General features: G+C 33.8%; 2 protein-coding genes and 1 pseudogene across 2 annotated transcripts; 1 reads left to right on the top strand and 2 right to left on the bottom strand.

Moving 5' to 3' along the window:
* Window positions 1–29,914: 29,914 nt before the first annotated feature.
* On the bottom strand, window positions 29,915–31,194 carry LOC124930077. The gene is made up of 3 exons (XM_047470442.1): window positions 30,934–31,194; window positions 30,726–30,827; window positions 29,915–30,346 (listed from the first exon to the last, which is right to left on the bottom strand). The coding sequence occupies exons 1-3, from the start codon at window positions 31,192–31,194 to the stop codon at window positions 29,915–29,917; spliced, it is 795 nt and encodes a 264-aa protein (XP_047326398.1).
* A 7,664-nt stretch (window positions 31,195–38,858) lies between these two features.
* Window positions 38,859–43,109, top strand: LOC124930076 (annotated as a pseudogene).
* Window positions 43,110–51,930: 8,821 nt separating this feature from the next.
* On the bottom strand, window positions 51,931–59,480 carry LOC124930075. Its single transcript, XM_047470441.1, has 9 exons — window positions 59,407–59,480; window positions 58,960–59,042; window positions 58,807–58,880; window positions 53,348–53,542; window positions 53,042–53,283; window positions 52,749–52,970; window positions 52,555–52,672; window positions 52,381–52,427; window positions 51,931–52,305 (listed from the first exon to the last, which is right to left on the bottom strand). Exons 1-9 carry the CDS (start codon window positions 59,425–59,427, stop codon window positions 51,955–51,957), a joined length of 1,353 nt encoding a protein of 450 aa, XP_047326397.1. The 5' UTR covers window positions 59,428–59,480; the 3' UTR covers window positions 51,931–51,954.
* Between the last annotated feature and the right edge of the window lie 12,609 nt (window positions 59,481–72,089).

Below are 72,089 nucleotides of genomic sequence, written 5' to 3'. Positions count from 1 at the left end.
ATTTACAGCGCTGATATGAGTGAAATAAGCGCTACTTGGTGAGGCTTGCTTCACTAAGTATTTACATTAATCAATCACACATTTGTGTTTGTTTCACTTTTATTTACATTGTTAATAAAAGTGAAACTAGCTTTACTGAAGTAATAATTTAAATAAATAGAATTTTTTCATGATGCACTCCCATTATTCACTTTCTCTCTCATCGATTTTTCAAACCATAGCATGAATCTTCTCCGTTACAATCTTCTCGCGAAAATGGCCTTTGCTGGGGTGACGTAGAACTTTTTTTGTGGTATTTAGGATGATGCTAATGTAACCTTAGATCCCTTGAAGTGTGTAGCGACTTGTTGTTGAGATATGCGATTTCTCTGTTAGAAATCGTCCGTGAGTTTTTGTCTTCATTACCATTCACTGCAAATCTACTCATCTCAGAAATAATCACTCTCTTTGACTCTCTCTGCCTGCTTCCGATCGTCCAAATTTCGGAATCATATCTAGTTTTCTTCATGGATGTCGCAAAGGCGATGGTTGCTCATCCCTCTTTTCTCAAGAAAATGGGAAACTATGTAAGTTCGAATCTCAAACATACTTTCCTCGCATGACGGACAAAGAGAATAGAAAAACTCACCATCACAGAAAATAACATTTTTCAACATCATAATTTTTGTTGCATTCGCCAAATAGTGGTGTCTTCTCAAGAAATACTCATTTATATTTATCTCGGAATTTGTTCTTTCTTCCTTTTATTTGCCTATAAATTATAACATTTAATAGTAGACAATCCAATATATTAAGAAAAGTTTATTCCCTTCAAACATTCTATTCAAATGCAGTTGAATTTTAAGCTGGATTTAGTTTGGATGACAAAAAGATTTTGAGTTGTATAAGACACAAATACATTTTCATCTTATAAAAACCGCATGTGTAGAGTGTTTTGAGTAATGAATTTGGATTGCAGGTTGAGAAGAATATTTGATTGGTATATGGAAGAGGAAGTGTTGGTCTAATGGGTTTAATTTCCCATAAGGTAGTGGTTTCCATGTTATTGGGTTAGTAAGAAATGTAACTGAACAACTAATATCTTCCTTCAATTTTTCTAATCAATTTTTTTTTGATATTTATATCTTCAAATTGTGATATATTTAGTGTAATCCATAAAACTCTTGTGCCTCTTGAGGTATCGATTCTATTTTTTTTATCTTTTGAGTGACAATTTTTATGTCAATAGTAGCCATTGATGACTGACATAGTTTATCATAATAGATATCTGGTGAAACTGTTGGAGAAGTTAGGATTGTCCTAGACATGCATGAGCATAAAACTTTAATGGTTAGAGAGTCTATGCTTTAATTTCTCTTCTTGGTAAGAACATAAATGATAAAAAAATCTATATATTGACCTCTCTAATGGGGTTTTATTTGTTTAAGGAGGATATGGAACAATGGAAGAACTATTGGAGATGGTAACATGGTCCCATCATGGAATTCATAAAAAAACGGTAAAAATTATCCAACTTTTTTTTACCATGTTAAAGATATATTTGATGGTTAATGGTCTAATTTGTATTGAGTTTTCCTAGACTGGTCTGCTAAATGTTGATGGGTATTATAACAAATTGCTGACATTGTTTGATAATGGTGTTGAAGAGGGTTTCATTAAGCCAGATGCTCGTCGAATTGTCCTTTCTGCTCGAATTGCTAAAGAGTTTATAATGAAGATGGAGGTAATGATAAAATCATACCTTTTTTTAATCTTATTCAAACTAGTAACAAAGAAAGCCACTTATTTGATATTCTTTTTTCTCAAAGAAAGCCAACCTTTTGCTATTTTTATTTCTCTGTACATTTTTACTCAAAAAATTCAACTAAAGTTTCTAATCAAGCTTATTTGAAGAGGCATTAAAATGAAATGTTTGATCTTGAGCAAAATTGATTATATCCCTTTACCTTGGATGACTAGCACGACACCTTGATTCCGAGCATTTTTAGTGAGAATTAAATATGAATATGTTGTTATTGTTAATACATTCTTAATGAAAATGATGCATAACCAAACAATATGACAACTCTCTCAATTACTAAGTCTATTACCCATTGTCATTCTTCTACAAAATTTGGTGTTTCTAAGTCATATCACATATATGTTGATTTTACTTTCAAGTTTTGATGTGTTTTGTCAATTCAAATAGAAATTCATATATAATTATTGAATAATAGTTGTCTAATTATCCTCATTTCTATAAAAATGTTAGAATAAGTTAACCAAGAAAAGAAGAATAAATTAATTAATTAAAGAAAGAATTAATTAATTAAGGAGAAATGTGTAAATTGATTAAAATGAACTTAGGTAAATAAGAACTAGTTTAATCAATACAACCTGATTTTAATGATGTGTTCACATAAAGATTTAAGGATTTATTTGTGAATAAAACAAAGCTGTGTAAATTGCCTATGTACAAGTACAGATGCAGTCTGAAATAAGTGCAAGCAGACAAAGTCTGAAATCCAACAGACGGGATGTCTGAAGAAGCGTTAGCAGACGTCTAGGCTTCAACAGACGCTCTAGCCTGAAGAAGCACTAGCAGTCGTCTAGGCTTCAATAGACGCTCCAGTCTGAAGAAGCGCTAGCAGACGTTTAAGCTTCAACAAACGCTCTGGTCTGAAGAAGCGCTAGCAGACGTCTATACTTCAATAGAAGACTAAAGCATCGCCCATTTAGCTTCCTTGATCATCGTCCGATAAACAGAAGACTATCATATCAGCACGCACAATAATCAACGAAATAATGCCACATGTCAATATTTAGAGTCGACCGTTACATTAATTGTCGTGCATTAGTATACAAAGCTTCTAAGAAGCTCAACCGTCACATGCCATTCAAGTAGGGCTATGATTGGGCTACGATACTCAAGTGTGGCTACAACACTCAAGTAAAACTATGCTACATCAGCACGCTGAGCTCTACAATAGGTCACCATTAAATGCAAAACGGCTGTGACTCTTATATAAGTGGATCTTAATAAAGAAGATTCTACTCGGTTCTTGAAGCACTCGCTGTCGCTTTACTCTCTCACTATCCCAGTTGTAATTCATACTATCTGTACTTTCCATTAAAGATAAGCTGAGAGAGAACTTGCTGTAATATCTGTTACAAACATTAAGCATTGTAAGTTGAACATAATGTGTCTGTTTATCATAGTGAGAACTAGGAGTTCAGAACATGATTTGTTAAATTTTGGGTTTCTAACCGAGCTTGTGTAAACGCTATACAAGTTAAAGTCTTCTAGTGTATCCTTCTAGAAATAGAAGAAGGGTTGACGTAGAAGTTGTTTATCTTTAAACATCCAGAAACAACTTCGTGACCATTTCTTATTGTCTGATTCATATTGCATCAATACGCTTCAAATCTAGCGAGTTATAAGTCGATAGTCGTTCAACAATACTCAAACCCCACCAGTTGTTGTTGACATCGATCCCAACAAAAAATGACAGCAATATGTGCCTTTTAAAGATTGTGTGGCTCCTCATGAGAGATGGCAGATGGAACCATTATCAGGCTTCAATCTCAATCGATTTGGCCCTAGGTGAACATTAATAATAATAATCATTGAATTAATGAATTTTGTTTTAGAAGAAAATCGAAGATGGCCTCTATTTGATTTGATCGATTAGGGATTATTTTGCAAAATTTGTTATTCTTTGCATGGTTTATTCTTAGACATATAATGTACAGCAGAGTTGTGAAACCTTACTATTCTAGTCTTTCAAATTCATGTATGTTTTATAAATCGATGGTTCTAGCTCTAATAAAGATTAATATATGATAATGCTTCTATTTTGGCCTTATAGTGCGGGGTTGATTTATGAGACACCGCGACAAAGTAATAGAATCGAACTAATTAAAATCTCACTAGAACCAGTTAATTGCCTGATAAACATCTTTCTCCATCTTAAATAGACTTTTACTGCCACTATGAATAACAACAGAGGATTTAGCATTGTCCCAAAGCATTATATCTCTTGCATTAGCTCAAAGGGGTCAATACCTCATTGATCAATTCATGTAAATCACATGTATTATCATTTGATAACAATAATTTAAATATTATAGTAGACCCTTATGGGGTACTTCCAAATTTCAACGGGGTAATAAGAGATAATAGTGAATATAAGCATTTCATCCAAATCACAAGAAATTCTGTGAACAGAAGCCATGTTCCTGATTGTTTTCAAGTAATGGTATATTAAGGTGAGATTTTGATTTCTACATTATTCATTTTCAAGTTTAGTTAATTCTTTCATTTTATTATATACACAGAGCGTTGATGCATAAACTGAGCAATGTGAATTTGACATTGTTGACATGCAAGCAAAAACTAGCATTCTGGATTAACTTATACAACGCTTGAATCATACAGTGTGTAATATAATGATTGTTACCTGAAAATAAAACTTTTTCTAGTCAAGCTGCGGTGAATGTGGGAGGGATCATTCTAAATGCTTTGGCCATTGAACATTGAACATTTCATTGAATTAGGACACAACATATGAGAATGAAGTTCTTCTATGACATGCCTATGGTGTGGGGTACTCGGAGCCAAACATGACATTTGCCCTTTGTAGGGGAAGTTGGTCTTTGCCAATGGTGAGAATATTTTACTTGAGAGATTTCTAATAGATATGTGAAATGGTTTTAATAAAATAAAAAAAAAATTGCACAACTACGAGTGTATTTGGATTGTAAATTATAATATAAGTTTGTGAATTTATTTCTTATAAATAAAAGTATGATCAATAATAAACTAGCATGTATACTTATAAGGTTACAACTCAAGGATGTAAATTATATCTTAGTTAGGGCATGTCATTTAGTTTTTCAAATATTTATGAACAGGTTGTCAGGACTATGTTCTAAGCACATTGATTAAATCATGTGAAAACCATTGTTGCCCTAAATTAAAATCGAACTCGAAAGTGTAACACATTTCTTTTGAGAAGACGTTAGTATTGAGAATCAAAATCGAGATCTAGGTTTATCCACTTGAATCCAAATATGGTACTTAAGAGACCAACAATTCACAAAATAATAAAAAGAGAGGAAACTACTTGATGAAAAGAGTAATGACAAAAATAAATTAATCAATTGTCATGTCTTGTTTCATTAATAAACTAGTCAACATCAATGGAAGTTTGTCTGGTCAGTAATACACAACTTCACAATTACAGGTGAGATTTCAAAATCAATGAAATTGGATGAAATGATAATAGAAGTTAAATTTCTAAAATGAGAAAAAATAGAAAAATTTCCACTACAAAGTAACAAAATGAATTGGAAATGCACATGTATTAGGGAACCATGCCTACTGCAAACAATATATACAGAAATGATCAGTTATCTATTCTGCCCTTCTCTATAATAGACCAATTCTTCTCACAGTTTCCGTCATAAAGATGTACTTCAATCGCAGTTCTTGTTTTGATACTTACATCCACCCCGTTTCTCTATTTATTTCTCTTGAGACCCTTACAATGTCTTTGGTAAACCTTGATAAAATCTGAACATTCAGGTAACGAGAAACCGGAAGAGCTTCCACATCGATATTCATCAAACGTGAATTTTGAGGATCTTCGTGATTCTTCATTGTTTCAAGTGAATCATCCCATCAGCTCTTACGCTTGCGAGTCCTAATCGTGTTTGTAGGAGAACTTGTGCTATAAGGCACACCATCAATAGGATTAATGGGGAGGAGGAGCTTTTGGTTGTTATGTGGTGGATTAGGTCGGGTCGAGTATCTATTGTAGCTGGTACCCTGATTATGATGGTCATACTTGAGGTCATCATTACCATGGTTGATGCAACTGATTTTCTTGACAGTCTTGGAGATCAACATGTTTCGAAAGTTCCGAGCAATCTGATGAACATGTATTTTCAATAAGATAAATTGTTATGTTTGACAAAATTCACAATTGTACGTGTTTTTTTCTCGTTTTGTTTAACCCGTTTCCTTCCCTAATGAAAAATCACCCCGTGTTTAAGGGAGGTTTGTGCGATCCGGAAATTATTGATCACATTTCTAACCTTTTTCATGTGCTTCCGCTGTAGGAGACGAGGAATTTTTATAGTAGGTATGACCCGTGTACTGTTTTTTAGAGAAAACATTTTTCCGTGTGTTAAGGCGAACTATGTTAAAGAACCCTTGATTTACCTTCCTTTACATCCCTTAAAAAAATAGAAAGGGATGAGGAATCGGAAATAGAGTTCTTTAGCATAGACCTTTTGAATTGGCCCGTACAGGTTTTAAATCGATACACTTGTGGCTGTATCGATTTAATTGACTTGAGAGTCGCCACTTTAGTTACTTCCCAAAGAAACTACAGAAAATAAAAACTAGAGATTTGTTTTAAGATTTCGATGTTTGGTTAAGCATTAAGAAATGGCCTACGGCGCTATGTCATATATTTTTGTCTTTACAGACAGTCTCTACTCCTAAGTAATTGGCCAGTTGATGTTTGAAGGATTGTTACGTTTTCGTTCTGATTTCAGAACCCTTTTATTTGTGTGAGAAAATCATAATCATTTTGCATAGGGTTAATCTTCTTCATGAGGTATTTGGCAAGGATAAAGCAATGAAAAGCATGTAGCATGATTCCCGAGAGAGAAAAAAGAATAATAATTCCCGAGAAATAACGAATGAGAGTAAGGGATGAGAGATTAAAAGTTTATTTTATTTTTTTACTTTTTAAAGTTTTAAATAAAAATAAAAGAAAAACAAGGGCTCAAATAAAAAAGAAAAGGAAAGTTGGTGGCCTATTTTAATTTCGAATTAAAAAATAATTCGAAATTAAAATAGAAAATACCTATTTAAAAATTAAAGAAACCCAGGGGCCTCTTTGCAAATTCTAGCGAAGTTGGAGGAAATGAAACATAACAAATGTAAAACAGAACCCGCCGGCTCTTTGTCCTCCTCCGGCCAAGGGCGATTCTGGGCGGCCCCAACATCTGAGATTGAAGATTGCTTTGAAGACGAATCCTTCGTCGGTCCATTCATCACGTCTGGGTTCCATCTTCTTCCCGCTGTAGTTCACGGATTTAGTTCAGATGAACCATCAAAAGAACGAATCGACGATCGTTCTCCGTAATCTGTAGAACAAACAGATCTCTCCTGGATCTAATCCTCATCCCCAATTATAGACGCATCTACTGAATAGAACGGATTCAGATCTTTCTCTCCTTTTTCCCATCTCCTTTTTTTCTCACTTGAACCCATTTTTTTTAACAGTCTGTTCGTTCTCCTTTTTTTTAAGTTTTATGAATAGCACGCTTGTAAATTGATAGGATCAGCTTAATCAATAGAGACGGGGTCTGGCGATTAATGAAGGCTTAAGAAAAACGGTTTGAAAGAAATACTGTTAGGGATTTAATTCACTTTTTATTCTACGCAAACCCTTGTAAACACTTGAAATAGAATCAAGTGTGGAAATATTTACTTAGGTTTGAAGCTTAGGATCAAGAATGAGAAGATGACAAAAAGGAACAACACAACAGTTTGTTTATGGATGTTCGGAGCAAACTCTCCTACGTCATCCCTTCTTCCAACCACCGGAAGGATTCACTATAATATGCTTTGAATCAAATACAGTTTGCACGAATAGCTCACTATTGAACAGAACAGACTCTGTTCAACTTACAATATGATGAATATCACTCAGCTAAAACAGTACTTTGATTCTAACTCTCTCTTGATTAATACACAGTACATCAGGAAAGCAGCTAACGGTTTGAAAGTTCAAGAGCTTGATTTCTCAGTAATTCTAGAGATTCTTCTTAGAATGCGAGCGAGAGATCGAGAGATTGTCCGTTGTCCTTTAAATTCTTTAAATAAGGAAAATGTATTAACGGTCGAATCTTCATAATGACACGTGGCGAGCTTCAATTGGAACGCCTTCATAGTACACAGTAGACTCTGAATACAAGGAACGTCGTCGTACACAACTGGTAGTGCGCCGAATATTCTTCATAAATGTATTTGCAAAACATGTAGTGTGAAGGATATTCGCTTATGTGGCATTGGTTGATTGGTTGTGGCTGGCTGTCGTACGGATCTTCACTAGAAAGTGGAGCAGGAGTAGCGTACACCTAAAGCACGTGGGTATGCAGGTGCTAGCTTCAACAACTGCTTAAGCATGACATTAGACGTATTTCAATTAGACGACCTCGTCTAATGAAATTAGACGTCCCCGTCTAATAACAGGATTCATTAGACCACCTGGTTTAATTGGATTAGACTTCACGTCTAATTACAATCACTTCAGACTAATCTGAAGGAGTTGGAGTACACGTCAAACTTTCACCAGTTAGACTGCACGTCTAACTTTCTCATTCCATTAGACTCAACGTCTAATTACGGTTCTCCTTCAGACTAGTCTGAAGGAGTTAGACTGTACGTCTAACTTTCTCTTTCCATTAGACTCCACATCTAATTCAACTGGTTAGACTGCACGTCTAACTCCGTGTATTAGATTTCACGTCTAACTCAACTAGTTAGACTGCACGTCTAACTCCGCTAGTTAGACTGCACGTCTAACTCCGCTAGTTAGATTGCACGTCTAACTCCGTGTGTTAGACTGCACGTCTAACTCAACCAGTTAGACTGCACGTCTAACTCCGCTAGTTAGACTGCACGTCTAACTCCGTGTGTTATACTTCACGTCTAACTCCGCTAGTTAGACTGCACGTCTAACTTCGCTAGTTAGACTGCACGTCTAACTCCGCTAGTTAGACTGCACGTCTAACTCCGCTAGTTAGACTGCACGTCTAACTCCGTGTGTTAGACTTCACGTCTAACTCCGCTAGTTAGACTACACGTCTAACTCCGCTAGTTAGACTGCACGTCTAACTCCGCTAGTTAGACTGCAATTCTAACTCAACCAGTTAGATTGCACGTCTAGCTCCGTGTATTTAAAGCCAAATCGGTCTAATGAACCTCATTAGGACCAAGTCTAATGTAATCTGATTTTGATACACCTGCATCAAAAACAATTAGACGCATAGATTATCCATTCATCATCAAAATTTCAATAGTCAAACTATTTCAACACTTAGTCAAAATAATTTAACCCAACAATTTCCCCCTTTTTGATGATGAGATTGAAACTTTGCATAGATAACAAATTAAGCATTCATCATATAAAATTCAGAGTAGAATTTGTTCATCCAACTTACACAACTTCTTTCAAAAAACCAATATTCAAAAACATAGTTAAAGAAACATAGTTTAGAAGTTGACAGAGTAGGAGAAAGGAGATTATTGTTCTTCAATTTTCACTCGAGGATCGATCGGATAGGTGAATCCACCACCGCTCATTCCTTCACCAGTTAACAAGTTTTGGAACGGAGGAAGAGCACGTCCACCCCGACCGCTTCCACCAGATCTCCCACCACGATCACCACCAATGGTACAACCTCCGCGATCACTACCAGATCGCCTACCACGATCACTACCACTACTTTGGCCTCCGCCTCTTTTGGTTGGCCTTGGATTTTCATCACTGGTTGGCATTCGTTTAGATCTGGTGCCGGTTGATACACCGTCACCTCTTCTACTAGGCTCACCTTGAGTAGTACGAGTCTGTTCTTTCTCAGCACCAGTTTTCGCATTCTCTTCATCTTGAAATTTCCTTGCAATGGAGTCGGCATACTCCAGTCTTTCAGCATCTGTTCTTCTCATGTTTCCTTGAATTTCAACCAGCTGATTCTAAAATAATTCCATTGTTTTCATAATCTCTCGTTGATTATCAAGATTAATTTGCCTTTCAAGGCTCATCATTTCCAATTGATGACTGAAGAGCTGCTTTTCAAATTTGGAGAAATTTGAATTTGAGACATGAGTCTCAAACGTATTCTTCTTCAGTGTCTTATCCAATTCATTAAAGATTTTGACATGTTCAGCAAAGTCTTTTCTATCCTCTTTCTAGGTCTTCAAGATCTTTACTATATTCGATCCCAGAGTTGCCACATTCTTCTAAAGAGAGGTAAGTAGAGATGTCATCGACTTCAGACGCTTGGTATCGTGAACGGAAGATCCTTCATTGGATGAATTATCTTGTGATTCTACTTCCATGCTCTGAATTGGGTTAAATTGGGTGTGAACCTGTAGGGATTGCTTGGGATCATCCTTCTCAGACTCATTTCCAGATTTATTTCGCTTTTCTTCTTCCAACTTTTCTTCTGCTCTCTGAAATCTTTCATACAGATTTCCCGTACTGTGAAGAGGATTGAGAATATTTTCATAGAGGTTACCAGCATTAATCTCATGAAATGGTAGAGGCTTGACAGTTCTAGAATTTTAATCTTGTTCCTCCTCAGACGAGAAACTTTCTTCGGCATCTTTGTCTTTTGAGGGTTCCCCCTCAGATCTAACAACCTCAGGCTGACTAACTTCAGCCTCTTTTTCTTGAGATTCCTCTATTTTGACATCAGGGGATTTTACTACCTCTTCTTTGTTTTTGTTAGGAGTTTGAACGTGCTCCTCAACAATTTCTTCCTCTTGCGTTACAAGAGCTTGGACCGGCTCTTCAACGGCTTCTTCTTCTCAGGATGGATTTTCTTGAATAGGTTCCTCATATTGCTCGATAACAGGTTGAGCTAGTAGATGTCTTTCTTCTACAGAGAGATTTCCAAGTTCTATTAGAAGAGCAGCAGCTTGCTCATCTGTATCAGCATGATCAACAGAGATATCCATTGGTTCGTCTTCATCGGAGGAACTACCAAAATAGCTAACTCCTGAGCAATTAGCTCCATCAACATACCGAGTGACCACAGAACGATAGTCAGCCATGATCTCGTCTAATCTCTTTAAAGCCTTCACTTCCACTTCAACACCTTTCTCAATTATATTGAAATTTGCTTTTCTGGCTTCAAGAATGGGAGGTAAAGCTCTTCCTCTTAGACAAGCTTTTATAAGGTCTTTTCTCTTCAGAGCTTCAGACACCTCCGAAGTTTTGGCCCATTTGAGAACCTTCTTTTCATTGGATACAAGCTTACGCCATTGACTGCTTATTCCTGAACTCGTGATGACCTCATCATACTGTATTGACAATCTGTTCTGGATCCAAGAGTTAAAATTTTCTATCTTCTCAGCAGCTATGGCTTTGACTTGATTCATCATGAGGTCAACAATGCATGTTGCCTCAGAAACATCTTCATTTTCGTCAATTACAACATTCTTCCCTTTTCCAATAATCTCAACAGATTTTGGAAAGGGTCTTGGTTCACCAAATACAATTCCACAGGACTGTCTTGTGGAGCGCATCAATTCATGAACAGATTGTGGTTTCTTGAAGAATTCAGGAGGAAGTTCGCCTCGAGTGACCTTCCCGGTTACTATGGAATCTTTTGAAATGGGATTTGAAGAGGAAGGCTCTCTTACATAAGTAGAGAGACCCTTTTCAACAGTACCATCAACAACAAGGGTAAGGACTGCACCTTGTTCTGGTTGAACAAACTCTATAGCACCAGCTGCTACTGGATCAGGTTGGCGAACAAGAGACACAGTCCTGTCAAGATTCTCAATATTTGGACTAGCTGATTCAACAGCGGGCCCTGCAGCAGATTCCTTTTCAGGAATAAAAACAGATTTATCCTATTCCATCACAGGAACATCAAATTTGGGCACATCGGCCAAAGGTTGAGAGGAGGTTACCTTTGATGATGCCTTCATTGATTTAGACGCATAGAGCGCCTTTGACTTGTCACCTTTTGAAACAGATGGCCTTGAAGATCTCCGCAACTGATTGGCAGTCGGAGATAGGGGAGACAATGGAATGGTGGCAAGTTCGACTAGACCTTGCCTAACTCTGGAATCGACTATTTCAGAATCCTTCTTTGAAGAGCTTCTTAGACTAGTAGAACTATCCTCTGATTTGTTGATTGTTTTTGATCTCTTTGCTCTTGTCGACATAATAGAAGTGGTTGGTTGTCAAGATCGGGTAACAGATTTTCCACCTGTTTGTTGGCTAGAAGCATCTGAAGGCGATTCTTTAAGGTTCTTCATTCTGACTAGGGTGTTGGCGACTATGAACACAGTATACACCCTGGTCGAGTTGATCAGTTCAGGTTCACCCGTCGGAACCCCCAAATGCTCCAATAAACGCCTTAGTTGGGTAGCAAAGGTTATACTTTCCTTGTTCTCCTAGTTGATGGAGAAGCGAAGATTCTGAAATAATGTTGAGGCCCAGTTGACCTGGATCCCCTTTGAGATGGCACACATATAGTCAAATCGATCTTGACTATAGAGATTGAACGATCTAGCATTCCCTAAAGTGCTTTTGCCACCACATCATTTAGAAAAATAATGTTTGGTTTAAGGACCTTCTTACTTCCATTCAATCGAATCGCCGAACCATCGGCTGATAGAACCTTCTTTATTTCTTCCAATACTTCCGATGACAGATGCCTGCTGAAAGTATGTCCCTCAGACGGAAGTTCAAAGAACTCTGCGTAAGAGGCTTCGTCGAAAAAAATCTCCATACCGTTAATAGTTGCTACAATAGAATCACCCACCATTGTCGCAGTTTGAAAGAACTCACGAACTTCCTTCTCATGAAAGATGAACGGACCGCCAAGATATTTTCCGAGACCGAAATACTCGAGGGTTCTGAACATATCGACCACCTCTTGTTGATCGAAGGAATAGACCGATGGGAAATCAACCTGAAAAGTACAGTGATCCAACATGATTCTCTTGTTTCCCATTTTCAGTAGAATATGAACAAGCACAAGATTAACAAAGATTTTTGAGAGAGAAAGGCAAAGAAATTTAGGGTTCTTAGAAATCTTGAGTGAGAAAAAACTTTCAATCTCATGCAAAAATGTCCTTATATAGACTATCAATAGTCATATAGGATAATCGTCGTTTTTCCAAGGGGTATGGCCCATAATTTAAAATTAGACGTCCTTTTTAAAGAGTCATCATTATATTGAGGGTATATCAGTCATTCTCTCTTAACTTGAAAGACACATGTCTTCATGTTATCATGAGATGACTGTTTTAATGTTTGAGCAGGAAAATCAGATATCTCCTCACGTAGACAGCTGTCCTTGATCAGTTTAATGAGCACGTAGTTAGACGTTTTTCTTACTACACATATCTATAAAACTGAACGTCTATTAGACGCATGGGTCCATTAGACGCATACGTCTAATTACGTGTCTTAAAATATACGTCTAATGTCTATTAGACGTGTACGTCTAATTACGCATAAACACCATGTATTAGACGTGTGTTTGGTTAGACGTGAGCATCCTCTTGCTCATGACGTAAAAACATCTAACGTCTATTAGACGTATACGTCTAACCGCGCAGGTTTTAAACCAAAATATGTAGACTTAGATGTATAGATTGTGAGCAAAAATACGTCTAAGTACAGGCCTCTTCCTTTAGACACCCTTGTCTAATAGACCGATTAAGGCCATTCGTCTTAAGAGTATCTTTACCTTCAATGTAATTTTCCCTCTCATTTTGTGCATGCAAAAAATTGAATAACTAAATGTTTTGAGATCCATCGGACCAAAAGTATTTTAATACAAAAACATAGAAAAACATTTATTCTTCTAGAATGGCAACAACCATTGTTGATCTTCTGAAATGTATACTCAAAAGAGTATTCTCCATGCTTCCTTCCTACAGTCCTCCTGCATCACCTACATAAGAAACTATTTACAAACTTGGTACCCATATTCAATTGGGTCCTCGATTAATTAGTCCCTTAGTAATCCATATTTTACATATTCTAATAGATTTCCCATGTTGCGTTGTGATTAATGCGTATGATTTTGACTTAGTAGGCGATTTTCTGTTATTCACTGATCCCTTGCTTTTGAAGAAGACTTTCTTTTAAAACTCCTTAACTTTGAGTTAGGTTTTAGATTGTCAGACTTGCTAGTTGCTTCTAACTTATTCTTCAGCCAGCTAACAGTCGGCGGAACATAAATAATTTCATTCTTAAAAGCTACTTCTTCACAAATGGGATCAGATTCACTGTTAGTCAGACTTCCTTTAACAAAACCTATTGGCTTAAGCTTGTCATTCGATGAGTTTGACTTTTTGCACGACAGATTTGAGTCATTGCCATCAAATCTCAGACCGGATCTAGATCCAGCAGGTCTCAACATGCTGATCTGATATTTGATAACTTCTCTAGACCTTGTCCATGCACTGACAACATAGTTTAACCTCTTGTTTTCAGCTGAAATAGTTTGAATCTATTCTTTGAGCATCTCATTCTCAGATGAGATCTCTGCAACTTTCTTTTCAAAAACATTTGATTCAAGAGTTTGAGGTACAACTGGTTGAGATACTTCAGGTGATGATTTTGTTTCATTTAGGGATTCTGCTAGCTTTCTGTACTCAATGACCATGTCATTTAGTGCAGCTACCAGTTGTTCCCTTGAAAATCTTTCAGAAGAGAAGTCAAATATCTCAGTTTCTTGAGTCTGTTCTTAATCTTCTCCTGCTCTTCTTCATGAAGTCGCCAAACTTCTTCACGAAGAGAGACATGGCATCGTTGCTCAGTTGATGTTCCGCCATCTTCACATCAGTAGCTACATGTGGCTCTTCAACAGTCACCAGAGCTTTGGCAATGATAATAGATGTGGATTGATCTTCTTCAATCCTAAAGTTCAGCTCGAACTCATAGGCCTTGAGATCAGCAAACAAGTCGAAGAGAGAGATCTTGTTGAGATCTTTGGATTCCCTCATAGCCATCGTCTTTATGTCTCATTCCCTCGGAAGATCACGCATGACCTTAATAGCAAGCTCCCTGTTGCTATAGGTCTTGCCAAGGATAGATAAGGAGAAGACAATTTTGTTGAATCTGGTGTCGAACTCGTTCATTGTTTCACCAGGGCGCATCTTGAAACTGTCAAATTGTTGAGTGGCAACCATGATCTTGTTTTCCTTGGTTTGCTCATTGCCCTCACACAGTTGGGTGAGTCTTTCCCAGAACTCTTTAGCAGTATCACATTCGATAATGTAGTTGAACATGCTATCATCGAGAGATCTGTACAAAACATCAAGAGCCATGTTGTTGAAGTTGTTCTTCCTCTTTTCTTCACTGGTCCATTCGGATTTCTCCTTGTCGATCTTGATAGGACCATCTGTGATGACACTTCACATGTCGTCATGAAGAGAAGAAAGATGAGCACGAACTCTTTTCTTCCATACGATGTAGTTTTCTCGAGAGAAAGTTGGAATGGAGGTTGCACTGACATCTTTGGTTATGGTTGTCATTCTTCAGGAAAAGCTTGAGAGTAGAAACAGAGCTCTGATACCAATTGATAGGATCAGCTTAATCAATAGAGATGGGGGTCTGACGATTGATGAAGGCTTAAGAAAAACGGTTTGAAAGAAATCTTGTTAGAGATTTAATTCACTTTCTATTCTACGCAAACCCTTGTAAACACTTGAAACAGAATCAAGTGTGGAAATGTTTACTTAGGTTTGAAGCTTAGGGTTAAGAATGAGAAGATGACAGAAAGGAACAACACGGCAGTTTGTTTATAAATGTTCGGAGCAAACTCTCATACGTCACCTCTTCTTCCAACCACCGGAAGAATTCACTATAATATGTTTTTAATCAAATACAGTTTGCACGAATAGCTCACTGTTGAACAAAATAGACTTTGTTCAACTTACAATATGATGAATATCACTCAGCTAAAACTATGCTTTGATTCTAACTCTCTCTTGATTAACACACAGTAAATCAGGAAAGCAGCTAACCATTTCAAAGTTCAAGAGCTTGATTTCTCAGTAATTCCAGAGATTCTTCATAGAATGCGAGCGAGAGATTGTCCGTTGTCCTTTAGAATCTTTAAATAAGGAACAGGTACTAACGGTCGAATCTTCATAATGACACGTGGCGAGCTTCCAATGGAATGCCTCCATAGTACACAGCAGACTCTGAATACAAGGATCGTGGCCGTACACAACTGGTAGTGCGCCGAATATTCTTCATAAATATACCTGCAAAACAAGTAGTGTGAAGGATATTTGCTTACGTGGCATTGGTTGATTGGTTACAACTCGCTGTCGTACTAATCTTCACTAGAAAGTGGAGAAGGAGTAGCGTACAGATAGAGCACGTGGGTAGGCGGGTGTTAGCTTCAAGCAACTACTTAAGCATGGCATTAGATGTATTTAAATTAGACGACCTCGTCTAATAAAATCAAACGTCCCTGTCTAATAACAGGATCCATTAGACCACCTAGTCTAATGGGATTAGACTTCACATCTAATTACAATCACTTCAGACTAATCTGAAGGAGTTAGACTGCGCGTCTAACTTTCACTAGTTAGACTGCACATCTAACTTTCACATTCCATTAGACTCAACGTCTAATTACGGTTCTACTTCAGACTAGTCTAAAGGAGTTAGATTGCACGTCTAACTTTCTCTTTCCATTAGACTTCACATCTAATTCAACTAGTTAGAGTACACGTCTAACTACGTGTGTTAGACTGCACGTTTAACTCAACCAGTTAGACTGCGCGTCTAACTCCGCTAGTTAGACTGCACGTCTAACTCCGCTAGTTAGACTGCACGTCTAATTTCGCTAGTTAGACTGCACGTCTAACTCTGCTAGTTAGGTTGCATGTCTAATTCCGTGTGTTAAACTACACGTCTAACTCAACCAGTTAGACTGCATGTCTAACTCCGCTAGTTAGACTGCACGTTTAACTCCGTGTGTTAGACTTCACGTCTAACTTCGCTAGTTAGACTGTACGTCTAACTCCGCTAATTAGACTGCACGTCTAACTCCGCTAGTTAGACTGTACGTTTAACTCTGTGTGTTAGACTTCACGTCTAACTACGCTAGTTAGACTGCACGTCTAACTCCGCTAGTTAGACTGCACGTCTAATTCCTCTAGTTAGACTGCACGTCTAACTCCATTTATTTAAAGCCAAATTTGTCTAATGAACCTCATTAGGACCAAGTCTAATGTAATCTGATTTCAATACATCTGCATCAAAAACAATTAGATGCATAGATTATCCATTCATCATAAAAATTTCAATAGTCAAACTATTTCAACACTTAGTCAAAACAATTTGACCCAACATAAATAAATCCAAAAACCAATCCCCTTTGACCTTTAATTTTAATTCTAAGACACCCTTCTTTCGTACTTTAACGACCTTGTTTTGAATCAATCCTCTCAGCCTCCTTTTCTAACCCAATGACCCTGAATTTTTTATGACAAATTCCCAACATGACAAACTTGAATATCCCATTTTAATTAGCCCAAATAGTCCTTACTAGCCCGAGTTACAATTTTCCAAAATCCTTTATTTATTTAACCTTCCGCACTTTCGTAAATCTTGTACCCGCGACTTCATATGCCCGTATCTTTGGACTGAGAACTCCTATAATGATAAGGAGTAGGTGTTGGAAAGGTGGGACTCTTGCCTAGAACTTTCCTATTTTATAGAAATTCTAACAGGGTCTATGCTAATCAGGAAAATGGTTGTACAAAAACATGTCGATTCACGCACCAGTTTAACTACGGGCGACTTAGGATGAGATTTGTAACGAAATGGGGGGCATACTTTGTATCATTGGAAAGCTAACTCAAAATAGCTTTACAATGGTAGCTCATACACACAAAATGAACTGGTGGTTCAAAAGTTGTGATTTTTAGAAGTATAGCATACCACCATTTAGTTCTTGGAATTCGAACGTCTCCCCAGCCAAGGCCATTTTCGCGAGTAGATGGTAGCGGAGAAGATTCGTCTAGGGTTTGAAAAATCGATAAAAGTGAAAGTTAATAATGGGTGTGCAATAGGAATTTTTTTCTATTTATTTAAATTATTACTTCAGTGAAGCTAGTTTCACTTTTATTAACAATGTAAATAAAAGTGAAACAAGCGCAAATAAATGATTGATTAATGTAAATATTTAGTGAAGTAAGTTTTATCAGGTAACGATTGTTTCACTCCTATCAGCGCTGTAAATACATAGTGAAGCAAGCCTCACCAGGTAGCGCTTGTTTCACTCATTTGAACGATATAAATACCTTGTGAAGCGAGACTCACCATGTAGCGCTTGTTTCACTCATTTAAGCGGTGTAAATATCTAGTGAAGCAAGACTTACCATGTAACCTTGTTTCATATTTTTTTTTATTCTTATTCTTTTGCAGGGTTTACATTAAGGCATATCTTCTTTTACATGAACGTATATATTTTATATGAATGTTTTAATGATTTTACATGAACCGTTTATATATATTTAATATATAATTATATAAAATATAAAATAAATTCATTTAAATATCTTATAAATAAATTTTAAAATATTTTATTTTACAAATTCATATAAATATCTTACACAATTGTTTTTTAATAATTTGTTTTATATAGATTTAATATAGATTTAATATATAATATATAAATTATAAAATAATTAAAAAAATTATTTAAATATATCTTACAAATAAATTTCAAAATATGTTGTTATATATATATATTTATATTTTATAATTATATAAATTATGAAATAATCTGTACAAATTAATTTAAATATATCACAAATAAATTTAATTATATAGATTACAAAATTATTAATATGTTATAACACAAAAAAATAATTAATAAAATTAATTTAAATCTCATAAATTAATTCATAATTATGTTTTTATATTTATATATGTAAATATATAAATTATAACATAATTAATACAAATTAATTTAAATACAACCGAAATAAAATTATAAATATGTTTTTATATATAATTATAACTAAAACATATTAATTATTTATCGTGATGAAGCAAAGTGAAGTGAAACCAGCTTCACTTAATAATGCTTTGTGATGTAAAACGTTCACTTCTATTCTCTGCGTTGCGCTTTTCAGACTTAGTTTTACATTAATCACTAGTAAAAACGCGCTCATTAAGGAGGGCATAAACTCTCGGAGAAAATCGTTGTGTCTTCGGTGAAAGACCTCACCGAGGGCCATATACGCCCTCGCGAATTCTCGGTGATGAATCCCTCGGTGAAAAAAAAAGATCTTTGCGAGGGCATAGGCATCCCTCGGAGATAAGTGTAACGAGAGCCTTTTAATGCTCTCAGATATAATTATAAATCATTAACAAGAGCTTTCACATTACTCTCGGAGATTTTTTTATTACCGAGAGCTTTCAAAGGCTTTCAGATATCTTTATAAATAATTAACGAGAGCAGTAACTTATTGCTCTCGGCTATATTATTTTTAAATAAAACGATTGAAAATTAAATAATCCCTATTTAAACCAAATAATACCTATTTCAATCAAACAATTTCAGCCAGCAATCATACACAAATTTCATATACCAAAATTCTATTAATCTAAAATACAATTATCCAATCTAAATCCCAATACATCCAAAATACATTCATCCAAACTAAATCCATATTCATCCAAAATACAATCATTCAACCTAAATCCCAATTCATCCAAAAAATCTATCAAAATATTGAAAGATAAACCTAAATCCCAATTCATCCAAAATATCGGTCAAAATATTGAGATATAAAAGCAAGTCTATCATATACCAGACTCATCCGGAGGTGGAGTTGGAGGAAATCTCACCAACAACGTCGGCAACTCCGCCAACTGTATTTCCATTTGACTTTGGTTTTCCTTTTGTATTTCCATTTGTCTTTCCAACTCTTCTCTTTTCGAAGTCTCCTCTTGTAATTTAGTACACAACTGCTCGTAATCTTGCTCTTTCCAATGCGATTTACTTCCACCACGCAAATCTCCTCTAAACTGGGTGGGTCTCACCCCGGATCCCATTCCAATGACACTCCCGTGCCTTTGTCGTCCAAAAACGTTCTCAGTCAGCTCGTAATCGGACATATCGGGATTTCTCTCTAGCGTTTGGTGCATCGCATCCTACAAAATGAAACAAAAGTTGATTAAATAATTTTAAATTTAAAAGTAAGTGAAATATTAATACACTTACAATTTTCTCTTGTACATGGGGATCCACCACACGAGTAGAGTCATCATCATTTGTTCCTTTTTTATTGTGTGTCTCGTAGAAAAGATCAGTATGTGATGGCGCCTTCCCCGTAGTCCTCTCCTGTGATTATATATTAATGTTAATTATCATAATATAGTTAACATATATTATAATGACCCATGAATAATATAAATATACTTACCATTTTTGCTATCACTTGAGAGAATGACACACTCCCCGCATGATGTGTCATTCGAAGATTCTTCCTATTTTGCGAATTCCGCTCACTCCTTACCTATTTTTTAAAACATTAAATAATACTTAATTAAATTATAAATAAGAATGTATAAGTTTAATTTTTAATGATTTACCCGAAAATCGTCTCGGAGAAAGTGACGATCCAAAATGTAATTCCAATCATCTTCCGTATATCCAATTGGTTTGTGCGCTCTAATAGCTGCTAGATCCCCATTATGAGTTTTAACATTAATTCGATTGATATTACATCGATACCTACCCCAAACCACCTTAACATAATTCATTATATGTTTCCGATAATAATTAATATGTTCCGGCAATGCCTTAAAATGATTCTGCAAAAATACGAGATTAATTATTATTATGTATTAGAGAATGATTAATACAATAAGATATTAACACTTACCGTTACCGACTTCCAAAGATGCTCTATGTCGGTGGAGCTCAAGTCTGACCAATGCAGCAGACGATGTGATATCACAGTTGGGTCCTGAACAACGATCCCAATATGTCTGGACCATGTCATGCTGTTGTTGCAACACACTCTCCCATTTGGCGAGAATTCTATTGTTATTTTCTCACCCGAGCTCAACTTTGAGAGGGCCGTGTTCTTATTTTTGCCCCGACCCTTTTTCTTTGATGTAGATCCTACAAAAATATTATACAAAATTAGTAAATAAATTTTTATGTATTCAAATATTATAACTTATACCTTCAGGCTGGGAGAATGATGTCGGCATCATCTCAACCTCCGGTAATGTCGGATCTACATGGTCGGGTGTGTCATCTGGCTCATTAGAACCACCCACCTCGAGGATATCGGTGCTCCTCTGGAGATTGGTGCTCCTCTGAAGATCGTCGAGATGCCCAGACATGCCCCCATTATGTTTCTGCTTTGGTGTCATCTCTGTTAAAAAAAAAAAGATGTTACATTATTTTAACTAATTAAATTAAAATAAAATACAATGAAACCTTCATTAGATATTCGATTAACATGGGTTTATTGTTGTCACAATTTTCCAACCAGGCATTGATGCCATATCTGTAACGTAGAACACTTGTTTCGCTTGACTTGCTAAGATAAACGGTTCATGATTCTAATTTTTCAAAGTGCAGTTCACATTAACACTTATAAAACCATATTTGTCTATTTTTATTCCCGATCTCCCGTATGGACATCAAATCATTTGCATTTAAAAAAAATCACTCGTCTTTCACTAGAGTAATCAACTTCTATAATGTTCGTCAATACTCCGTAGTAGGACAATGTTTCGGTATCATTGTTACCCAATACAGCAACACCACTGTTTTGAATTGTTAAACATTCATCGTGTCTCTCAATGTTGAATTTGTAGCTATTAATTCGACATGACACGAATTTCTTCGCATAACAAGTATGACCACTTCCTAATATTCCTAGATCCTTAGAGAAATATTTTCTCAAGTTGAGAAACCTAGTTAGAGATAATGAGATTAGTCTAATTATAATGTAATACAATAAAATTATATATATAACATTATTGTAACTCACTCTTGTCTTGAAATAGGCTAGGTAACGTCTATCACGTTCATCAATTGGTATGGAATGATTATCATATTCTCGGTTGAACTCACTGCATATCAATTTGAATGATAATCGGACAATCCATTCATGTAAATTGAAAGATAAATATACAAGTAATATTTTGAGAATTTACTTGTAAATAGTTATGACTCACAGTTCTTTGATAAGTATGAATGAGCTCTCTCTTGATTATCCGGTTCGTACATGTAACTAATTCTCTTTGATAACTTTTCCAAACATATAAATACAGATAGAGTTGAATCTCGCACTAAAGTACACGGAGGATCTTAATCTTCTAAATATCTCGCACATAAGCTAATACTTTCATTCACTAGATAACCATCACTAATTGAACCTTCGGGGAAATTTTTATTTCTAATATAATTTTCAATGTACCCCTATACTGCTCAATATGATACATCCATCGATAGTGTACGGGTCCTCCAAGAAAGCCTCGAACGCCAGATGTATGGGAAAATGAAGCATTATGTCGAAAAAAGATGGCGGAAATATTTTTTCAAACTTGCATAGCGTTATAACAATATCAAGTTGAAGTTGGTTCAAGTCATGTGTATTCAAAGACTTACAACATAATAACCGAAAAAACTTCGATAGATTCACAACTGCATCGTAAACATCTTCCGGAAGTAAGCCACGTGTTGTTAAAGGAAGAAGATATTCTAATATGATATGACAATCGTGACTCTTTAAACCCCGAATCTTCTTTTTATCAAGTCAAACACATCCCAATGTTTAATTTTTTCAAAATTCACAGAATTTTTTCTTTTGATTAAGAGAAAATGCATATGGGGCAGCAGGACATTGGAGAACTTCATTGACCTCAACGGGATGTAAAGAGTGTTTTATGCCCATCAATTGTAAATCTTTCCAAACCTTCAGTCCATCTTTCGTCTTCTCTTTCACATCCATCATTGTTCCGACAATGTTATCACAATTATTTTTCTTAATATGCATGACATCTAGATTATGTCTCAACAATAAACTTTTCCAATATGGTAAAGTAAATAATAAAGACAATTTTTTTCAATTATCTCCTCGCACATCATGACGGATTTTCGATTTTTTTGAACTTAAAACAATGTCTTTTAAACTCTGAGCTTACATGTAGGCTTCCGTACCTGATAATAGTGAAGGGGCCATTCGATATTTTGTATTACTGTCAAACGCTTCACGTTCTTTTCGAAATCTGTGGTTAGGGAGCAGGAAACGCCTATGACACATATAACACTCTTACTGATAATTGGTCAATCTCATTGAAGCGGTGCCAATATTACAACACGGACACGCAAATTTCCCCTTAGTACTCCAACCGGATAGATTTGCATATGCAGGGAAGTCGTTAATAGTCCATAACAATGCAACATGCATGTTAAAATAATTTGAAGTGGATGCATCAAAAGTTCGAGCACCTGTATGCCATAAAGCCTGCAATTCCTCAATTAACGGTTGTAAAAAATATCAATCAATCACCAAGACTCTTAGGACCGAGAATCAACATGGATAATATGAAATTACTTGAGTCCATGCATATCGTCGGTGGTACATTGTAAGGTATTAGAACAACCGACCAAATGTTGTACGATTGTTTTCCATTAACAAATGGTTGAAGTCCATCACTAGCCAAACAACAAAGTCTTACGTTTTGGGCTCTATAGAGAAATCGATGTAGTGTTCATCAAACGACTTCCAAGTCATAGAATATGCGGGATGCCTCAAAAATTCGTCGTCTATTCAACTATCTTTGTGCCATCTCATTAGTGAGCCATTTTTTAAGACATGTATAACCTTTGTAGCCTTAATGTCAATGGGAAATAACATAGTACCTTAGCCGGGATGTGTTTTCCATTCGGTTTTTTCCGAACTACAGTATTTGACTTATCAATCTTCCATCTCGAGGTGTCACACACCTTACAACGTTGTAGATCATTATTCTGATTACGATAAAGCATACAATTATTATTACAGACGTCGATCTTTTTATATGTAAGACCGATATTTGTAATAAATTTTTTACACTCATAATAAGAATTAGGTAAATGAGAATTTACTAGTAAAATCTCATCTTTGAGCAAATTTAGCAATAGATCGAATGATGTATTTGTTCATTGACCAACATTCTTAATATGAAGCAACTTCAATAATGTGGAAGCCTTTGAAATTAGAGAACCTTCATACAAAGGCTGATTTGAATCATCCAACAATTTGTATAATGTTTTATCATCATCAATTAGATCTTCAGAACTAGAGTGTTGAATGTTGGGATACAAATCATTGAGAATATCTTCCATATATTGGTCATCAACATCATTATCAACAATATCATCAACTGTATTATCTTCTTCTATGATATTCTCGCTAACATCGTCTTCGTTATTTGATTCGTCATCAACATCATCAACGTCATCATCAACAATATTAGTTGTGGAGCTCATTTACCATGAAAACACCAAAAATCGTAGTTCATTCTTATACCGTGTATAATTAGATGTGTTTTGACAGCATTAACACTCATAGTTTCGATTTGCACATTTAACGCAAGGACAATCAATATTTTCCCTTCTAGTATAGTATTGAGCAAAGTTTAAGAATTCATCAACGCCTTCATATAATGTGGATGATCTCGACGTAGAAGAATCCAACTTTTATCCGGAATTTCCATTTTCCAACGTCGATCAAATTTCTTAACACCAAACTAGGGTTATATTGAAAAGAGTATTAGAAATTAATTAATCTTAATCATTTGAAATGTTTAGATATTAAGAATTATTAAGAGAGTAACACAATTTATAAACTAAATAAAGTATTTATAGAGAATGAAATAAAAATCATTTAACGCATCAATAATGTCAATATCGTGTTACTAGAAAATATACATCTTATATAGTCCATGTAATACTCAAATAAATAACATCATATCAGATTTATTAATATTTAATGAAGTCATACATACATATCTAATGTAAATCGAGTAGACAAACAAACATATATCTAATGAATGCAGACAAACATCAATGTTCATAGTAAAAAGTGATTAGCTGAAGGAATAGAAAGAAAAAAACCTAGAATTGGCAAGAAGAAGAGCAAAAGGTGATTAGCTGATGAAATCAGATCAAAGAATGCAATAGCAAAATCCAACAACAAAGATAGACTCAAATTTTAATCAACTGTAATGTGAACCAATTTCACTTTATCAATGAACCTCTTTTAGGATATAAATTACCTAAACAGCAGCATCATTTGATCATATTTTCATTAAACAACATATAAACTACCTAAACAGCAGCATCATTTCATCATATTTTCATTTAAAAACATATAAACTACCTAAACAACAGCATCATTTGATCATATTTCCATTAAACAACATATATACTACCTAAACAACATCATTTCATCATATTTCCATTAAACAACATATAAACTATCTAAACAGTAACATCATTTTATCATATTTCCATTAAACAACATATAAACTACCTAAACAACAACATCATTTCTTCATATTTCCATTAAACAACATATAAACTACCTAAACAGCAACATCATTTCATCATATTTCCATTAAACAACACCATAAAAAATGCATAGAAAGTCAAATTGACAGTCAATCTAGCCAATCTAGTCAAATTGAAAACCTAAAATACTTCATTATGCAAGATTTTCTAGGTGGATTTGGATTGTGCCAATAATATATTTACAATACAAAATGACAGCCCTCAAATTGAAAACCTAAGTCATAATAGTTGAACTAATTAATCAAACTTCATATGTATCAATATTAGCGCATAATACATAAATGAAAGTTACAAAATAAACATTAGCGCATAATACAGAAATGAAAGTTACAAAATAAACAGTAATGTTCATAAGACGAATTAATGAAAACTGAAGGCTGAAGATACCTAGAGAATGTTCAGCAATAGAGGATAGAGCAATAGACTGAAACGCCAGACAAACGGAGCGTACGGATGGATCTGTGGGGATCTGTGGGGTTCTGTGGAGAAAATCGGGCGAAGGCAGAAGAGAGAGAGAAATAAAAAGAAAGAGGAAGAAAGAAAGGAAGCGGGCCACGGCAGGGTTAATTAAAGAATCTCATCGAGGGCGAAAGGCGGGCCCTCCAAAATAAAATATTCACCGAGAGCTAATTTCAAAGACCCTCGGAAATAAAGTCTTTCAGCGAGGGATAACTACAGCCCTCGATGACCTAGTTATATATTCGCGAGGGAAAACGAATGTTCTCAGTTAAAATTAAATTTCCGAGAGCATCTAATCCCTCGCGGTGACTTTCCTCGGTAATTAAACCTTTTCTACTAGTGAATTAAGCAGATTTAATAATAAAATAATAATGTTACATTTTGATTGGTCCGACCGAAATGTAACCGTGATAATAATATCTTATAATATAATATTAATACTAGAGTTACACTATTCTATAAGTGATTGAGTATGGAATATTAGTTTAATAAACCAGATAAAACAAACCATTACTTTCTAGCATTTTAAATATGATATTTGACCAAATCATTTTCTAATAACTACACATGACAGAAACAGAAACCACCAACCTGGAGTCTTTATTTGACATTCATCACATTTCCATTCTTTTGGTACTTCCATTATGACTTTCTCCATGCAATACCTAAAAGAAATGCAAGAACAATGATTTTGTAATGTATAACTAACCAAGTAGAAATTTTCATTCAACTCTAGTCTTTATCTTACATATGTTCATAAACACCACAGAAAGGGCAATGAACTAGCAATTCCTTATAGCCTTCAACCCCACACATCTGACATACAATATCCTGCAAATCAGGAAGAAAATAAGTCTAACATCTTCAATCATCTAACATGCATGTCCTTATAGTTACAGATAATGTAGGCACTTCTAATGGCAGCTGCATAATACTTAGATAAATCAGAATGATGAAAGTCTGATTTCGTTTTGTTAATAACGATTCAATCAACAGATCCAGATAATGAATCGCAAAGAAAGAAGTATTGCGATGTAATGAGGTCACTCTATGAAACCTTGAAGGAAACCAACCAACCAACAAACCCTATGTATAAGGGTTGTAAATGAAGGCAGATGCGAAGGATTTTAGTGCTTTTTGAGGAGAAGGGTTTAGAGGGTTTTACCTGGTTGATACTCTGCGCCATTTGCGGGAGGATTGTCGCCGATTCGTTGATGGAACAAGAACAGAAGAGACGAGTGGGGTCCGACCTACTCAAAATCAGGTTCTTGATAAGGCCCACCCAATAGGGCCGACAGTACCCTAATTCCAAAAAGTTGAAAAAGAAAAAAAAAAAATCACATCAATCCAGGAAGGCAGGAACTCTGCCAAAATAAAAGGTATTAAAAGCATCTTAATTTATTTATTCTTAATCTATTATATTTCAATTGTTTAAATAATATATATAATAAAAATTCAAATCAAATTAAAAAATAAACAAACTTTTATTATTCAATCTTTTGTAAATATTTTCAAACTAATCAATCATATTCATATTTCATTTATTAGCTAAAATACTGAGTTAGTTATTAAACTAAAACCCGACAAACATGTAACTGTCATAATTTGTCATAATTACATAATGATGAATTGAAATAACTTTAAATCGTACATTATTCATAATGTCTGATAATAACCATCTAATAAATGACTAAATGCATAAAAAGAATGATTGTACATAAATATCAATGTGTCATATTAACCATTCAACTCATTAATTTAAAACATATATTTAAGTTTTTGGATACTTTTAAAAAGAAAATTGTTTTAAAATTATTCTAAATGGTTGTAAATATTAAGGATATATCTTATAAATGGTGGTGGAGGTTCACCATCTTTGAAAAAATGCTTTGATTTCCAAATACGATATTTGCGACTACGAGTGGATGCCCCTATGTTGGAGAACATAGAAGAGAAGAAGTTTGTGGAAACACATTATCATATCGTGACAGACTCTCCATCTCCTTTTAAACTTCTTGGTGGATAACGGTAATAAAGTCGACTTTTGGATTTTGGAACGACCCTTAGCTCTAAACTGGAAAATTAATTGTTTCTTTAAGGGATTTTTTGTGCTCTCCAATAAAAATATATATAGAGTGGCAGACTGCTTCAGACTCATCTTTGGAAATCGTGATTGGGAAATTCTTTTAAACGCAAACTAGTACTGTTAAGCTTCAAAAAAAAAAGAATGCACATATCTAGTAGGTGTTGTATTTGTGAAAGATGTGAAAAAAATCATCAATCACATCTTTTTCTTTGTGTTTTTGCAAGAGACATGTGGTCCTCATGCATAGTTTGCTCAATATTCAATGAGATGTACTTCCTAAAGTTTTTGACTTTTGGGAGAAATTGATCAGTTAGAGTAAGAGAAATAATATTGCGGATGACTGAAAATACATCCCCTCATCTGGTGGTGGACGATCTTAAAATAAAAATAAAAATAAAAATAAAATTAAAAGAATCTTCTAAGAGAGAAGTTTTGGCACCGAAAGAATTAAAGGGTTTATGCTCTATATGTTTGCCTCTATTCGGAAGAGAGTTTTTTTTTTTTTTGTACAGGATGAGATTTTTTTTTACTTTATCGACATCTAGCTCATAATTTTGTCTTTTGTTTTGTTTTTTATTTTTTTTCCCTCATTTGGTAATCAATTGAATGCATGCTCTTTTTTCTTTTCTTTTTTAAGTTGACATTAAAAAAATATTATATATATTTGTAATTTATAAATATTATTTCGATATTTTTTTATATATTTATATACCGAAATTTTGAAAAACTCGTACCGATATCGTATGATATCGATAATTTCGGTATCAATATTATACTTACTGATTTGTTTGATATAGCGAAAAAAACAATATTTTTAAATTCTGCGATACAATATTTTAATAAACCAAAAATATCAATAATTTTCCCACCCCATTTATACAATTATGTTTAATTATTGCTTGCTTAAAAAAAAAAGATAATTTTATATTTATCTTATTTGAAAATATATTTGTATCTAAACTATAAATATACATTTTTGAATATATTTTTAATTTTTTTTTTACAAAATATACGCTGCAGAATTAATATATATAGACTTTTTTATATTAATTACCTAGACTTATTTTTTAATCACTTAAAGTATTTAAATTAATCAATCTAAATTATTTGCAAACTGTTATTCTATTACAAAGAAAAAAAAAATATAGGCATGTTTGATTGGTTCAAATAAATTTAAATTAAAAAATATTTAGTTAATAAAAATTTGTGTACGTACCTTACAATAAATCTATTAAAACATTTATTTTACAATCATATTTTTTCATCTACCAAAATATTAATAAAATATATTTATCAACTAATTTAATAACATTATAATAATGTAACATAAAAAATCAAATACTATTTCAAAGTTATGCATTTAGTGAATTAAAAATTGGAGGGAGAAAAAAAATAAAAAATAAATTATCAGAATAGAAAAATAAGACTAATTGCCAATGTTATTAATATTGTAAAATAAATAGTAACATTATTTACATTAAAGTTTTTCATTTTTATTATAATATATTTTACAACTCATTTTATAATATACTTTGTAATATTAACATCAACTTAAAGTAAATAACTATTTTAATTGTAAACTTTCAATTTTGAGGACATTGTTTCACATTCCCAAATCATGCATTAACTCAATTACAAAAAACAATCACTTTAAAGTTTTGAAAGTTCAAAAATAACCAACTATAACTAGCCGATTCAGTCCTAATAGATAACAAAAATAAGTTTAATTCACCAATCAAACTTCCAATCTTCTGCATCTGGAAACAAAACCAATAAATACATTAGAATTCATGTATAGTTAATCAATAAACTGCAACATATTAATCTATAATATTTTAATTTTATCTTAAAAGCATCCCAGTGAGAAACTTCAAATTAAAAGTTATTCTAAACTACTTCAATTAAAATATACTAATGCCAAATTAAACCAAATGCATCTCCCACTATTAACAAAAAAGAAAAGAAAATATTTTAATTGAAAAGATACAAACAACTTACCTTTTATCATTGTGATGAACTTGGAAGATTCTGACTCATGAGAATCTTAGAATTATGCAATGCCTCAACAAGGTCTCCAAGCACATCAATCTGCGTTTGCAAACACGCCTTTTCTTTAGTTTCAATCTGTTGTTGTAAATCCTGCACTTTAATTGCATCGCGCTGTTTTTCGAGTACTTCTTTCAGTTTTGCAATTTCTTCATCTTTCTCATCACTTTTCAATTGTAAATTTGCCACTGACTTCTTCATTCTCAAGCCTTCTAAATTATCTTTGCTCGTGGAGGAGCCTTGGTCTAACATAAGTTTCTTACCCACGTACCCCAAACCTAAAACGCGACCATTTGTGGGTCCACCGGCTGCTTCAACCCACATTTCTTCTTCTGATTTCTTTTCATTTACTACAGTTTCTTGTGTTTTATAGAGTTCTTTAAACGATTTCTGCACACAACCAAAAATCAATTGTAGAAATTAATATAAGACACTATTTCATAAGGAAATAGAGAACATTACAAGTCTAAGTTCTTTATATTACTATTAGTGTTACAATAAATGAATTCACATAATTGATTTGTATGATGACTAATTATTAAAAAATCATTCTACATCTAAACACAGTCAAGGTAATTACACATATCACTTTACAATGTATACTAGTTGTATTTTAAGATAATCACAACAATGATAAATATCAACAATAGTAGAGATGAATGATGTTAATAAACATACAAAACAGACTGGTTAATTTTAAATATCAACAATAGTAAAGTGAGTTTAATTAAAAAAGATAGCAAATTAATGAGTTTAATTTGTAACATACCGCTACTTTTGCAGCCATGTCCCCGCTCCAACTCCCATCTTTCTTTTTATGAGTTCTAGTGAATAATTCCAGCATGGTTGGTGGTCTTCCAAGTTCCATGGTCTAAAACAAATACCAAATCAATGGTTAACAATTTCAATGATCTGAAAATTAATATTTCAGATGTTAATAAGTGCAGCATCAAACTTTTATTTGGTGTATTACTAACCAATCTCCGTCGATGTTCGTTTGCGTTTATTGACCCTCCACAATATGAAGCCCCACCATCGATTTTATACTTTTGTCTGTGACCCTGAGCTTTGTTGCATTTTTTAATGTACTTATGATCATCAAAATTAATTTTCATTACCGCCCAGTCTTCTACGGTTACATGTGAGGGCCTTTTCAAAAGCTTTTTGGCACGAGTCACAAAATTTCGAATCTTTGCACTAGCTTTTTTCTTAAACATCTTGTTCACATCACCCTCCATTGTGGGATTCCAATGAAAGATTTCCTAAAATAATTAATTTAAGTAAATTATAAATTTAACATGCAATTACTAACTACACTAAAATTCATAATAGTCAATTTTAACTTACTACGAAGTGGGCCCACCACGAGTCTTTTATTTGTTGAGGGATTTGGTTCCAGTTTAGAAAAGGTCCCCTCCAATATCTGGTGACAATACTGTTGATTTCTTTTGTAATGTCTGGTTCAAAACTACATAAATAGAGTAAAATATGTATGGAATTGAAAATAAAAAGTATTTTATATCAATCATATACGTGCAATAGTCAAAAAGAAAATACTCACTTGCCCCCTCGATCCCAATAAATATTTTTGAGTTTGTAGTTTGAGGTTGAATTTCACCATCATCCATTACAACATTTTCTTCAGATAGAGGTTGTGATTGTGGTTGGGTTAGATGGTGGTCGTCAAAAGTTATTGAAGATGGGGTAATAGATGGTACGTTGGTGGTTTGGTTACCAATTTTCGAATGAAAAAACTTTGATATTAATGGTTGGAAACTTGGTTGAATGTTAGTGGAAGTATTATTCGACTGACAAACTGATGAAGAACGATTGGGGGTACTAGTCGAAGATGGTCTACTATTCGATTTTGATGCTTGTTTGGGTGTGCTGTTCAAAACTCTCATGCTTGTTGCAATCTTTCTCGATTTCCTCCATTGTACGTGTTCTATCCCTATTTCATCCTACAATAGTTAAACATAATAATCATTATCGAAAAAAATTTATGAATATGTAACGGAAATCTTTTTTTGATGAGTTCTAGTGAAGCTTTCCAAGACTTTCGTTGATCTTCCAAGTTCCATTGTTTAAAAATAATTAAAACAAATAATATGTTGGTGTCAATGTTTAACGAGTACTATAAATTTGAAATAATAAATTATTACTCACCATTCTCCGACGATGTTCTTTTAAGTTAATTGAGCCTCCACGATAGGTAGCTCCTTTGTTTGTCGTGTGCCGAGTACTTTTAGCCTTTCTGCACTTATCTATATACTTTGGATCACCAAATTTTATTTTCATTATATCCCAATCTTCAACAGTAACGTGTGATGGCCGTTTATTATGTTCTTTTGCCCTTGAGACAAAATTCCGTATCTTCGCAGCAACTTTTTTATTAAGAAGTTTATGAACATCTGCCTCGTATATTGTATCCCACTCGAAACGTTCTATAATCAATCATCGAACTTAATTATACCATTACTGTACAATATGCATTAATGATATGCCTATGAAACTTAAATTTAATCAAACCTTGAAATAACACCACCAGATATCTTTAACATTCTGAAGGAATTGATTCCAGTTTAGGTAATGTCCCCTCCATAGTGAAGTGACGATTTTGTTTATAGGACGAGTAATGTCTGGATCAAAACTACATAAATACAAGAAAACAAATATGTGGTATAATTAGTTAAGAAATCATAAAGATTGCAAAAGTTAACTTATATGTGTAAGAAAATAAATCCCTAACTAATACTCACTACTTCCCATCAGGCACAACACGTATTTTTGGCTCATTAGGCTTCGGGGGAACAACATTAGCGCTTTGTATCAGAGTATTCTCAACATCATCCATTTTCTCTCCATCAATCATAGGTTGCGAAGGTGATTGGGTAAGATCAGTGTCGACTATTGGTGATGAAAACAAGATATTTTGTTGAACATGAGAAGATAGTTGGGGCGTAAATTGTGTATCATCAGTTTGAAAAGCTGATTGAAAGCTAGGTTGGTTTGCACATGAAGAATTCTCCCTTTCACAAAGGATATCTTTGTTGGTTCTCCTCTAAAACAGTTAAAACAAATAATAATACATCATTCTATTATAACATGTACTCATTTCAAATAAATAGGCAATGCAACAAGATACATACATCATTATCATCATCATCAACATCAACCGATTCATCCCCTGTATGTTTTCGTTTTCTCGCAGAGACTTTAAGCATCGTGTTCCTTCAAATAAACAATGCCATGATAATTAAACTGTAGAATTATTCATTTAAAAAAAAATTCCCAATCGCAAATCAATTAATCCTATATGAATCTTGAAACTTCCCCTAAGACAGTAGATGGAAAAAAGAACAAGCATCATATAAGACATATTCAATGATTAACATAAATTACATATCATCAAGTTAAGCCTTAAGAGATCATTCCACCTCCATGAACCCCACTTCATTTAAGGTGCTTTGGGTGAAAACTAAACCTGAGGCCAACATTCTTTACACTTGAACTAGATTGGGCGGGTTAATCATTCATACTATGTTAACTCAAAAGGAAGTAATTCATGACAAGTGAATATGATTAACATCTTGAATTAAAGCAAACAAAAATTTCTTTAACAGTGGGGGATATTGACAACTCTAAAGGTGATGGAGTTCATCTTAAAGTAGATTTAAGCAATTTGAGATCCTTGATCTGATATATAGTTTCACAGATGATATGATATACTGAAATTCCACAATTAGACAATTCTTTTGATTTACTGTAAGTAAAGAATGCATGTAATTAGCAACAACTTATAACTTGTTGTGTTGAGGCACATGAATGTGGAAGCATAATAGAGAATTACCAAGGACGCTCAACTAGACTTTCATCGACGTCCTTCCCAGTCAAATGATCTGCATAAAAAGAAAAAATACCCTGAATTAGAAATTATAATCTAGAAACTTGTTTTAGATTATTGAAAAGAATTATAGAAGTTCTAGGATAAAAGACATTTTTACCTTCTTGTCATTTTATAATCTAACTGAAAAATGAATTATTTGGGTAAAAGACACCTAATGATCAAACAAATTCTTTTAATAAATGTTTTGAATGACAAAGGGATTGATGAACACAGAAGCCCTAATTGATAGAAACAGAAAACCACCTTGAATCTTTGTGTGACATTCTTCACAGTGCCATTCTTTTGGCACCTCCATTGTTACTTCCACCATGCAATACCTAAAAGAAATGAAAGAACAGTGATTTAGTAATCCATTATCATGTTCTGTTATTATCAAAGAGATGAAGCAGAAGAAATTTGCATATCTGTAAAAAGACTTGATATAACAGAGTGATCTAAACTTACATATGCTGGTGAGAATCGCAGAGAGAACAAATAACAAGACATTCTTTATACCCTTCATTCCCACATATCTCACAGCATGCATAATCCTCCTCCTGTGCATGTGAAAAATAAACAAATTTCCGAGTTACAGAGTAATAATGTTGATGAATAATGAATGACATGAACCCTTTTTTGTTCCAATAGTTGTTGAAGAAATAAGATAAGGTTTTTAAGGTTTTACCTGGTTCATCTTCATCCGGACAACACTTTGTGAAGAAGACGATTGAAATCAGAAAGAAAAGAAGATGAACAGTCGGCTCTCTCTTTCTTTATAGTTAGTTTCTATGAGTCTTCAAATATCTTTATATTTTAGGAATTAATTTGATTTTTTTATTTCTATTTTTTATTTTCAATATAGTAAGGAAGCACGACCCTAGTCCCACTTTACCACTAGTTAGTTTTATTTTATATTATTTTAAAAAAATATCATTAAAATTTTAACATAAAAATAAACGCAGAGATAGAAAATTTTAAATATAATTTATATGTATTTAATACTTGATATTTTGATATTTAATTAATAAAATAATATATAACATTATAAAACATTAATTTAAAATTGAATCTAAATCTATGTAATTGTTAAAGGGAAAATTGACGAAATGACCATAATAATGCACTCTTTTTGGGAAATGATCGGCGCTCATAAACATTACAAAAATGACCATTTTGGTTTGTGTAATGACAAAAATACCCCGTCGCGTCAAGCGACGCTGCATCGCGTGTCGCGAATGAATGACCTGATAATGTTTGCAAAAACAACCTCGCATGACGCGATAATGTTTGCAAAAATGACCTTTAGGAAAGCGAGAATGACCGCAGAGAACAAGGCGGAGAAGCTCGCATACTATTCCAACCCCCAAGAACCCAACCCGTGAAGGCAACGTCTCACTACTACCAGTACGACCTTGATTCCACCCCGCCACTCATCTGACGCCCAAAATTCCCATGTCTTTCTAGACCAAGCCAACGGGCGATTGGAGACATGTCTTTCCTCTGTAGTCAAAGAATTAACCAAACCTAAAGTAGAATCAATCATGCCTCAACGAAACTTAATAATTTATGAACATGCTACATCGCATGACGGGAAGGGTGCATCACCCGAGGCCATTTTTGCAAACATTATCAGCCACCCCCTTCGCGTCACGCGATGCAGCGTCGCGTGACGCGAAATGTTATTTTTCGTCTGAAATAGTCATTTTTGCAAACTTTATCAAACCCTAGTCATTTCCTAAAATGATGTCATTATTAGGGTCATTCCGTCAAATTTTCCTTATTATATAATTATAAAAATAATATGTTATATATAATAAATTTAATTAAAATCAATAAATATCTATCCAATATTATTAGGGTCATTTGCACAATCAGAATATATATATAAAATATTATTTATTTATAAATATTTTAGATAAAATTAAACTTAACATTAACATATATTTTATCCTTTTCGGCATCCACTTAACCCCTCAATTGATCCTCATCTACCCCTCAATTGACCCTCATCTTGTGACTCACACTTTTTCATATTCATTTTTTATATCTTCGACAAACCACTCACCAATCTTAGTCGACCTCAATTGATGACACACATCTTATATTTCGTCAAACTCAACCACTAACCCTCTAATTGACCATCATCTTGTGACTCACATTTTTTTATATGCCTCTTTATCCCCTCGACAAACCACTCATTAACCATAATCTTGTGACTCAAACTTTTTCATATATCTTTATTCCTCAATAATCGACTCCCCAATCTTAGTCAACATCTCTTTTACTCCCACTTCAACAAATCAACAACCAATCCCAATTGACCATTGACCTCTTATCCAACGTCAAACCAACCACTAACCACCACCCGAACTCCATCTCATGACTTCACACTTTCAAATGCTCGTCAAATCAACCATTAATTCCAACCTCACACTCGACAAACCACCCACCACCCGACCAACATCTCGTGACCTCACACTTTCAAATGCTCGTCAAATCAACCATTAATTCCAACCTCACACTCGACAAACCACCCACCACCCAACCTCCATCTCGTGACCTCACACTTTTAAATGCTCGCCAAACCAACCACTAATTCTGACCTCACACTCGACAAATCACCCACCACCTGACCTTCATCTCGTGACCTCACATTTTCAAATGCTCGTCATATCAACCACTAATTCCAACTTCACACTCGACAAACCACCCACCACCCGACCTCCATCTCGAGACCTCAGACTTTCAAATGTTCGCCAAACCAACCATTAATTCTGCTCTCACACTTTCAGATGTCTATCATTTGTTTAAAAGTTGCGTCACCTTAAAAATATAAATTTGCATGTTTTGAGATTCGAACCCTCGTCTTCAGCATGAAACGTGAACACTTAACCGTTAGATCATTTATGATTGTTGAAATACTTTTATTATTTTCTTTATCCCTTCGGTAAACCACCACTAACCTTAATCTTGTGACTCATACTTTTTCATATGTATCGATCCCTCTACAATCCACTCACCAACCCCAATTGACCACAATCCTCTTATCCAACGTCAAACCAACCACTAACCACCACCCGACATTCATCTCATGACCTCACACTTTCAAATGCTCGTCAAACCAACCATTAATTCCAACCTCACACTCGACAAACCACCCACCACCTTACCTCCATCTCGTGACCTCACACTTTCAAATGCTCGCCAAACCAACCACTAATTTCAACCTCATACTCGACAAACCACCCACCACTCGACCTCCATCTCGTGACCTCACATTTTCAAATTTTCATCATACCAACCACCAAACCACCCAGCAAACGACATCCATCTCGTGACCTCACACTTTCAAATGCTCGTCAAACCAACCATTAATTATAACCCCACAAGCGACAAACCACCCACCACCCAACCTCCATCTCGTGACGTCACACTTTCAAATGTTCTCCAAACCAACCACTAATTCCGCTCTCACACTTTTAGATGTCTATCATTTATTTAATAGTTGCGCTACCTTAAAAATATAAATTTGCATGTTTTGGGATTTGAACTAGTCTTCAGCATGAAATGTAAACACTTAAACCACTAGATCACTTATGATTATTAAAATAATTTTATTATTTTGTTTATCTCCTCAGCAAACCACCCATTGGCCATAATCTTGTGACTCACACTTTTTCATATGTCTCTATCTCTCGACAATCTACTCACCAATCTTAGTAACATCTCTTTTACTCCTACTTCAACAAATCAACAACCAATCCCAATTGACCAAGGACCTCTTATCCAACGTCAAACCAATCATTAACCACCACCCGACATTCATCTCGTGACCTCACACTTTCAAATACTCGTCAAACCAACCATTATTCCAACCTCACACTCGACATACCACCCACCACCCAACCTCCATCTCGTGACCTCACACTTTCAAATGCTCTCCAAACCAACCACTAATTCCGACTTCACACTCGACAAACCACCCACCACCCGACCTCCATCTTGTGACCTCACATTTTCAAATGTTCATCATACCAACCACTAATTCCGACCTCACACTCGATAAACCACCCACCACACGACCTCCATCTTGTAACCTCACACTTTCAAATGCTCGTCAAACCAACAATTATTTCCAACCCACAAACGACAAACCACCCACCACCCGACCTCCATCTCGTGACATCACACTTTCAAATGCTCGTCAAACCAACCACTAATTCTGACCTCACACTCGACAAACCACCCACCACCTGACCTCTATCTCGTGACCTTAATTTTTTCTAATGCTCGTCATATCAAACCACTAATCCGACCTCACACTCGACAAACCACCCACCACCCGACCTCCATCTCGAGACCTCAAACTTTCAAATGTTTGCCAAACTAACCACTAATTCCACTCTTACTCTTTCAAATGTCTATCATTTGTTTAAAAGTTGTACCACCTTGAAAATATAAAGTTGCATGTTTTCAAATTCGAATCTTGGTCTTCAGCATAAAATGTGAACACTTAAACCGCTAGACCACTTATAATTGTTGAAATAATTTTATTATTTTGTGTATGTATATATATTTTGTATTTAATATTTATTACCGATTAGTTAATTTTTATATAAACATAAAAGATATTTATACTCATAAAAAAAATATTATATATATATATATATGAGAGAAAAAATGTATGATAAAAGATAAAATGTATTTATATAAAATTAATGATGAAAAATAATATAATATTTATAAGGTAACAAATAAATATAAAATTATGAATATAGGTACATTTATAAAAAAAATTTATTTATATATACATATATAAAAATTATGAAGGTGGGTGTATTTATAACAAAAAAAAATTGTTTATATCTTGATTTAATATTAATATAGATAATTTTTTTAGATAATATATGATAAGAAAATATAATATATATATATATATGATAATAGAAAACAAAATTTAATTAAGAAAGAGAGAGTAATAGAAAAGAGAGAGAAAAAATTGATGACGTAAAGGCGATGGTTGCTCATCCCTCTTTTCTCAAGAAAATGAGAAACTATGTAAGTTCGAATCTCAAACATACTTTCCTCGCATAACGGACAAAGAGAATAGAAAAATTCACCATCACAGAAAATAACCTTTTTCAACATCATAATTTTTGCTGCATTCGCCAAATAGTGGTGTCTTCTCAAGAAATACTCATTTATATTTTTCTCGTAATTTGTTCTTTCTTCCTCTTATTTGCCTATAAATTATAACATTTAATAGTAGACAATCCAATATATTAAGAAAAGTTTATTCCCTTCAAACATTCTCTTCAAATGCAGTTGAATTTTAAGCTGGATTTAGTTTGGATGAAAAAAAAATTTTGAGTTGTATAAGACACAAATACATTTTCATCTTATAAAAACCGCATGTGTAGAGTGTTTTGAGTAATGAATTTGGATTGCAGGTTGAGAAGAATATTTGATTGGTATATGGAGGAGGAAGTGTTGGTCTAATGGGTTTAATTTCCCATAAGGTAGTGGTTTCCATGTTATTGGGTTAGTAAGAAATGTAACTGAACAACTAATATCTTCCTTCAATTTTTCTAATCAATTTTGTTTTGATATTTATATCTTCAAATTGTGATATATTTAGTGTAATCCATAAAACTCTTGTGCCTCTTGATGTATCGATTCTATTTTTTTTATCTTTTGAGTGACAATTTTTATGTCAATAGTAGCTATTGATGACTGACATAGTTTATCATAATAGATATCTGGTAAAACTGTTGGAGAAGTTAGGATTGTCCTAGACATGCTTGAGCATAAAACTTTAATGGTTAGAGAGTCTATACTTTAATTTCTCTTCTTGGTAAGAACATAAATGATAAAAAAAATCTATATATTGACCTCTCTAATGGGATTTTATTTGTTTAAGGAGGATATGGAACAATGGAAGAACTATTGGAGATGGTAACATGGTCCCATCATGGAATTCATAAAAAACGGTAAAAATTATCCAACTTTTTTTTACCATGTTGAAGATATATTTGATGGTTAATGGTCTAATTTGTATTGAGTTTCCCTAGACTGATCTGCTAAATGTTGATGGGTATTATAACAAATTGCTGACATTGTTTGATAATGGTGTTGAAGAGGGTTTCATTAAGCTAGATGCTCGTCGAATTGTCCTTTCTGCTCGAATTGCTAAAGAGTTTATAATGAAGATGGAGGTAATGATAAAATCATACCTTTTTTTATCTTATTCAAACTAGTAACAAAGAAAGCCACTTATTTGATATTCTTTTTTCTCAAAGAAAGCCAACCTTTTGCTTTTTTTATTTCTCTGTACATTTTTACTCAAAAAATTCAACTAAAGTTTATAATCAAGCTTATTTGAAGAGGCATTAAAATGAAATATTTGATCTTGAGCAAAATTGATTATATCCCTTTACCTTGGATGACTAGCACGACACCTTGATTCCGAGCATTTTTAGTGAGAATTAAACATGAATATGTTGTTATTGTAAATACATTATTAATGAAAATGATGCATAACCAAACAATATGACAACTCTCTCAATTACTAAGTCTATTACCCATTGTCATTCTTCTACAAAATTTGGTGTTTTTAAGTCATATCACATATATGTTGATTTTACTTTCAAGTTTTGATGTGTTTTGTCAATTCAAATAGGAATTCATATATAATTATTGAATAATAGTTGTCTAATTATCCTCATTTCTATAAAAATGTTAGAAGAAGTTAACCAAGAAAAGAAGAATAAATTAATCAATTAAAGAAAGAATTAATTAATTAAGGAGAAATGTGTAAATTGATTAAAATGAACTTAGGTAAATAAGAACTAGTTTAATCAATACAACCTGATTTTAATGATGTGTTCACATAAAGATTTAAGGACTTATTTGTGAATAAAACTAAGCTGTGTAAATTGCCTATGTACAAGTACAGATGCAGTCTGAAGTAAGTGCAAGCAGACAAAGTCTGAACTCCAACAGACGGGATGTCTGAAGAAGCGTTAGCAGACGTCTAGGCTTCAACAGACGCTCTAGTCTAAAGAAGCGCTAGCAATCGTCTAGGCTTCAATAGACGCTCCGGTCTGAAGAAGCGCTAGCAGACGTTTAGGCTTCAACAAACGCTCTGGTTTGAAGAAGCGCTAGCAGACGTCTATACTTCAATAGAAGACTAAAGCATCGCCCATTTAGCTTCCTTGATCATCGTCCGATAAACGAAAAACTATCATATCAGCACGCACAATAATCAACGAAATAATGCCACATGTCAATATTTAGAGTCGACCGTTGCATTAATTGTCGTGCATCAGTATACAAAGCTTCTAAGAAGCTCAACCGTCACACTCCATTCAAGTAGGGCTATGATTGGGCTACGATACTCAAGTGCGGCTACAACACTCAAGTGAAACTATGCTACATCAGCACGCGAAGCTCTACAATACGTCACCATTAAATGCAAAACGGCTGTGACTCTTATATAAGTGAATCTTAATAAAGAAGATTCTACTCGGTTCTTGAAGCACTCGCTGTCGCTTTACTCTCTCACTATCCCAGTTGTAATTCATACTATCTGTACTTTCCATTAAAGATAAGCTGAGAGAGAACTTGCTGTAATATCTGTTACAAACATTAAGCATTGTAAGTTGAACATAATGTGTCTGTTTATCATAGTGAGAACTAGGAGTTCAGAACATGCATTGTTAAGTCTTGGGTTTCTGACCGAGCTTGTGTAAACGCTATACAAGTTAAAGTCTTCTAGTGTATCCTTCTAGAAATAGAAGAAGGGTTGACGTAAAAGTTGTTTATCTTTAAACATCCAGAAACAACTTCGTGTCCATTTCTTATTGTCTGATTCATATTGCATCAATACGCTTCAAAATCTAGCGAGTAATTCCACACTTGAATCCAATTCAAGAGCTCGCAAAGATTTGTCACGAGAATAGAAACATGTCTTAACGTCTAACAGGGTTAAAGCCGAATTAGAAGTCGATAGCCGTTCAACAATACTCAAACCCCACCAGTTGTTGTTGACATCGATCCCAACATAAAATGACAGCAATATGTGCCTTTTAAAGATTGTGTGGCTCCTCATGAGAGATGGCAGATGGAACCATTATCAGGCTTCAATCTCAATCGATTTGGCCCCAGGTGAACATTAATAATAATAATCATTGAATTAATGAATTTTGTTTTAGAAGAAAATCGAAGATGGCCTCTATTTGATTTGATCGATTAGGGTTTATTTTGCAAAATTTGTTATTCTTTGCGTGGTTTATTCTTAGACATATAATGTACAGCAGAGTTGTGAAACCTTACTTTTCTAGTCTTTCAAATTCATGTATATTTTATAAATTAAGTTAGTTAATCGATAGTTCTAGCTCTAATAAAGATTAATATATGATAATGCTTCTATTTTGGCCTTATAGTGCAGGGTTGATTTATGAGACACCGCAACAAAGTAATAGAATCGAACCAAAAAAAATCTCACTAGAACTGGTTAATTGCCTGATAAACATCTTTCTCCATCTTAAATAGACTTTTACTGCCACTATGAATAACAATAGAGGATTTAACATTGTCCCAAAGCATTATCTCTTGCATTAGCTCAAACGGGTCAATGCCTCATTGATCAATTCATGTAAATCACCTGTATTATCATTTGATAACAATAATTTAAATATTATAGTAGACCCTTATGGGGTACTTCCAAATTTCAACGGGTAATAAGAGATAATAGTGAATATAAGAATTTCATCCAAATCACAAGAAATTTTGTGAACAGAAGCCGTGTTCCTGATTGTTTTCAAGTAATGGTAGATTAAGGTGAGATTTTGATTTCTACATTATTCATTTTCAAGTTTAGTTAATTCTTTCATTTTATTATATATACAGGGCGTTGATGCATAAACTGAGCAATGTGAATTTGACATTGTTGACATTCAAGCAAAAACTAGCATTCTGGATTAACTTATACAACGCTTGAATCATACAGTGTGTAATATAATGATTGTTACCTAAAAATAAAACTTTTTCTAGTCAGGCTACGATGAACGTGGGAGGTATCATTCTAAATGCTTTGGCCATTGAACATTGAACATTTCATTGAATTAGGACACAACATATGAGAATGAAGTTCTTCTACGACATGCCTATGGTGTGGGGTACTCGGAGCCAAACATGACATTTGCCCTTTGTAGGGGAAGTTGGTCTTTGCCAATGGTGAGAATATTTTACTTGAGAGATTTCTAATAGATAGGTGAAATGGTTTTAATAAAATAAAAAAAAATTGCACAACTACGAGTGTATTTGGATTGTAAATTATAATATAAGTTTGTGAATTTATTTCTTATAAATAAAAGTATGATCAATAATAAACTAGCCTATATACTTATAAGGTTACAACTCAAGGATGTAAATTATATCTTAGTTAGGGCATGTCATTTAGTTTTTCAAATATTTATGAACAGGTTGTCAGGACTATGTTCTAAGCACATTGATTAAATCATGTGAAAACCATTGTTGCCCTAAATTAAAATCGAACTCGAAAGTGTCACACATTTCTTTTGAGAAGACGTTAGTATTGAGAATCAAAATCGAGATCTAGGTTTATCCACCTGAATCCAAACATGGTACTTAAGAGACCAACAATTCACAAAATAATAAAAAGAGAGGAAACTACTTGATGAAAAGAGTAATGACAAAAATAAATTAATCAATTGTCATGTCTTGTTTCATTAATAAACTAGTCAACATCAATGGAAGTTTGTCTGGTCAGTAATACTCAACTTCACAATTGCAGGTGAGATTATCCATTCATCATCAAAATTTCAATAGTCAAACTATTTCAACACTTAGTCAAAATAATTTAACCCAACAATTTCCCCCTTTTTGATAATGAGATTGAAACTTTGCATAGATAACAAATTAAGCATTCATCATATAAAATTCAGAGTAGAATTTGTTCATCCAACTTACACAACTTCTTTCCAAAAACCAATATTCAAAAACATAGTTAAAGAAACATAGTTTAGAAGTTGACAGAGTAGGAGAAATGAGATTATTGTTCTTCAATTTTCACTCGAGGATCGATCGGATAGGTGAATCCTCCACCGCTCATCCCTTCACCAGTTAACAAGTTTTGGAACGGAGGAAGAGCACGTCCACCCCGACCGCTTCCACCAGATCTCCCACCACGATCATCACTACTGGTACGACCTCCGCGATCACTACCAGATCGCCTACCACAATCATTACCACTGCTTCGGCCTCCGCCTCTTTTGGTTGGCCTTGGGTTTTTATCACTGGTTGGCATTCGTTTGGATCTGGTGCCGATTGATACACCGTCACTTCTTCTACTAGGCTCACCTTGAGTAGTACGACTCTGTTTTTTCTCAGCACCAGTTTTCGCATTCTCTTCATCTTGAAATTTCCTTGCAATGGAGTCGGCATACTCCAGTCTTTCAGCATCTGTTCTTCTCATGTTTCCTTGAATTTCAACCAGCTGATTCTAAAATAATTCCATTGTTTTCATAATCTCTCGTTGATTATCAAGATCGATTTGCCTTTCAAGGCTCATCATTTCCGATTGATGACTGAAGAGTTGCTTTTCAAATTTGGACAAATTTGAATTTGAGACATGAGTCTCATACGTATTCTTCTTCCGTGTCTTATCCAATTCATTAAGGATTTTGACATGTTCAGCAAAGTCTTTTTTGTCCTCTTTCCGGGTCTTCTAGATCTTTACTATATTCGATCCTAGAGTTGCCACATTCTTCTAAACAGAGGTAAGTAGAGATGTCATCGACTTCAGACGCTTGGTATCGTCAACGGAAGATCCTTCATTAGATGAATTATCTTGTGATTCTACTTCCATGCTCTGAATTGGGTTAAATTGGGTGTGAACCTGTAGGGATTTCTTGGGATCATCCTTCTCAGACTCATTTCCAGATTTATTTCGCTTTTCTTCTTCCAACTCTTCTTTTGCTCTCTGAAATCTTTCATAAAGATTTCCCGTACTGTGAAGAGGATTGAGAATATTTTCATAGAGGTTACCAGCATTAATCTCAAGAAATGGTAGAGGATGATTCAGGATTGAGAATATTTTTTCAATCTCATGCAAAAATGTCCTTATATAGACTATCAAGAGTCATATAGGATAACCGTCGTTTTTCCAAGGGGTATGGCCCATAATTTAAAATTAGACGTCCTTTCTAAAGAGTCATCATTATATTGAGGGTATATCAGTCATTCTCTCTTAACTTGAAAGACACGTGTCTTCATGTTATCATGAGATGACTGTTTTAATGTTTGAGAAGGAAAATCAGATATCTCCTAACGTAGAGAGTTGTCCTTGATCAGTCTAATGAGCACGTAGTTAGACGTTTTTCTTACTGCACATATCTATAAAACTGAACGTCTATTAGACGCATGGGTCCATTAGACGCATACGTCTAATTACGTGTCTTAAAATATATGTCTAATGTCTATTAGATGTGTACGTCTAATTACGCATAAACACCATGTATTAGACGTGTGTTTGGTTAGACGTGAGCATCCTCTTGCTCATGACGTAAAAACATCTAACGTCTATTAGACGTGTACGTCTAACCGCGCAGGTTTTAAACCAAAATATGTAGACTTAGATGTATAGATTGTGAGCAAAAATACGTCTAAGTACAGGCCTCTTCCTTTAGACACCCTTGTCTAATAGACCGATTAAGGTCATTCGTCTTGAGAGTATCTTTACCTTCAAAGTAATTTTTCCCTCTCATTTTGTGCATGTACAAAAATGAAAAACCAAATGTTTTGAGATCCTTCGGACCAAAAGTATTTTAATACATAAACATAGAAAAACATTTATTCTTATGGAATGGCAACAACCATTGTTGATCCTCTAAAATGTATACTCAAAAGAGTATTCTCCATGCTTCCTTCCTGCAGTCCTCCTGCATCACCTACATAAGAAACTATTTACAAACTTGGTACCCATATTCAATTGGGTCCTCGATCAATTAGTCCCTTAGTAATCCATATTTTATATATTCTAATGGATTTCCCATGTTGCGTTGTGATTAATGCGTATGATTTTGACTTAGTAGGCGATTTTCTGCTAGTCACTGATCCCTTGCTTTTGAAGAAGACTTTCTTTTAAAACTCTTTGACTTTGAGTTAGGTTTTAGATTGTTAGACTTGCTAGTTGCTTCTAACTTATTCTTCAGCCATCTAACAGTCAGTGGAACATAAATAATTTCATTCTTAAAAGCTACTTCTTCACGAATGGGATCAGATTCACTGTTAGTCAGACCTCCTTTAACAAAACTTATTGGCTTAAGCTTGTCATTCGATGAGTTTGACTTTTGCACGACAGATTTGAGTCATTGCCATCAAATCCCAAACCGGATCTAGATCCAGCAGGTCTCAACATGCTGATCTGATATTTGACAACTTCTTCAGACCTTGTCCATGCACTGACAACATAGTTTAACCTCTTGTTTTCAACTGAAATAGTTTGAATCTATTCTTTGAGCATCTCATTCTCAGATAAGATCTCTGCAACTTTCTTTTCAAAAACATTTGATTCAAGAGTTTGAGGTACAACTGGTTGAGATACTTCAGGTGATGATTTTGTTTCATTTAGGGATTCTGCTAGCTTTCTGTACTCAATGACCATGTAATTTAGTGCAGCTACCAGTTGTTCCCTTGAAAATCTTTCAGAAAAGAAGTCAAATACCTCAGTTTCTTGAGTCTGTTCTTCATCTTCTCTTGCCATGAAGCATGCCACTTCTTCGTCATCACTATCACTTGATAAGAAATAAGAGTCACAGATGCTTCGTCTGTTCTTTCCATCTCCTGTCATAAGAGACTTAAGCTCCTTTTCATCATCCTTCTTATCTTCACGCTTAGATTTCCTGCACTCCGATTGGTAATGACATGCAATACCACAGTTATAACATTTAACATTATCCTTTTATTTCTTATTATCGTTGGAATTTGAAGAGCTTGAGTTAGGGTTGCTCTTCTTCATGAAGTCGCCAAACTTCTTCACGAAGAGAGACATGGCATCGCTACTCAGTTGTTGTTCCGCCATCTTCACATCAGTAGCTACAGGTGGCTCTTCAGCAGTCACCAGAGCTTTGGCAATGATAATAGATGTGGATTGATCTTCTTCAATCCTAAAGTTCAGCTCGAACTCATGGGCCTTGAGATCAGCAAACAAGTCGAAGAGAGAGATCTTGTTGAGATCTTTGGATTCCCTCATAGCCATCGTCTTTATGTCTCATTCCCTCGGAAGATCACGCATGACCTTAATAGCAAGCTCCCTGTTGTTATAGGTCTTGCCAAAGATAGATAAGGAGGAGACAATTTTGTTGAATATGGTGTCGAACTCATTCATTGTTTCACTAGGGCGCATCTTGAAACTGTCAAATTGTTGAGTGGCAACCATGATCTTGTTTTCCTTGGTTTGCTCATTGCCCTCACACAGTTGGGTGAGTCTGTCACAGACCTCTTTAGCAGTATCACATTCGATAATGTAGTTGAACATGTTATCATCGAGAGATTTGTACAAAACATCAAGAACCATGTTGTTGAAGTTGTTCTTCCTCTTTTCTTCACTGGTCCATTCGGATTTCTCCTTGTCGATCTTGATAGGACCATCTGTGATGACACTTCACATGTCGTCATGAAGGGAAAAAAGATGAGCACGAACTCTTTTCTTCCATACGATGTAGTTTTCTCGAGAGAAAGTTGGAATGGAGGTTGCACTGACATCTTTGGTTATGGTTGTCATTCTTCAGGAAAAGCTTGAGAGTAGAAACAGAGCTCTGATACCAATTGATAGGATCAACTTAATCAATAGAGATGGGGGTCTGACGATTGATGAAGGCTTAAGAAAAACGGTTTGAAAGAAATCTTGTTAGGGATTTAATTCACTTTCTATTCTACGCAAACCCTTGTAAACACTTGAAACAGAATCAAGTGCGGAAATGTTTACTTAGGTTTGAAGCTTAGGATTAAGAATGAGAAGATGACAGAAAGGAACAACATAGTAGTTTGTTTATGAATGTTCGGAGCAAACTCTCATATGTCACCCCTTCTTCCAACCACCGGAAGGATTCACTATAATATGTTTTGAATCAAATACAGTTTGTACGAATAGCTCACTATTGAACAAAATAGACTCTGTTCAACTTACAATATGATGAATATCACTCAGCTAAAACAATGCTTATATTCTAACTCTCTCTTGATTAACACACAGTAAATCAGGAAAGCAGCTAACCATTTCAAAGTTCAAGAGCTTGATTTCTCAGTAATTCCAGAGATTCTTCTTAGAATGCGAGCGAGAGATTGTCTGTTGTCCTTTAGAATCTTTAAATAAGGAACATGTACTAATGGTTGAATCTTCATAATGACACGTGGCGAGCTTCCATTGGAATGCCTCCATAGTACACAGCAGACTCTGAATACAAGGATCGTGGCCGTACACAACTGGTAGTGCGCCGAATATTCTTCATAAATGTACTTGCAAAACAAGTAGTGTGAAGGATATTCGCTTACGTGGCATTGGTTGATTATTTACAACTGGTTGTCGTACTGATCTTCACTAGAAAGTGGAGCAGGAGTAGCGTACAGTTAGAGCACGTGGGTAGGCGGGTGTTAGCTTCAAGCAACTACTTAAGCATGGCATTAGATGCATTTCAATTAGACGACCTCGTCTAATAAAATCAAACGTCCCCGTCTAATAACAGGATCCATTAGACCACCAAGTCTAATGAGATTAGACTTCACGTCTAATTACAATCACTTCAGACTAATCTGAAGGAGTTAGACTGCACGTCTAACTTTCACCAGTTAGACTGCACATCTAACTTTCACATTCCATTAGACTCAACGTCTAATTACGGTTCTACTTCAAACTAGTCTAAAGGAGTTAGATTGCACGTCTAACTTTCTCTTTCCATTAGACTTCACATCTAATTCAACTAGTTAGACTACACGTCTAACTCTGTGTGTTAGACTGCACGTTTAACTCAACCAGTTAGATTGCGCGTCTAACTCCGCTAGTTAGACTGCATGTCTAACTCTGCTAGTTAGACTGCACGTCTAACTTCGCTAGTTAGACTGCACGTTTAACTTCGCTAGTTAGGTTGCACGTCTAATTCCGTGTGTTAAACTACACGTCTAACTCAACCAGTTAGACTGCACGTCTAACTCCACTAGTTAGACTGCACGTTTAACTCCGTGTGTTAGACTTCACATCTAACTTCGCTAGTTAGACTATACGTCTAACTCCGCTAATTAGACTGCACGTCTAACTCCGCTAGTTAGACTGCACGTTTAACTCCGTGTGTTAGACTTCACGTCTAACTCCGCTAGTTAGACTGCACGTCTAACTCCGCTAGTTAGACTGCACATCTAATTCCGCTAGTTAGACTGCACGTCTAACTCCATGTATTTAAAGCCAAATTGGTCTAATGAACGTCATTAGGACCAAGTCTAATGTAATCTGATTTCGATACATCTGCATCAAAAACAATTAAACGCATAGATTATCCATTCATCATTAAAATTTCAATAGTCAAACTATTTCAACACTTAGTTAAAATAATTTGACCCAACATAAATAAATACAAAAACCAATCCCCCTTGACCTTTAATTTTAATTCTAAGACACCCTTCATTCGTACTTTAACGACCTTGTTTTGAATCAATCCTCTCAGACTCCTTTTCTAACCCAATGACCCTGAATTTTTTATGACAAATTCCCAACATGACAAACTTGAATCTCCCATTTTAATTAGCCCAAATAGTCCTTACTAGCCCGAGTTACAATTTTCCAAAATCCTTCATTTATTTAACCTTCCGCACTTTCGTAAATCTTGTACCCGCGACTTCATATGCCCGTATCTTTGGACTCAGAACTCCTATCATGATAAGGAGTAGGTGTTGGAAATGTGGGATTCTTGCCTAGAACTTTCGTGTTTTATAGAAATTCTAACAGGGTCTATGCTAATCAGGAAAATGGTTGTACAAAAACATGTTGATTCACGCACCAGTTTAACTACGGGCGACTTAGGGTGAGATTTGTGACGAAATGGGGGGCATACTTTGTATCATTGGAAAGCTAACTGAAATAGCTTTACAATGGTAGCTCATACACACAAAATGAACTGGTGGTTCAAAAGTTGTGATTTTTAGAAGTATAGCATACCACCATTTAGTTCTTGGAATTCGAACGTCTCCCCAGCCAAGGCCATTTTCGCGAGTAGATGGTAGCGGAGAAGATTCGTGCTAGGGTTTGAAAAATCGATAAAAGTGAAAGTTAATAATGGGTGTGCAATAGGAATTTTTTCTGTTTATTTAAATTATTACTTCAGTGAAGCTAGTTTCACTTTTATTAACAATGTAAATAAAAGTGAAACAAGCGCAAATAAATGATTGATTAATATAAATATTTAGTGAAGCAAGTTTTATCAGGTAACGATTGTTTCACTCCTATCAGCGCTGTAAATACCTAGTGAAGCAAGCCTCACCAGGTAGCGCTTGTTTCACTCATTTGAACGATATAAATACCTTGTGAAGCGAGACTCACCATGTAGCGCTTGTTTCACTCATTTAAACGGTGTAAATATCTAGTGAAGCAAGACTCACCAGGTAGTGCTTGTTTCATATTTTTTTTATTCTTTTGCAGGGTTTACATTAAGGCATATCTGCTTTTACATGAACGTATATATTTTTATATGAATGTTTTAATGATTTTACATGAACCGTTTATATATATTTAATATATAATTATATAAAATATAAAATAAATTCATTTAAATATCTTATAAATAAATTTTAAAATATTTTATTTTACAAATTCATATAAATATCTTAAACAATTGTTTTTTAATATTTTGTTTTATATAGATTTAATATAAATTTAATATATAATTATATAAATTATAAAATAATTAAAAAATTATTTAAATATATCTTACAAATAATTTTCAAAATATGTTGTTATATATATATATATATATATATATATATATATATTATAATTATATAAATTATGAAATAATCTGTACAAATTAATTTAAATATATCACAAATAAATTTAATTATATAGATTACAAAATTATTAATATGTTATAACACAAAAAAATAATTAATAAAATTAATTTAAATCTCATAAATTTATTTATAATTATGTTTTTATATTTTTATATGTAAATATATAAATTATAACATAATTAATACAAATTAATTTAAATACAGCGGAAATAAAATTATAAATATGTTTTTATATATAATTATAACTAAAACATATTAATTATTTACCGTGATGGAGTAAAGTGAAGTGAAACCAGCTTCACTTAATAATGCTTTGTGATGTAAAACGTTCACTTCTATCCTTTGCGTTGCGCTTTTCAGACTTGGTTTTACATTAATCACTAGTAAAAACGCGCTCATTAAGGAGGGCATAAACTCTCGGAGAAAATCGTTGTGTCTTCGGTGAAAGACCTCACCGAGGGCCATAAACGCCCTCGCAAATTCTCGGTGATGAATCCCTCCGTGAAAAAAAGGATCTTTGTGAGGGCATAAGCATCCCTCGGAGATAAGTGTCAATGAGAGCCTTTTAATGCTCTCAATTATAATTATAAATCATTAACAAGAGCTTTCACATTGCTCTCGGATATTTTTTTATTAACGAGAGCTTTCAAAGGCTTTCAGATATCTTTATAAATAATTAACGTGAGCAATAACTTATTGCTCTCGGCTATATTTTTTTTAAATAAAACGATTGAAAATTAAATAATCCCTATTTAAACCAAATAATACCTATTTCAACCAAACAATTTCAGCCAGCAATCATACACAAATTTCATATACCAAAATTCTATTAATCTGAACAACAATTATCCAATTTAAATCCCAATACATCCAAAATACATTCATCCAAATTAAATCCATATTCATCCAAAATACAATCATTCAACCTAAATCCCAATTCATCCAAAAAATTGATCAAAATATTGAAAGATAAACATAAATCCCAATTCATCCAAAATATCGGTCAAAATATTGAGAGATAAAAGCAAGTCTATCATATACCAGACTCATCCGGAGGTGGAGTTGGAGGAAATCTCACCAACAACGTCGGCAACTCCGTCAACTGTATTTCCATTTGACTTTGTTTTTCTTTTTGTATTTCCATTTGTCTTTCCAACTCTTCTCTTTTCGAAGTCTCCTCTTGTAATTTAGTACACAACTGCTCGTAATCTTGCTCCTTCCAATGCGAGTTACTTCCACCACGCAAATCTCCTCTAAACTGGGTGGGTCTCACCCCGGATCCCATTCCAATCACACTCCCGTGCCTTTGTCGTCTAAAAAGGTTCTCAGTCAGCTCGTAATTGGACATATCGGGATTTCTCTCTAGCGTTTGGCGCATCGCATCCTACAAAATGAAACAAAAGTTGATTAAATAATTTTAACTTTAATAAGTAAAATATTAATAATTAAATACACTTACAATTTTCTCTTGTACATGGGGATCCACCACACGAGTAGAGTCATCATCTGTTCTTTTTTTACTGTGTGTCTCGTAGAAAAGATCAATATGTGATGGCGCCTTCCCCGTAGTCCTCTCCTATGATTATATATTAATGTTAATTATCATAATATAGTTAACATATATTATAATGACCCATGAATAATATAAATATACTTACCATTTTTGCTGTCACTTGAGAGAATGACACACTCCCCGCATGATGTGTCAATTGAAGATTCTTCCTATTTTGCGAATTCCGCTCACTCCTTACCTATTTTTTAAAACATCAAATAATACTTAATTACATTATAAACAAGAATGTATAAGTTTAATTTTTAATGATTTACCCGAAAATCGTCTCGGAGAAAGTGACGATCCAAAATGTAATTCCAATCATCTTCCGTATATCCAATTGGTTTGTGCGCTCTAATAGCTGCTAGATCCCCATTATGAGTTTTAACATTAATCCGATTGATATTACATCGATACCTACCCCAAACCACCTTAACATGTTTCATTATATATTTCCGATAATAATCAATATGTTCCGGCAATGCCTTAAAATGATTCTGCAAAAACACGAGATTAATTATTATTATGTATTAGAGAATGATTAATACAATAAGATATTAACACTTACCGTTACTGACTTCCAAAGATGCTCTATGTCGTTGGAGCTCAAGTCTGACCAATGCAGCAAACGATGTGATATCACAGTTGGGTCCTGAACAACGATCCCAATATGTCTGGACCATGTTTTGCTGTTGTTGCAACACACTCTCCCATTTGGCGAGAATTCTATTGTTATTTTCTCACCCGAGCTCAACTTTGAGAGGGCCGTGTTCTTATTTTTGCCCCGACCCTTTTTCTTTGATGTAGATCCTACAAAAATATTATACAAAATTAGTAAATAAATTTTTATGTATTCAAATATTATAACTTATACCTTCAGGCTGGGAGAATGATGTCGGCATCATCTCAACCTCCGGTAATGTCGGATCTACATGGTCGGGTGTGTCATCTGGCTCATTAGAACCACCCACCTCGAGGAGATCGGTGTTCCTCTGGAGATCGGTGTTCTTCTGAAGATCGTCGAGATGCCTAGACATGCCCCCATTATGTTTATGCTTTGGTGTCATCTCTGTTAAAAAAAAAGATGTTACATTATTTTAACTAATTAAATTAAAATAAAATACAATGAAACCTTCATTAGATATTCGATTAACATGGGTTTATTGTTGTCACAATTTTCCAACCAGGCATTGATGCCATATCTGTAACGTAGAACACTTGTTTCGCTTGACTTGCTAAGATAAACGGTTCATGATTCTAATTTTTCAAAGTGCGGTTCACATTAACACTTATAAAACCATATTTGTCTATTTTTATTCCCGATCTCCCGTATGGACATCAAATCATTTGCATTTAAAAAGAATCACTCATCTTTAACTAAAGTAATCAACTTCTATAATGTCCGTCAATACTCCGTAGTAGGACAATGTTTCGGTATCATTGTTACCCAATACAGCAACACCACTGTTTTGAATTGTTAAACATTCATCGTGTCTCTCAATGTTGAATTTGTAGCTATTAATTCGACATGACACGAATTTCTTCGCATAACAAGTATGACCACTTCCTAATATTCCTAGATCCTTAGAGAAATATTTTCTCAAGTTGAGAAACCTAGTTAGAGATAATTAGATTAGTTTACTTATAATGTAATACAATAAAATTATATATATAACATTATTGTAACTCACTCTTGTCTTGAAATAGGCTACGTAACGTCTATCACGTTTATCAATTGGTATGGAATGATTATCATATTCTCGGTTGAACTCACTGCATATCAATTTGAATGATAATCGGACAATCCATGCATGTAAATTGAAAGATAAATATACAAGTAATATTCTGAGAATTTACTTGTAAATAGTTCTGCCTCACAGTTCTTTGATAAGTATGAATGAGCTATCTCTTGATCATCCGGTTCGTACGTGTAACTAATTCTTTTTGATAACTTTTCCAAACATATAAATACAGATAGAGTTGAATCTCGCACTGAAGTACATGGAGGATCTTAATCTTCTAAATATCTCGCACATAAGCTAATACTTTCATTCACTAGATAACTATCACTAATTGAACCTTCGGGAAAATTTTTATTTCTAATATAATTCTTCAATGTACCCATATACTGCTCAATATGATACATCCATCGATAGTGTACGGGTCCTCCAAGAAAGCCTCGAACGCCAGATGTATGGGCAAATGAACCATTATGTCGAAAAAAAATGGCGGAAATATTTTTTCAAACTTGCATAGCGTTATAACAATATCAAGTTGAAGTTGGTCCAAGTCATGTGTATTCAAAGACTTACAACATAATAACCGAAAAAACTTCGATAGATTCACAACTGCTTCGTAAACATCTTCCGGAAATAAGCCACGTGTTGTTAAAGGAGAAGATATTCTAATATGATATGACAATCGTGACTCTTTAAACCCCGAATCTTCTTTTCATCAAGTCAAACACATCCCAATATTTAATTTTTCAAAATTCACAGAATTTTTTCTTTTAATTAAGAGAAAATGCATATGGGGCAGCAAGACATTAGAGAACTTCATTGACCTCAACGGGATGTAAAGAGTGTTTTATGCCCATCAATTGTAAATCTTTCCGAATCTTCAGTCCATCTTTCGTCTTCTCTTTCACATCCATCATTGTTCTGACAATGTTATCACAAATATTTTTCTTAATATGCATGACATCTAGATTATGTCTCAACAATAAACTTTTCCAGTATGGTAAAATACATAATAAAGACAATTTGTTTCAATTATCTCCTCGCACATCATGACGGATTTTCGATTTTTTTGAACTTAAAACGTCTATTAAACTCTGAGCTTACATGTAGGCTTCCGTACCTGATAATAGTGAAGGGGCCATTCGATATTCGGTATTACCGTCAAACGCTTCACGTTCTTTACGAAATCTATGGTTAGGGAGCAGAAAACGCCTATGACACATATAACACTCTTTCTGATAATTGGTCAATCTCATTGAAGCAGTACCAATATTACAACATGGACACACAAATTTCCCCTTAGTACTCCAACCGGATAGATTTGCATATGCAGGGAAGTCGTTAATAGTCCATAACAATGCAACATGCATGTTAAAATAATTTGAAGTGGATGCATCAAAAGTTCGAGCACTTGTATGCCATAAAGCCTGCAATTCCTCAATTAACGGTTGTAAAAAATATCAATCGCATCACCAAGACTCTTAGGACCGGGAATCAACATGGATAATATGAAATTACTTGAGTCCATGCATATCGTCGGTGGTACATTGTAAGGTATTAGAACAAGCGACCAAATGTTGTACGATTGTTTTCCATTAACAAATGGTTGAAGTCCATCACTAGCCAAACAACAAAGTTTTACGTTTTGGGCTCTATAGAGAAATCGATGTAGTGTTCATCAAACGACTTCCAAGTCATAGAATATGCGGGATGCCTCAAAAATTCGTCGTCTATTCAACTATCTTTGTGCCATCTCATTAGTGAGCTATTTTTTAAAACATGTATAACCTTTGCAGCCTTGATGTCAATGTGAAATAACATAGCACCTTAGCTGGGATGTGTTTTCCATTCGGTTTTTTCCGAACTACAGTATTTGACTTATCAATCTTCCATCTCGAGGTGTCACACACCTTACAACGTTGTAGATCATTATCCTGCTTACGATAAAGCATACAATTATTATTACAGACGTCGATCTTTTCATATGTAAGACCGATATCTGTAATAAATTTTTTACACTCATAATAAGAATTAGGTAAATGAGAATTTACTGGTACAATCTCATCTTTGAGCAAATTTAGCAATAGATCGAATGATGTATTTGTCCATTGACCAACATTCTTAATATGAAACAACTTCAATAATGTGGAAGCCTTTGAAATTCGAGAACCTTCATACAAAGGCTGATTTGAATCATCCAACAATTTGTAGAATGTTTTATCATCATCAATTGGATCTTCAGAACTATAGTGTTGAATGTTGGGATACAAATCATTGAGAATATCTTCTATATATTGGTCATCAACATCATTATCAACAATATCATCAACTGTATTATCTTCTTCTATGATATTCTCGTTAACATTGTCTTCGTTATTTGATTCGTCATCAACATCATCAACGTCATCATCAACAATATTAGTTGTGGAGCTCCTTTCACCGTGAAAACACCAAAAATCGTAGTTCATTCTTATACCGTGTATAATTAGATGTGTTTTGACAACATTAACACTCATAGTTTCGATTTGCACATTTAACGCAAGGACAATCAATATTTTCCCTTCTAGTATAGTATTGAGCAAAGTTTAGGAATTCATCAACGCCTTCATATAATGTGGATGATCTCGACGTAGAAGAATCCAACTTTTATCCGGAATTTCCATTTTCTAACGTCGATCAAATTTCTTAACACCAAACTTGGGTTATATTGAAAAGAGTATTAGAAATTAATTAATCTTAATCATTTGAAATGTTTAGATATTAAGAATTATTAAGAGAGTAAAACAATTTATAAACTAAATAAAGTATTTATAGAGAATGAAATAAAAATCATTTAACGCATCAATAATGTCAATATCGTGTTACTAGAAAATATACATCTTATATAGTCCATGTAACACTCAAATAAATAACATCATATCAGATTTATTAATATTTAATGAAGTCATACATGCATATCTAATGTAAATCTCTAAATCAATGTAAATCGAGTAGGCAGACAAACATATATCTAATGAAGGCAGACAAACATCAATGTTCATAGTAAAAAGTGATTAGCTGAAGGAATAGAAAGAAAAAAACCTGGAATTGGCAAGAATAAGAGCAAAAGGTGATTAGCTGATGAAATCAGATCAAAGAATGCAACAGCAAAATCCAACAACAAAGATAGACTCAAATTTTAATCAACTATAATGTGAACCAATTTCACTTTATCAATGAACCTCTTTTAGGATATAAACTACCTAAACAGCAGCATCATTTGATCATATTTCTATTAAACAACATATAAACTACCTAAACAGCAGCATCATTTCATCATATTTTCATTTACAAACATATAAACTACCTAAACAGAAGCATCATTTGATCATATTTCCATTAAACAACATATAAACTACCTAAACATCAACATCATTTCATCATATTTCCATTAAACAACATATAAACTACCTAAACAGTAACATCATTTTATCATATTTCCATTAAACAACATATAAACTACCTAAACAACAACATTATTTCATCATATTTCCAATAAACAACATATAAACTACCTAAACAGCAACATTATTTCATCATATTTCCATTAAACAACATATAAACTACCTAAACAGCAACATCATCTCATCATATTTCCATTAAACAACACCATAAAAAATGCATAGAAAGTCAAATTGACGGTCAATCTAGCCAATCTAGTCAAATTGAAAACCTAAAATACTTCATTATGCAAGATTTTCTAGGTGGATTTGAATTGTGCCAATAATATATTTACAATACAAAATGACAGCCCTCAAATTGAAAACCTAAGTCATAATAGTTGAACTAATTAATCAAACTTCATATGTATCAACATTAGCGCATAATACATAAATGAAAGTTACAAAATAAACATTAGCGCATAATACAGAAATGAAAGTTACAAAAAAAACCGTAGTTTTCATAAGACGAATTAATGAAAACTGAAGGCTGAAGATACCTAGAGAATGTTCAGCAATAGAGGATAGAGCAATAGACTGAAACGCCAGACAAACGGAGCGTACGGATGGATCTGTGGGGTTCTGTGGAGAAAATCGGGCGAAGGCAGAAGAGAGAGAAATAAAAAGAAAGAGGAAGAAAGAAAGGAAGCGGGCCACGGCAGGGTTAATTAAAGAATCTCACCGAGGGCGAAAGGCGGGCCCTCGGAAATAAAGTCTTTCAGCGAGGATAACTACAGCCCTCGATGACCTAGTTATATATTCGCGAGGGAAAACGAATGTTCTCGGTTAAAATTAAATTTCCGAGAGCATCTAACCCCTCGCGGTGACTTTCCTCGGTAATTAAACCTTTTCTACTAGTGAATTAAGCAGATTTAATAATAAAATAATAATGTTACATTTTGATTGGTCCGACCGAAATGTAACCGTGATAATAATATCTTATAATATAATATTAATACTAGAGTTACACTATTCTATAAGTGATTGAGTATGGAATATTAGTTTAATCCAAATAAACCAGATAAAACAAACCATTACTTTCTAGCATTTTAAATATGATATTTGACCAAATCATTTTCTAATAACTACACATGACAGAAACAGAAACCACCAACCTGGAGTCTTTATTTGACATTCATCACATTTCCATTCTTTTGGTACTTCCATTATGACTTTCTCCATGCAATACCTAAAAGAAATGCAAGAACAATGATTTTGTAATGTACAACCAAGTAGAAATTTTCATTCAACTCTAGTAGTGATCTTACATATGTTCAGAAACACCACAGGAAAAGCAATGAACTAGCAATTCCTTAAAGCCTTCAACCCCACACATCTGGCATACACAATCCTGCAAATCAGAAAGAAAATAAGCCTTTCTTCAATCATCTAACATGCATGTCCTTATAGTTACAGATAATGTTGGTACTTCTAATGGCAGTTGCATAATCCTTAGATAAATCAGAATGGTGAAAGTCTGATTTCGTTTTGTTAATAACGATTCAATCAACAGATCCAGATAATTTTTAATCAGGGCTAATCATGCATATATATGAATCGCAAAGAAAGAAGTATTGCAATGTAATGATCAGGTCTACTCTATGAAACCTTGAAGGAAACCAACCAACCAACAAACCCTATGTATAAGGGTTGTAAATGAAGGCAGATGCGAAGGATTTTAGAGCTTTTTGAGGAGAAGGTTTAGAGGGTTTTACCTGGTTGATACTCTGCGCCATTTGCGGGAGGATTGTCGCCGATTCGTTGATGGAACAAGAACAGAAGAGACGGGTGGGGTCCGACCTACTCAAAATCAGGTTCTTGATAAGGCCCACCCAATAGGGCCGACAGTACCCTAATTCCAAAAAGTTGAAAAAGAAAAAAAAAATCACATCAATCCAGGAAGGCAGGAACTGCCAAAATAAAAGGTATTAAAAGCATCTTAATTTATTTATTCTTAATCTATTTTATTTCAATTGTTTAAATAATATATATAATAAAAATTCAATTCAAATTAAAAAATAAACAACTTTTATTATTCAATCTTTTATAAATATTTTCATAATAATCAATTGTATTCATACTTCATTTATTAGTTAAAATACTTAGTTATTAAACTAAAACCCGACAAACATGTAACTGTCATAATTACATAATAATGAATTGAAATAAATTTAAATCGTATATTATTCATAATGCCTGATAATAACCATCTAATAAGTTATTAAATGCGTAAAAAGAATGATTGTAGTACAAAAACATAAATATCAATGTGTCATATTAACCATTCAACTCATTAATTTGAAACATATATTTAAGTTTGTGGATACTTTCAAAAAGAAAATTGATTTAAAATTATTCTAGATGGTTGTAAATATTAAGGATATATCTTATAAATGGTGGTGGAGGTTCCCTTCTTTGAAAGAATGTTCTCATTTCCAAATACGACATTCGCGACTACAAGTGGATGCCCCTATGTTGGAGAACATATAAGAGAAGAAGTTTGTGGGAACACATTATCATATCGTGACAGACTCTCCATCTCCTTTTAAACTTCTTGGTGGATAAAGGTAATAAAGTTGACTTTTGGATTTTGGAACGACCCTTAGCTCTAAACTGGAAAATTAATGGTTTCTTTTAGGGATATTTTATGCTCTCCAATAAAAATATAGATAGAGTGGCAGATTGCTTCAGACTCATCTCTGGAAATCGTGATTAAAAAATTCTTTTAAACGCAAACTTTCTCATGAAAAAGAGGGAATACTATCTAGACTTATTGTCTCACTTGCACATATTTGCATTCATTTAAAGACGGATGACAAATTTATTCTAAACGAATCTCCTTATTTCAAGGCTAGCACCATTTATCATGCAACTCTTCTAGAGACCCCAACTCATTTTCCTTAAAAAGATGTGTAGGAAACTAAAACCTTTTTTAGAATATCTCATTTTACTTGGAAAGCAATTCACAGGTCTCACTACTATTAAGTTTCAAAAATAAAGAATGCACATATCTAGTAGGTGTTGTATTTGCGAAAGATGTGAAAAAATCATTAATCACATCTTTTTCTCTTTGTGTTTTTGCAAGAGACATGTGGGTCCTTTTGCATAGTTTGCTCAATATTGAATGAGATGTACTTCCCAAAGTTTTTGACTTTTGGGAGAAATTGATCAGTTAGGGTAAGAGAAATAATATTGCGGATGGCTGAAAATACATCCCCTCATCTAGTGGTGGACGATCTGAAAATAAAAATAAAAGAATCTTTCAAGAGAGAAGTTTTGGCACCAAAAGAATTAAAGGATTTATGCTCTATATATTTGCTTCTATTCGGAAGAGAGATTTTTCTTTTTCTTTTTTTTTGTACAGGATGAGATTTTTTCTGACTTTATCGACGTCTAGCTCATAATTTTGTCTTTTGTTTTGTTTTTTAATTTTTTTTCCCTCATTTGTAATCAATTGAATGTTCCTTATGCTTTTTTTTTAGTTCACATTTTAAAAAAAAAAAGTATTATATATATATTTGTAATTTATAAATATTATTTCTATATTTTTGTATATATTTATATACCGAAATTTTGAAAAACTCGTACCGATATCGTATCATATCGATAATTTCGGTATCAATATTATATTTACTAATTTGTTTGATATAGCAAAAAAATCAATATTTTTAAATTCTGCGATACAATATTTTAATAAACCAAAAATATCAATAATTTTCTCACCGCATTTATACAATTATGTTTAATTATTGCTTGTTTTAAAAAAAATATAATTTTATATTTATCTTATTTGAAAATATATTTGTATCTAAACTATAAATATACATTTTTGAATATATTTTTAATTTTTTTTTACAAAATATACGCTGCAGAATTAATATATATAGACTTTTTTATATTAATTACATTAAAGTTTTTCATTTTTATTATAATATATTTTACAACTCATTTTATAATATACTTTGTAATATTAACATCAACTTAAAGTAAACTCCTAAAATTTAATCTAAATATTTAATTTTACGAATTTACAAATAAATAACTATTTTAATTGTAAACTTTCAATTTTGAGGACAATGTTTCACATTCCCAAATCATGCATTAACTCAATTACAAAAAACAATCAATTTAAAGTATAGAAAGTTAAAAAATAACCAACTATAACTAGCCGATTCAGTCCTAATAGATAACAAAAATAAGTTTAATTCACCAATCAAACTTCCAATCTTCTGCATCTGGAAACAAAACCAATAAATACATTAGAATTCATGTATAGTTAATCAATAAAATGCAACATATTAATCTATAATATTTTAATTTTATCTTAAAAGCATCCTAGTGAGAAACTTCACATTAAAAGTTATTCTAAACTACTTCAATTAAAATATACTAATGCCAAATTAAACCAATGCATCTCCCCCAATCAACAAAAAAAAAAAAAAAAAATTTAATTGAAAAGATACAAACAACTTACCTTTTATCATTGTGATGAACTTGGAAGATTCTGACTCATGAGAATCTTAGAATTATGCAATGCCTCAACAAGGTCTCGAAGCACATCAATCTGTGTTTGCAAACTCCCCTTTTCTTTAGTTTCAATCTGTTGTTGTAAATCCTGCACTTTAATTGCATCGCGCTGTTTTTCGAGTTCTTCTTTCAGTTTTGCAATTTCTTCATCTTTCTCATCACTTTTCAATTGTAAATCTTCCACTGACTTCTTCATTCTCAAGACTTCTAAATTATTTTTGCTCGTGGACGAGCCTTGGTCTAACATACGTTTCTTACCCACATACCCCAAACCTAAAACACGACCATTTGTGGGTCCACCGGCTGCTTCAACCCATATTTCTTCTTCTGATTTCTTTTCATTTACTACGGTTTCTTGTGTTTTATAGAGTTCTTTAAATGATTTCTGCACACACAACCAAAAATTAATTGTAGAATTAATATAAGCCACTATTTCATAAGGAAAAAGAGAACATTACAACTCTAAGCTCTTTATATTACTATTAGTGTTACAATAAATGAATTCACAGAATTGATTTGTATGATGACAAATTATTAAAAAATCATTCTACATCTATACACAATCAAGGTAATTACACATGTCACTTTACAATGTATACTAGTTGTATTTTAAGATAATCACAACAATGATAAATATCAACAATAGTAGAGATGAATGATGTTAATAAACATACAAAACAGACTGGTTAATTTTAAATATCAACAATAGTAAAGTGAGTTTAATTAAAAAAGATAGCAAATTAATGAGTTTAATTTGTAACATACCGCTACTTTTGCAGCCATGTCCCCGCTCCAACTCCCATCTTTCTTTTTATGAGTTCTAGTGAATAATTCCAGCATGGTTGGTGGTCTTCCAAGTTCCATGGTCTAAAACAAATACCAAACCAATGGTTAACAATTTCAATGATCTGAAAATTAATATTTCAGATGTTAATAAGTGCAGCATCAAACTTTTATTTGGTGTATTACTAACCAATCTCCGTCGATGTTCGTTTGCGTTTATTGACCCTCCACAATATGAAGCCCCACCATCGATTTTATACTTTTGTCTGTGACCCTAAGCTTTGTTGCATTTTTTAATGTACTTATGATCATCAAAATTAATTTTCATTACCGCCCAGTCTTCTACGGTTACATGTGAGGGCCTTTTCAAAAGCTTTTTGGCACGAGTCACAAAATTTCGAATCTTTGCACTAGCTTTTTTCTTAAACATCTTGTTCACATCACCCTCCGTTGTGGGATTCCAATGAAAGATTTCCTAAAATAATTAACTTAAGTAAATTATAAAATTTAACATGCAATTACTAACTACACTAAAATTCATAATAGTCAATTTTAACTTACTACGAAGTGGGCCCACCACGAGTCTTTTATTTGTTGAGGGATTTGGTTCCAGTTTAGAAAAGGTCCCCTCCAATATCTGGTGACAATACTGTTGATTTCTTTTGTAATGTCTGGTTCGAAACTACATAAATAGAGTAAAATATGTATGGAATTGAAAATAAAAAGTATTTTATATCAATCATATACGTGCAATAGTCAAAAAGAAAATACTCACTTGTCCCCCTCGATCCCAATAAATATTTTTGAGTTTGTAGTTTGAAGTTGAATTTCACCATCATCCATTACAACATTTTCTTCAGATAGAGGTTGTGATTGTGGTTGGGTTAGATGGTGGTCGTCAAAAGTTATTGAAGATGGGGTAATAGTTGGTACGTTGGTGGTTTGGTTACCAATTTTCGTATGAAAAAACTTTGATATTAATGGTTGGAAACTTGGTTGAATGTTAGTGGAAGTATTGTTCGACTGACAAACTGATGAAGAACGATTGGGGGTACTAGTCGAAGATGGTCTACTATTCGATTTTGATGCTTGTTTGGGTGTGCTGTTCAAAACTCTCATGCTTGTTGCAATCTTTCTCGATTTCCTCCATTGTACGTGTTCTATCCCTATTTCATCCTACAATAGTTAAACATAATAATCATTATCGAAAAAAATTTATGAATATGTAACGGAAATCTTTTTTTGATGAGTTCTAGTGAAGCTTTCCAAGACTTTCGTTGATCTTCCAAGTTCCATTGTTTAAAAATAATTAAAACAAATAAAATGTTGGTGTCAATGTTTAACGAGTACTATAAATTTGAAATAATAAATTATTACTCACCATTCTCCGACGATGTTCTTTTAAGTTAATTGAGCCTCCACGATAGGTAGCTCCTTTGTTTGTCGTGTGCCGAGTACTTTTAGCCTTTCTGCACTTATCTATATACTTTGGATCACCAAATTTTATTTTCATTATATCCCAATCTTCAACGGTAACGTGTGATGGCCGTTTATTATGTTCTTTTGCCCTTGAGACAAAATTCCGTATCTTAGCAGCAACTTTTTTATTAAAAAGTTTATGTACATCTGCCTCGTATATTGTATCCCACTCGAAACGTTCCTATAATCAATCATCGAACTTAATTATACCATTACTGTACAATATTCATTAATGATATGCCTATGAAACTTAAATTTAATCAAACCTTGAAATAACACCACCACATATCTTTAACATTCTGAGGGAATTGATTCCAATTTAGGTAATGTCCCCTCCATAGTGAAGTGACGATTTTGTTTATAGGACGAGTAATGTCTGGATCAAAACTACATAAATACAAGAAAACAAATATGTGGTATAATTAGTTAAGCGATCATAAAGATTGCAAAAGTTAACTTATATATGTAAGAAAATAAATCCCTAACTAGTACTCACTACTTCCCATCAGGCACAACACGTATTTTTGGCTCATTAGGAATCGGGGGAACAACATTAGCGCTTTGTATCGGAGTATTCTCAACATCATCCATTTCGTCTCCATCAATCATAGGTTGCGATGGTGATGAAAACAATATATTTTGTTGAACATTAGAAGATAGTTGGGGCGTAAATTGTGTATCATCAGTTTGAAAAGCTGATTGAAAGCTAGGTTGGTTTGCACATGAAGAATTCTCCCTTTCACAAAGGATATCTTTGTTGGTTCTCCTCTAAAACAGTTAAAACAAATAATTATACATCATTCTATTATAACATGTACTCATTTCAAATAAATAGGCAATGCAACAAGATACATACATCATTATCATCATCATCAACATCAACCGATTCATCCCCTGTATGTTTTCGTTTTCTCGCAGAGACTTTAAGCATCGTGTTCCTTCAAATAAACAATGCCATGATAATTAAACTGTAGAATTATTCATTTAAAAAAAAAATTCCCAATCGCAAATCAATTAATCCTATATGAATCTTGAAACTTCCCCTAAGACAATAGATGGAAAAAAGAACAAGCATCATATAAGACATATTCAATGATTAACATAAATTACATATCATCAAGTTAAGCCTTAAGAGATCATTCCACCTCCATGAACCCCACTTCATTTAAGGTGCTTTGGGTGAAAACTAAACCTGAGACCAACATTCTTTACACTTGAACTAGATTGGGCGGGTTAATCATTCATACTATGTTAACTCAAAAGGAAGTAATTCATGACAAGTGAATATGATTAACATCTTGAATTAAAGCAAACAAAAATTTCTTTAACAGTGGGGGATATTGACAACTCTAAAGGTGATGGAGTTCATATCTTAAAGTAGATTTAAGCAATTTGAGATCCTTGATCTGATATATAGTTTCACAGATATACTGAAATTCCACAATTAGACAATTCTTTTGATTTACTATAAGTAAAGAATGCATGTAATTAGCAACAACTTATAACTTATTGTGTTGAGGCATATGAATGTGGAAGCATAATAGAGAATTACCAAGGACGCTCAACTAGACTTTCATCGATGTCCTTCCCAGTCAAATGATCTGCATAAAAAGAAAAAATACCCTGAATTATAAATTGGTTCTATATAATCTAGAAACTTGATTTAGATTATTGAAAAGAATTATAGAAGTTCTAGGATAAAAGACATTTTTACCTTCTTGTCATTTTATAATCTAACTGAAAAATGAATTATTTGGGTAAAAGACACCTAATGATCAAACAAATTCTTTTAAGAAATAAAGGGTATTTAATAAATGTTTTGAATGACAAAGGGATTGATGAATACAGAAGCCCTAATTGATAGAAACAGAAAACCACCTTGAATCTTTGTGTGACATTCTTCACAGTGCCATTCTTTTGGCACCTCCATTGTTACTTCCACCATGCAATACCTAAAAGAAATGAAAGAACCGTGATATAGTAATCTATTATCATGTTCTGTTATTATCAAAGAGATGAGGCAGAAGAAATTTGCATATCTGTAAAAAGACTTGATATAACAGAGTGATCTAAACTTGCATATGCTGGTGAGAATCGCAGAGAGAACAAATAACAAGACATTCTTTATACCCTTCATTCCCACATATCTCACAGCATGCATAATCCTCCTCCTGTGCATGTGAAAAATAAACAAATTTCAATGTTGATGAATAATGAATGACATGAACTCTTTTTTGTTCCAATAGTTGTTGAAAAAGGCCGCCGTTGTATCTGTTAAGAAATAAGATAAGATAATTAGGGTTTTACCTGGTTCATCTTCATCCGGACAACACTTTGTGAAGAAGACGATTGAAATCAGAAAGAAAAGAAGATGAACAGTCGGCTCTCTCTTTCTTTATAGTTAGTTTCTATGAGTCTTCAAATATCTTTATATTTTAGGAATTAATTTGATTTTTTTATTTCTATTTTTTTTTCAATATAGTTAGGAAGCACGACCCTAGTCCCACTTTACCACTAGTTAGTTTTATTTTATATTATTAAAAAAAAATAACATTAAAATTTTAACATAATGTAGAGATAGAAAATTTTAAATATAATTTATATGTATTTAATACTTGATATTTTGATATTTAATAAATAAAATAATATATAACATTATAAAACATTAATTTAAAATTGAATCTAAATCTATGTAATTGTTAAAGGGAAAATTGACGAAATGACCATAATAATGCATTCTTTTTGGGAAATGATCGGCGCATCATAAACATTGCAAAAATGACCATTTTTGTCTGTGCAATGACAAAAATACCCCGTCGCGTCAAGCGACGCTGCATCGCGTGTCGCGAATGAATGACCTGATAATGTTTGCAAAAACAACATCGCATGACGGGATAATGTTTGCAAAAATGACCTTTAGGACAGCGAGAATGACCGCAGAGAACAAGGCGGAGAAGCTCGCCTACTATTCCAACGCCCAAGAACCCAACCCGTGAAGGCAACGTCTCACTACTACCAGTACGACCTTGATTCCACCCTCGCCACTCATCTGACGCCCAAAATTCCCATGTCTTTCTATACCAAGCCAACGGGCGATTGGAGACAAGTCTTTCCTCCGCAGTCAAAGAATGAACCAAACCTAAAGTAGAATCAATCATGCCTCAACGAAACTTAATAATTTATGAACAAGCTACATCGCATGACGGGAAGGGTGCATCACGCGAGGTCATTTTTGCAAACATTATTAGCCACCCCCTTCGCGTCACGCGATGCAGCGTCGCGTCACGCGAAATGTTATTTTTCGTCTGAAATGGTCATTTTTGCAAACTTTATCAAACCCTAATCATTTCCTAAAATGATGTCATTATTAGGGTCATTTCGTCAAATTTCCCTTATTATATAATTATAAAAATAATATGTTATATATAATAAATTTAATTAAAATCAATAAATATCTATCCAATATTATTAGGGTCATTTGCACGATCAGAATATATATATAAAATATTATTTATTTATAAATATTTTAGATAAAATTAAACTTAACATTAACATATATTTTATCCCTTTCGGCATCCACTTGACCCCTCAATTGACCCTCATCTTGTGACTCACACATTTTCATATTCATTTTTTATATATTCGACAAACCACTCACCAATCTTAGTCGACCTCAATTGATGACACACCTCTTATATTTCATCAAACTCAACCAATAACCCTCTAATTGACCCTCATCTTGTGACTCACATTTTTTTATATGCCTCTTTATCCCCTCGACAAACCACTCATTAACCATAATCTTGTGACTCACACTTTTTCATATGTCTTTATTCCTCGATAATCCACTCACTAATCTTAGTCAACATCTATTTTACTCCCACTTCAACAAATCAACAACCAATCTCAATTGACCACTGACCTCTTATCCAACGTCAAACCAACCACTAACCACCACCCGAACTCCATCTCGTGACCTCACACTTTCAAATGCTCGTCAAATCAACCATTAATTCCAACCTCACACTCGACAAACCACCCACCACCCGACCAACATCTCATGACCTCACACTTTCAAATGTTCATCAAATCAACCATTAATTCCAACCTCACACTCGACAAACCACCCACCACCCGACCTTCATCTCGTGACCTCACACTTTTAAATGCTCGCCAAACCAACCACTAATTCTGACCTCACACTCGACAAATCACCCACCACCCGACCTTCATCTCGTGACCTCACATTTTAAAATGCTCGTCATATCAACCACTAATTCCAACTTCACACTCGACAAACCACCCACCACCCGACCTCCATCTCGAGACCTCAGACTTTCAAATGTTCGCCAAACCAACCATTAATTATGCTCTCACACTTTCAGATGTCTATCATTTGTTTAAAAATTGCGTCACCTTAAAAATATAAATTTGCATGTTTTGGGATTCAAACTCCGGTCTTCAGCATGAAATGTGAACACTTAACCGTTAGATCACTTATGATTGTTGAAAAATACTTTTATTATTTTGTTTATCCCTTCGGCAAACCACCACTGACCTTAATCTTGTGACTCATACTTTTCATATGTCTCGATCCCTCTACAATCCACTCACCAATCCCAATTGACCACAATCCTCTTATCCAACGTCAAACCAACCACTAACCACCACCCGGAATTCATCTCATTACCTCACACTTTCAAATGCTCGTCAAACCAACCATTAATTCAAATCTCACACTCGACAAACCACCCACCACCTTACCTCCATCTCGTGACCTCACACTTTCAAATGCTCGCCAAACCAACCACTAATTCCGACCTCATACTCGACAAACCACCCACCACTCGACCTCTATCTCGTGACCTCACATTTTCAAATGTTCATCATACTAACCACCAAACCACCCAACAAACGACATCCATCTCGTGACCTCACACTTTCAAATGCTTGTCAAACCAACCATTAATTCCAACCCCACAAGCGACAAACCACCCACCACCCAACCTCCATCTCGTGACGTCACACTTTCAAATGTTCGCCAAACCAACCACTAATTCCGCTCTCACACTTTTAGATGTCTATCATTTATTTAATAGTTGCGCTACCTTGAAAATATAAATTTGTATGTTTTGGATTTGAACTCTAGTCTTCAACATGAAATGCGAACACTTAAACCGCTAGATCACTTATGATTATTAAAATAATTTTATTATTTTGTTTATCTCCTCAGCAAACCACCCATTGGCCATAATCTTGTGACTCACACTTTTTCATATGTCTTTATCCCTCGGCAATCTACTCACCAATCTTAGTAACATCTCTTTTACTCCTACTTCAATAAATCAACAACCAATCCCAATTGACCACGGACCTCTTATCCAACGTCAAACCAAACATTAACCACCACCCGACATTCATCTCGTGACCTCACACTTTCAAATATTCGTCAAACCAACCATTATTCCAACCTCACACTCGACATACCACCCACCACCCAACCTCCATCTCGTGACCTCACACTTTCAAATGATCTCCAAACCAACCACTAATTCCGACCTTACACTCGACAAACCACCCACCACCCGACCTCCATCTTGTGACCTCACATTTTCAAATGCTCGTCATACCAACCACTAATTCCGACCTCACACTCGATAAACCACCCACCACACGAACTTCATCTTGTAACCTCACACTTTCAAATGCACGTCAAACCAACCATTATTTCCAACCCACAAACGATAAACCACCCACCACCCGACCTCCATCTCGTGACATCACACTTTCAAATGCTCGTCAAACCAACCATTAATTCTGACCTCACACTTGACAAACCACCCACCACCCGACCTCTATCTCGTGACCTCACATTTTCAAATGCTTGTCATATCAAACCACTAATCCGACCTCACACTCGACAAACCACCCACCACCCGACCTCCATCTCGAGACCTCAAACTTTCAAATGTTTGTCAAACTAACCACTACTAATTCCACTCTCACTCTTTCAAATGTCTATCATTTGTTTAAAAGTGGTGCCACCTTGAAAATATAAAGTTGCATGTTTTCAAATTCGAATCCTGGTCTTCAGCATAAAATGTGAACACTTAAACCGCTAGACCACTTATAATTGTTGAAATAATTTTATTATTTTGTGTATGTATATATATTTTGTATTTAATATTTATTAACAATTAGTTAATTTTTATATAAACATAAAAGATATTTATAGTCATAAAGAAAATATTATATATATATATGAGGAGTGATAGAGTGAGGGAATTTAGTGAGGGAATTTGGTGAGGGAATGACGTGGCATCACCTTCATTGGTTGGAAAATGTAAAAGTGGGAGGAAAAAAAGAAAATAGAGAAATTATTTGATTTTTTCAGCGAATAAGATTATGCCACGTCATTCCCTCACCAAATTCCCTCACCAAATTCCCTCACCTAATCATTTCTCTCTCTCTCTCTATATATATATATATGAGAGAAAAAATGTATGATAAAAGATAAAATGTATTTATATAAAATTAAGGATGGAAAATAATATAATATATATAAGGTAACAAATAAATATAAAATTATGAATATAGGTGCATTTATAAAAAAAATTATTTATATATACATATATAAAAATTATGAAGGTGGGCGTATTTATAACAAAAAAAAATTGTTTATATCTTGAATTAATATTAATATAGATAATTCTTTTAGATAATATATGATAAGAAAATATAATATATATATATATATATATGATAATAGAAAACAAAATTTAATTAAGAAAGAGAGAGTAGTAGAAAAAAGAGAGAAAAAATTGATGACATGAATTATATACCTGATGCGTGGATTAATGTGGTGCTAGTTGACTTTAAAAATTATTATTATATATATATATATATATTTCAATAGATTGTTTCTAATGACACGATTATTGTATTTATATTTTCAATGTTAATGTTTTAAAAGTATGACAATAAGTAATTTAGATATTTTAAATCGGAGGTTAGGGGAGAAGCTATGTGGTAAGTTTGTGAATGGAGAGCGTGCGAAATTCCAGTTCAGATCTTTGGCTACCGATTTCAGTGTTTCCTTGTTCCGGACGAATCATAATATAGCGTTATTGCTTTATTATTAATTAGCTTCATTCATGTAAACCAAGTCCGAGAAGCATAATGTAAATGATGGAATTGAATGTTTTACATCATGAAGCGTTATTTAGTGAAGTTTGTTTCACTTCACTCTGCCTCATGCCTCATCAATGTAAATAATTAATATGTTTTATTTATAATTAAATATTAAATATAATTATATATAAAAATATATTTATAGTTTTATTTCTGTTGTATTTAAATTAATTTGTATTAATTATGTTACAATTAATATAATTATATATATAAATATAAAAACATAATTATAAATTAACTTGTGAGATATTTAAATTAATTTGTATTAATTATTTTATTTTTGAAATAACATATTAATAATTTTATAAACTATATAATTAAATTTATTTGTGATATATTTAAATTAAATTGTACTTATTATTTCATAATTTATTTAATTATATTATATTATTGTACGCGTTCATTTTCGTTCCCTTCC

Source organism: Impatiens glandulifera, chromosome 3, assembly GCF_907164915.1.
Source record: "Impatiens glandulifera chromosome 3, dImpGla2.1, whole genome shotgun sequence".
Classification (NCBI taxonomy): Eukaryota; Viridiplantae; Streptophyta; class Magnoliopsida; order Ericales; family Balsaminaceae; genus Impatiens; species Impatiens glandulifera.
Note: the sequence above shows the minus strand (reverse complement) of the source record. Positions and strands in the feature narration are given on the sequence as shown.

What these genes read in the sequence shown, in the direction of transcription:
- LOC124930077 (XM_047470442.1), bottom strand. Translation starts at nt 31,194, where the DNA reads ATGGAGGGTGATGTGAACAAGATGTTTAAGAAAAAAGCTAGTGCAAAG. An exon ending in ACGAACATCGACGGAGATTG is followed by an intron (nt 30,828 to 30,933) that starts GTTAGTAATACA and finishes TATTTGTTTTAG; the next exon opens with ACCATGGAACTTGGAAGACC. An exon ending in ACATGGCTGCAAAAGTAGCG is followed by an intron (nt 30,347 to 30,725) that starts GTATGTTACAAA and finishes GGTTGTGTGCAG; the next exon opens with AAATCGTTTAAAGAACTCTA.
- LOC124930075 (XM_047470441.1), bottom strand. Translation starts at nt 59,427, where the DNA reads ATGGCGCAGAGTATCAACCAG. An exon ending in TGTGGTGTTTCTGAACATAT is followed by an intron (nt 58,881 to 58,959) that starts GTAAGATCACTA and finishes CATTTCTTTTAG; the next exon opens with GTATTGCATGGAGAAAGTCA. An exon ending in CCCATGTACAAGAGAAAATT is followed by an intron (nt 52,306 to 52,380) that starts GTAAGTGTATTT and finishes TTCATTTTGTAG; the next exon opens with GATGCGATGCGCCAAACGCT.